Source organism: Vulpes lagopus, chromosome 5 (genome assembly GCF_018345385.1).
Source record: "Vulpes lagopus strain Blue_001 chromosome 5, ASM1834538v1, whole genome shotgun sequence".
In the NCBI taxonomy this organism is placed as follows: Eukaryota; Metazoa; Chordata; class Mammalia; order Carnivora; family Canidae; genus Vulpes; species Vulpes lagopus.
The window spans coordinates 73,113,239-73,185,327 of NC_054828.1; the positions used below are offsets into that span (position 1 = coordinate 73,113,239).

Below are 72,089 nucleotides of genomic sequence, written 5' to 3' on the forward strand. Positions count from 1 at the left end.
ATAATATTTGTCCTCTAAGTGATATTGACCATAATTTCTTTTTTAAAAAAATTTTTTTTTTATTTATTCATGAGAGACACAGAGAAAGTGGCAGAGACATAGGGAGAGAGAGAAGCAGACTCCCTGCAGGGAGCCCTGTGGAACTCAATCCAAGGACCCCAGGATCACAATCTAAACCAAGGGCAGATGCTCAACCACTGAGCCACCCAAGCACCCCTGTTGAGCATATTTTCATGTAATTTTTGGCCATTTACATGTCTTCATTGGAAAAATCTATTTGAGTCCTTTGCCTATTTTTTTCTAGCTTTATTGAGGTATAATTAATATTGAAAAACTATATATAGTTTATGTACATAATTTGGTGACTTTGCTCAGTTTTTTGTTATTGAGTTGTAGGAGTTATTTATGTACTGTAAATAATAATCCCTTAGCAAATGCATGATTTGCAAAACCTTCTCACAATCTGTGAGTTGCCTTTTTACTCCATTGATAATGTATTTTGATGCACAAAAGTTTTTAATTTTGATAATGCCCAATTTATTTATTTTTTTCTTTTACTGCCTGTGATTCTGCTGTCATATCCAGGAAATCATTGCCAATTCCAATGTTGATTTTTTTTTTTAATTAAAAAAAAAAAAAGCCAAAAGTCATCCCTTTTGATGAAGATTTGGGCCATGATGCTAGCTAGGACTTCTGTCAAGAATGAAGATGGAGGGTACACCTGGGTGGCTCAGTGGTTGGGCATCTGCCTTTGGCTCAGGATGTGATCCCGGGGTTCCCGAATCGAGTCCCACATGTGGCTCCTGCGAAGAGCCTACTTCTCCCTCTGCCTGTGTCTCTGCCTCTCTCTCTCTCTCTCTCTGTCTCTCATGAATAAATAAATAAATCTTAAAAAAAAAAGAAAAGAAAAGAATGAAGTTGGAGGGGCTCCTGGGTGGCTCGTCGGTTAATCATCTGACTCTTGATTTCAGTTCAGGTCATGATCTCATGGTTGTGGAATTAAGCCCCAAGTCAGGCTCTGTGCTCAGCATGGAGTCTGCTTGTTTCTCTCCCTCTGCTCCCCTTCTCCCCATTCTCATTCCCTCTATCTCTATCTCTATCTCTAAAACAAATAAATAAAAATCTCTAAAAAAAAAAAAAGAACGAAGATGGAGCAGATACAGCAAGCCCCTTTCCTACTGCAAACGATGTTAGATAAAAAGGAAACCCTTCACCCTAAAAAGTTGAAATACGTGATCAATCAAAAGACAGAAAGAGAAATATCTGGATGCCAAAAATAAAAAGGGAACCAAAGCTGTAACAGCACATCAGAGTTGAGGCCATGCAACCCAGGACTGCAACCGAGAACAGGAACTGAGTCTTTAGCTAAAAGAGACAACTACGAAAGAGTTGTACCATCCCTGACAGAGACTGAAAACTCAGCTTACCATCCTAGACAACACTCAGAATGAGCCCCAGGATCTCTCATCAGAGAGAAATCAGAGCACCACACCTATACTTTCTGAAGTCATGGTGCTCAAACCCAAACTGCTCCCTGGTACCAAATCCCCAGGCTAAGAAACTAAAAAGTGCTCCAGAGCAGTAAGCACCATAAAACCCTACACAAATGCAAACTAGGGATCCCTGGGTGGCTCAGCAGTTTAGCACCTGCCTTCAGCCGAGGGCGTGATCCTGGAGTCCCGGATAGAGTCCCATATTGGGCTCCCTGCATGGAGCCTACTTCTCTCTCTGCCTCTGCCTCTCTCTTTCTCTCTGTGTCTCTCATGAATAAATAAATAAAATCTTAAAAAAAAATGCAAACTAGCCCATGAAGACAACGCAGGTACTTGGAGGATTTCTACAAAGAGAAATCCTGCTAAAAATGGACTCAAGACAAACATTACATTGCACATGAGATACCCCTAGTTTATGCAACAAAGGAGAGAGACTTTGCACCCAAGTAATGAGAGAGAGAGAAAGAGAGTAAGCAATCTGGACAGGACCTTAACATGAGTATGTTTAAAATGTTCAAATACATAAGGGTGCCTTGGTGGCTCAGTCAGTTATATGACCTACTTTTGATTTCAGCTCAGGTCTCCACCTCAGGATCTCAGGGCCATGAGTTCAAGCCCTGCATTGAGCTGAGCATCCATGCTGAGCATGGAGCCCACTTAAAAAAAAAAAAAAAAAAAAAAAAAAAAAAAAAAAAAAAAAAAAAAAAAAAGTTCAAATAAATAAGGCAAGAAATAGGACACATAAAACAAGAACATGCAGGGAAAAAAGAACCAAAAAGAGCTTCTATAAATGAAATATATAGTCATGCAAATATATAAAGCTGGGCATTCCACCAACAATTCATGGCCCAGCTCCAGTTTGGGGGGAGAGATTCTTTCCCCCCTGGACTGCACCTCAAGAAGACCTTGGTGCCTCACTGCCCCCACCCACCTCACAACAACCCTATTGTACTGCTCATGAACCTGGTGAGAGATGTACTGGGAATTCAGGTAGAAAGACCGTAAGGACCACACCTATGCTGGGGTAGTGATAGTTCATGCTTTGTTTCTCTGCACTCTCTAATCTCCTAAATCTCCCCCAGCCACTGCTGAAAGCATTCCCACAAAACTGCAGTCAAGAAAGAAACTCTGCCTGTGTCTCTGCCTCTCTCTCTGTGTCTCTCATGAATAAATAAAATCTTTTAAAAAGAAAGAAAGAAGAAAGAAAGAAAGAAAGAAAGAAAGAAGAAAAAGAGAAAGAAAGAAAGAAAGAAAGAAAGAAAGAAAGAAAGAAAGAAAGAAAGAAAGAAAGAAAGAAAGAAAGAAAGAAAGAAAAACTCTGGGAGGGAAAGGCAAGTCTGCACTGGCTGGGAACTGGGTTCTTAGAGATCTGAGCCCCCTATGAGAATAGACTGAGGGCAGAGAGAAACAATGGTAATCCAGAGCCAGAGCCCCTCCTCTCTCTCGGCTGAGAACTTGACCTTCCCAGAGAGAAGTATTCCTGTTACCAGATTCATATTTTAGGCCCACAGCAGCTTAGTGTGAACACTATCATTAACCATGATCTGCGGAATCACCAATGCTTCTGGTAGGAATGCAAAAGAAAGCCAATGACATAGGAATGTTGCAAATCCAGTCCATACAGAAATTAACTTCTGTCAGAGGAAGAAAACCCAATGTGAAAGTCGGAGACGGTGCAAATTAATATCAACGAGGCAACAGGGATTCCTTCACAAATGCTAGTTCACCTGCTCCCCACTTCCTTACCACTAAACTTTCCCAACCCCCTTGCAATCTGGCTTTCTCCTCCCATGACTCAAATTGCTTTCCCCAGTGTCAGACAAGTCCTTACTGTATTAGCAAACCCAATAGCAGGCTCTCCACCTCCACAGTTCTCAACTCACAGCACCATTGGACACTGGTGACGGCTTCCCTGCCCCCTAGAAATCAGCCCCTTCCTGGATTCTCACTGCACCATGCAGTCTGCTTCCCCTGGTCTCAGAACATGCAGGGATTGGTCTGAGACAACTGTGTGATCTTGAGCAACTTCTCCAAGCTTCTCACTCTCTAGCAGGAAAGTAGAGATGACACCTCCTACCCCACCTTCCTACAGGGCTGCGGTAAGACTGGAGGGAAATAATGAGCATGAGAGTGCCCTTTAAAAGGGAATGCTAAGCACAAATGAACGTTTTTACCGTCTGTCCCATTTTTCTTTTTATCATGACAAATATCTGCAAAAAGAGAGAGAATAGTATAATCTGACTTCTGGGTGCTATCTTGTTTAATTTATACCCCCCATATGCTGCCACCCCAACCCTGGGTTGTTCTGAAGTAAATCCCAAACAATATATTTTATCCATAAATATTTCAATGTAGGTATCTAAACAAAAAGGGCTCTTTTATTATTAAAATGTAATCAAGAAAAGTTAACAAGAATTCCTTAATAAAATGTTCAAATGTCCCCCACGTATCTCATATAGGTATTTTTTTACTGTTTGTTTGCAGGAATTAGAATAAAATAAGTTCCCCTTAGTGCAATTGATTGATGTGTATCTTACAGCTCTGTACCTCTCTCTCTCTCTCTCTCTCTCTCTCTCCCTTTTCCTCTCTGTCCCTTGCTATGTATTTATTGAAGAAATTCATTTGTCTTATAGGATTTCTCATAGTTTTTTTGTCAGTATATTCCTGTGTTTATGTTTAATGTGTTCCCCTTCTCCTATACTTTCTAAAAATTAGAGTCAGATCTGAAGCTTGATTAGACTCAGGTTTGAGTTTTTTGGTAAGAATATTTTAGAGCTGATGTGTGCTTTCATAAGGTGAAAGCATCTGTTTGCTTTCTCCTTCTGTGAGGTCATTGGTGTTCACTGATGCTCATTATCCCAATCCATTATTTTACTAGGAGTTGCAAAATCAAAATAGTTTTATTCTATTCATTTTAGTTGTGATGCTTTTATAAAGAGAAACTCTTCATCAACTATTTGGTTATCCTAAAGAACAGTTTACATATGAAGAGCAGGGTAAACCTTGATTCTTTCCTTTTGCCAGTTTTCAAAGTAGGTGTTGGTTCCCAAGCATGATACTGTGATTTACAATGAGAAATATATATTTGGTCTTTGTCCCCCTTTCTGGCACAGAGCTCCTAAAAAAATGAGTATTTTTTTTAAATAAAATAAGTTCCCCTTAGTGCAATTGATTGATGTGTATCTTACAGCTCTGTACCTCTCTCTCTCTCTCATGAATCAATGAATAAAATCTTTAAAAAAATAAAAATAAAAAACACTGAAGGGACACTTCTTACGAGGAGAAGGTGAGTGCACTCAGACTGGGCTGTGGGGCTTTTCCATCCACCCTCAGGTGTCCCAACAGAGTTCTTCACAGAGCAGGGGCAGCTGGGAACCAGGGCCATGATCCTCAGCAGCCCATGTTGGCCAGTGATTTATACTCCCCACCAACATCCACCCTATTCTGTTCAAAATACACCACACACCAAGACAAACCTCTGTCCCCAAGGAACCTACAGGCTCTAAGGGAGACAAGCCACTGCACAAGCAATGTCTATACCCTGTGATAAGGGCTGTGTATCAGCCAGTACTTCCAACTCTGCTTTGCTTCACTGTCTCCTGACCTGCAGCATGAGTTCCTCAATCATGAGGAATCACTGCCTTCATCCCTGCATTCCCTGAAGCACCTAGCCTAGCAGCTGTGTCCTGCTTTCCAAATCCCAGTATGATGCTCCCAGCACTAGAGCAGCTAGGAAAACCTCTGTGAGCACCAGGCATCCTGTCAGGACCTCAGCCTGACCACCAGCATGGGACCTTGTCCAGGGAAGTAGTCTCTGTCCAGTGACAACTTGGAGGGCCAGTGTCTACATACCTTCCCAAGTCACCATGCCAGGGGGAGGTACAACAATTTGAGGCTCATCACAAAGTTAGTAATTTCTACCTGGAATCCCACTGGCACCTTGCTCAGCACTTTCCTTCCCCAACCAGTGTCTCCTCCCTGCGTCTAGCAGGCACCATGACACAGGTACCCAGGGTGGAAAATTCCAGGTGGATGTGCTCCATCCTCTCCCTCATGCCCTCAGCTCAGTAGTGACAGCCCTGCAGAGTCTTCCTGAAGATTTTTCTCAAATCTGCACCCTCCTGCCCCGGGCAACCGCCATTGTTTGAATTCAGGTCTGCATCATCCCCACCATCATCTCTTGGCTCCCACTCTCCCTGCTCCGTTTAGTGGCTCCAGTTTCTGTGGTTTAATTAAGTCTGCAATTTAAACCTTTCGCCTGGGGAATCCCTGGGTGGCTCAGCGGTTTAGTGCCTGCTTCAGAGCAGGACGTGATCCTGAGTCCTGGGATCAAGTCCCACATCGGGCTCCTGCATGGAGCCTGCTTCTCCCTCTGCCTGTGTCTCTGCCTCTCTCTCTCTCTCTCTCATGAATAAATAAATAAAATCCTTTAAAAATAAAAATAAATAAACCTTTAGCCTGGGGGTGCCTGAGTGGCTCAGTGGTTGAGTATCCGCCTTAAGCTCAGCTTGTGATCCCAGGGTCCTGGGATAGAGTCCTACATCAGCTTCCCCATGGGGATCCTGCTTCTCCCTGACTATGTCTCTGCTTCTCTCTGTGTCTCTCACGAATAAATAAATAAAATTTAAAAAGTTTTTAGCCTGCACTTTGATCTAGCCCCTCCCCCCACCCAAGCCCTTTTCCAGCTGCACTTGCTGTTTCTCCAAATGTGCCCTGATGTTCCCCTCTCTGTGGTTCTGTTTGTATTAGCCCCCTGGACTGCCCTCCTCTCTGTGCCTGTTCCCCGTGCCACATCAATGCCTGTCAGAGGACAGCCCCCAACCTTCAAGTCCTTCTTCAAACCCTATGTAAGAGTCCTAGCCAAAAGGGGGCCTACTATTCTGAACCTACTGGACTTACTGTCTACACTTGTGTAACACTGGCCACATACAAGATCTCCGTTAGAGCTACTCAGAACACTGCTCATGTTCCTGCCTAGATTCTGGTTATAGTCCAAAGCGGTTGTCCTTGTTGTGCTACCCAAAGAAAGGCAGAGAGAGGTTTGAGACTAGGCTTCTGTGGGTTCTGATAGGGCCATAATATGCCTTTGGGTAAGTTATTTAATCTCTCTGAGCTTCTGCGCCTCCTCAGCAGGCTTAACTTCTGTCACACAGGGTGTCTGAGAAACTAGAGATAATATACACAAACCACAATGACTTACTATGAACATAACACTAATCAATCTAAAGTAGTTCTTGAGGGATGCCTGGGTGGCTCAGTGATTGAGCATCTGCCTTTGGCTCAGGGCATGATCCCGGGGTCTTGGGATTGAGTCCTGCATCAGGTTCCCCGCCTGCCTCTCCCTCTGCCTGTGTCTCTGCCTCTCTCCCTGTGTCTCTCCATGAATAAATGAGTATTTTTTTTAAATAAAATAAGTTCTTGAGGTGACTACACATGGAACAAGTAAGAGTATTGTATACTAAAATTATTATGTCGATTTTTAATAAGTGAAACTTGGATTCATTTCTGTTCTTACAATATGACCAGTATAGACCTCAGAGATGCCCCTACTGATTACCAGGAGGCACATTCTTCAAGAACTAAGCACTCTGGATTCAAAACTGTTGGAATGAATTTACTTAAAAGCCAACCAATAAAAGCAGGTTGAATTCTGTGCCCTAATTGAAGTTTTGATCCCTACGGCACCAAGCACTACTTTAACCTAAATCTTTACTTTCATTTTTTGTTTGTTTTTTGGTTTTCCTGGGGATTTTTGCATCTTGTACATAGAAAATTACTGTTCCCACTGCCCAAGCCCTGAGAGATGCTACGAAAGGTATGGGTGAACACTGCACGGTGCCAACCTAAATCACAGCCTCCATCTCAAGCAAGCTGGGTAAATTTCCCAGCCTCACATTCACTCCTCGGTGTCTTGCGCAAGGCTTCCTGCCCCTTATTATACTGGGGCCACGCAGCAGAGAGCAAACACCATGGCAGAGCTACTCACTCAGCAGCCGCCAGAGGGTCCCCCAGCATCAGCTAGGAAGCAAGCACACACCCTCTCCCAGGGCAAACTCCTGAGGGCGCCTCACAGCAGCCTCTCCTTGCTTCCAGCTGAGAGGCCCCAAGCCAGCTGCTGGCTGATGCCACTGAAGCATAAGTTCTTACCAAGCAGTCAGTTGTTTGTTTGTTTGTTTGTTTGTTTGTTGATGTATTTATCTGAGAGAGAGAGAGAGCCCAGGCTCAACTGGAAAGCGAATGCAAGATGGGGCAGAGGGAGAGGGAGAGAAAAGCTTTAGCAGATTCCTCACTGAGCTCTGAGCCCAAGGCAGGGCTCCATCTCATGACCCGGAGATCACGATCCCAAGCCCAAACCAAGAGTCAGACTCTCAACCCATTACACCATCCAGGGGCTCCCAAGCAGCCAGCTTCTCATGAAGGGTTTGAGTCACCAGGGCTCCACAGGTCTGAGCCCTCCCTAGCCACATATCACCAATGAACCCACAGTGTCTGTGGCTTGAATAACTTTTTTTCATATAGCCCCCCGAATTTCTGCCTGGAGCACCACTTGCTCTCAAGTGTTAATAAGGAAAAGAAACTGGATGTGAGACTGGCAGATTACTGCCTTATCCTGCAGTTCACCCCCAATACCAAGCATTCTTGGGGTTCAGACAGGCTGGTGTTCTATTTCTTAACTCAATGTACAGGCTCTTCTTTTATTCCTCCTTGCAAGAGACCAGGAAATCAGGGTCCCTTGTGATGAGAAAAATGGAAAAGGAAAACTAACATTCCCAGATTTTTCTTTGTCGGCCACCCCAATCCATAACACAAGTGGATTCACAAATGGGCTTTTTTTTTTTTTAAGATTTTTTATTTATTTGAGAGAGAGAAATGGGGGAGGAGCAGAGGGAGAGGGAGAGAGAATCTTAAGGAGACTGTGCTGAGCCCAGCACCTGACTCAGGGCTTGATCTCATGACCCTGAGATCACCACGTGAGCCAAAACCAAGAAAAGATGCCTAGCCCACTGTGCCACCCAGGTGCCCCAGGTTCATAAACTTATAACAGATTTTCATTCAGGGTTTGATTACCTCTTTTGGAGAGTTTAATAAGAGGCTGGAATATCCAGGAAAATATTTTTAAATAATAACAAGACCTGGGACGCCTCAGTCTGTTAAGTAGTCATGATCCCAGGGTCCTGGGATCGAGATTGTATCGGGCTCCTTGCTCAGCAGGGAGTCTACTTCTGTGTATGTGTGTGTGTGTCTGTGTGTGTGTGTGCACAAGTGCTCTCTCTCTCTCAAATAAATAAATAAAACCTTTTTAAAAATAATAATAATCATAAGACCTTGAGGAGTTGGTTCCTACCATCAGGATGGCTGTACATAAATCACCTCATATAATTCCCATAATAATTATCCCCCAGGATAGGAATTTGAGTAATTTTATAGAGAGAAAACAAAAGGCATAGAGACTTCCCTGCCCACCCATTGTACAAAGCAATCCCGCAGCAGACAGGATTCAGTACAGGCCCACCCAGCTCCAACCCACCCTCCACTTAATAATAATTATGGTTACCATGAGTGTGACACTTAACTATGTGCCAGGCACTCAGCTAAGCATTTACATGCATTTCCTCATTTATAGTCACAACATCCCTATGAGGCAGAGACTACAATCAAGTCCCTTTTCCAAATGAGAAAACTAAAATTTTGAAAGATTAGATGACATATGCAAGATCACATGGCTAATGAGAGGTGCGGAAAATAGGATTCACCTCAAGTCTGTGCTCTTAACCATTATCTTAAGACATAGCAGTTTCTGCCTTCTATTTCATGTCCTATCACCCTCCCCTCTGTTCCTACCATGCTACAGGCATGCTGATGGCTTGTCAATTTTCCCTGCCACCTCCCAGTCTCTGCACTTGTTTTTTCCTCCAAGGGAGAGCTTCCTCCTACCCTCTGTTCACTTTGCAACCATACTTCCTCCTGTTCCTCTAAGTCTTCAGTGTCCTCTTCCCTGACTTTTTACCTAAAACGTGTCCTCTTCAATTCTCTCATTCAGACTTTTGATTTTCCCATCATGGCACTCATTACAACTTACCACAATTTTTATAGTTTTTCCTTTTACTAGTATTTTGTTTGTCTTTCCCACTAGAATGTAAGGCCTGTCTTGGTCATTGACATAGCCACAGTACCCAGAACATACCAAGTATTGGAAGGTGCTCAGTAAATATTTGATAGATTATAATCATTAGAATTTGCAGCTCACCTATAGGTGATTTCCAACCCCAAGCTAAGAGTTCTATGCTTAAAAAGAAGCAGGGAAGGAAGGAAGGAAGGAAGGAAGGAAGGAAGGAAGGAAGGAAGAAGGATGGAAAACAAGGAAAGCTATAGTCCTTGAGCTTTTCCTGCCCCAAGAGATAAGTCAGCACAGCAAGTAAAGCCTCTGTGGAACCCTCAGGTGCCCTAGAGGGAAGACTGCTCAAAGGTTGTTTACCCACAAATCACATACCACAGACCTTGAGCCATGAAGCAGTCCAGCTTGGCCTTCCCTAGAATTTCTGCTTCACGGAGAGGGACCACACACAAGCTGGATCTGCTTTGCAGAACCTGCTGCCTACTGGGCAGAGCTGGGTGCCTTCACGGTCACTTGCTGGTGTGTTTTTTCCATCACCTCAGAAGATCCGTGTCTATCCCCATTTTACCAAGAAGGAGACTCAGGTTCACAGTCGTGTGATGACCTGCCCAGAGCTTGGCAGCTGGTAAGTGGGACAGCCACTCAAGCCCCTTTAACATTCTTCAGTGGCTCCTTGTTACCTTCAAAAACAAGTCTAAACTCCTTAGCAGAGAATCTCAGGTGCCCTAGGAAAGGCACCTCCTCTCAGGACTGGGGCAATTCCTGACATAGAAGGACTACTTCACAGTTCCATGCCCTGGCACCTGCTTTCCCCTCTGTCTGCTCCAACTCAATCTAATCCCTACTTGTCCTTTAGGATTTCTGATAGAAATCTATCCTAGGAAGATAAGTAGGTGGGCAAAGACGTTTATTCAAAACTAGTCTTATTGTATACCACTATCATGTATGGCAGTTAAAAAGTAACAACCTAAATTTTCAAAAATATGGGAAAAGTTTAATAAATTATATTTCTCTGTTTAGAGTATATGAGTATGGCCACATTTGGGAGTTTGTTTTGTTTTGTTTTCTGGATTGCCAGCAACTAGCCTTGATTAGGCAACTGTTTTCAACTGAAGTGCTACAGGGGACTGTGGTGACTCCTTACTAGGGCTCCCTCATTGACAGATAAAATGTCCTTTTGCTACAACTATGATTCACACCAGTAACATAATTTCTGGACAAACAGAAGGTTGAACTAGGCTGTACATAGTTTCTGTGTGCCAAAGGCACAAATTGATACACATGAAGAAACAAAAATGGTGAGGCCCCTGGGTGGCTCAGTGGGTTAAAGAGTCTGCCTTCGGCTCAGGTTATGATCCCAGGGTTCTGGGACTGAGCCCCACACCAGGCTCCCTGCTCAGTGGGGAGTCTGCTTCTCTGCCTGCCTCTCTGTCTACTTGTGCTCTCTCTCTCTGTCAAATAAAACTTTTTTTAAAAAAGAGAGAGAGAGAGAGAAGAAAGAAAGAAAGAAAGAAAGAAAGAAAGAGAAAAAGAAAAGGAAAAGGAAAAGGAAAAGAAAAAGAAAAAGAAAAAGAAAAAGAAAACGAAAAAGAAAAAGAAAAAGAAAAAGAAAAAGAAAAAGAAAAAGAAAAAGAAAAAGAAAAAGATGGATCCATTTGCCAGACCTGGGAGAACTATGCCTCATGAGTATCTAAGAGAGTCTCAGGGAGTAAATCTGGTTCTTCTCAAAGTGCCACAACGCTGAAGTGCAATAAGCATAATAGTGTAATTCTTATGTGTGCAACTTAAGCTTTCTGAGTATGCTGTCAAACTTACTAGCACTCAAAAGAATGCCATTCTATTTGTCAGGGTTATGCTGTAACAAATAAACCCCGCAATTCCAGAGTTTTCTTTCTCACCCACATAGCTATTCCAACGAAGCTGTGCCTGATTAGCAGGTGGCTTTCCTCCACTCAGTGATTTAGTAACTCAGGCTCCTTCCAGCTGTAATTCTTCCAACCAAAAGACTAAGATCTAAAAGACAGAAATAAAAATGTGGTAAAGTCACCTCATACACATCACTTCCAATTCCATTCAGTTGGTGACTGGTCAGAGTCCCACCTAAGTGCAGGAGGTGCTAGGAACATGGGACGCCTGGGTGGCTCAGTGGTTGAGCATCTGCCTTTGGCTCAGGGTGTGATCCTGGAGTCCTAGGATTGTTCCTGCATCGGGCTCCCTGCATGGAGCCTGCTTCTCCCTCTGCCTGGGTCTCTGCCTCTCTCTCTGTGTGTCTCTCATGAATAAATAAATAAATAATTTTTTAAAAGAGGTGCTAGGAACATAATTTTGACTGAGCAGCCACAGCCAGCTTATACCTCTCTACTCTGACGGGAAGAACACACCTTTCTGGTGAACAGGCCACCCTCTCAACTGCAGCTACAAACCCCAAAAAGTCAAGAATCACTAGATAACAGGTTTTGTTTCCACACTGAAAGAAGGACAATACCCCCTACTGCCTCAGTAGTGTAACAATGCCCTCTGCTCCTAGCATTTAGTATACTAGAACATACCATAGGCCTGATGGAGAGCTGAAATATTGCCTTCTCTTTGCTCCAGGCTTTTATTTTACCAGCAAATATGAGTTTATTTGGGAACAGCAGAGAATTACAAACTGCAACAAACAAACATAGGCAAGTCAGAACAAAAAAAGACCGCTCTTTTATAGAGGAAACCGCAAGTTCAGAGGTACCATTAGAAACAGTAGAGTCGGGATCCCTGGGTGGCGCAGCGGTTTGGCGCCTGCCTTTGGCCCAGGGCGCGATCCTGGAGACCCAGGATCGAATCCCGCATCGGGCTCCCGGTGCATGGAGCCTGCTTCTCCCTCTGCCTGTGTCTCTGCCTCTCTCTCTCTCTCTCTGTGACTATCATAAATAAATAATAATAATCATAAAAATTAAAAAAAAAAAAGAAAGAAACAGTAGAGTCCATGTAAGTTAGCTGGGAATTTGAAGGGTAAGTGGCTTTTCATTTGCTGGGCCCAGACCATCTCTCATTGGCTGGACTGTGCTAGCAAGCCTTCCTCCCTCCTGCCTGGATAGTAACTTGGTATCTACCTGCAAGTTCTCTCTTCCTGTGGGGTCTGCAGCTGGTGAGTGCCAGGGCATGAGAGTGCTCCTGGCTGGCTTCCTGACTCCATTTTAAACAAGATTTTCTTTTATTGATATCCACATGGCCATTCTGTTCCTTTTTGTGCAGCTCCCCTTCTCCTTGCTACCCTACCATCCTTGCTGGACAGCTCTGGCTCAGGCATTGCTGCTTCATCCGACTGGTTGGCACTAGGGAAACAGAGCTGGATCCACTGTATGCATGTGGTTTACCAGGCATAACTACTTTCTCAAGAAAGAACTGCCTGGCATCACCTCTTCTAGAGGGAGATCATAAGCAAGGCAGATACTTAGGACATTATGGCCTACCAGTACAAAATCCTAAAAACCTACACGAAGGCACAGATAGTGGCCATCCTACTGACCATTTTCACCACCACATCCTCAGCACTCAACAGTGTTTCAGAAACCCAGGTTCCCTCCATCTTTGGTGCCACAGCTACTAGGACATAGGAGGCCTCAGAGTTAGCACCAGCAGCCAGGAGAAGAGAGAAGAGAAACTGTGTAGTTTGAATAGGGAAAAAAGAATGAGTGAATGAATAAGCATGTTCTTGATAAATATTTAATGACAAAAAAATAGGAAAGAAAGGAAGGAAGGAAGAGAAAAAGATAAAAGATAAAATATCATGAACAAAAATAGAACATATAATTCTATAATCAGTGTGATCACAATTTAAAAATCTCATATCAAAAACAAAAAAAAAATTACTTATTTTTGACAATCTTCAGCACCTCCTACCCCTTCACTAAATAACTACCTCCCAACCCACCAATGGGTTAAATCGCTATTTTCACAGCGATTGTGAAAATTGGTGATAGCCACCAATGGATTAAATGGCTACTGTTTGCCAATTCAGACTGATGGCTGACAACTCTTCAAGGAAAAGTAGATGTGCTCCACTGGGGTAGAGAAGGCTTCTGAGTTCTTTCTTCCTATTGCATTGCATCTGGAACTTTCTCTTTGCTGCCTTCTTTTTTAGTGAGCAAATTTTATATTTGGGGAAAGGTGGGAGAGACAGCCTGGATCCAGATCCATTGCATTGCTTCAACTCATTTTTTAATGAATTTGCTTTAGGGATCATTTGAGAATGCCCTCTGGATTCAATTTTTAAAAATCCCCCTCCCTCTCTACAAATCCTCAAATTATACATTTGTATACACACACATATACATATATATAGTGGATGTATAAAAAGACTAGAAAACATAAAAGTGTTTATCTTTTACAAATAACTGTTTTCTTTCTCATACATTGGTATATTTTCCAAACCTATGACAAGAATGTAACCTTTTTTATAATCAGATTTAAAAGTTACAATAAGTGTCATTGTTACTTTTAAAACATCCATCAAGTGTTGCCTCCTTCAGGAACTGCTCTGTGACCACTCCAAGAGTCAACATTCTCAAAGTATCCCCTAGGGTCCTACACCATTCACTGGGGGCACTGGATTTTTAAGATTTTATTTATTTGACAGAGAGAGTGCACACAAGCAGGAGAAGCAGCAGAAGAGGGAGAAGCAGGCTCCCTGCTGAGCAGGGACCTCCAGGGGTCAATCCCAGAACCCTGAAATCATGACGCGAGATCATGACCTGAGCCCAAGGCAGCCACTTAACCAACTGAGCCACCCACCCTGGGACCACTGGATTTTGTTTGCCTACCTATCTTCCAACAAGATTTTTAAAAAGATTTTATTTATTTATTTGAGAGAGGACACAGAGGGGAGGAGGGGCAGAAGGAGAGGGAGAAGCAGGCTCTCCCATGAGCAGGGAGCCCCATGCAGGGCTTGATCCCAGGACCAGGGATCATGACCTGAGGTGGAGGGCAGACGCTTAACCCACTGAGCCTTCCAGGTGCTCCTTCCGACAAGATTTGAAGCTCTTTGAGGGAAGAAACTCTGAATCCCGGTGGCTACCACATACAGTAAGCATTTCTAAAGCATTGTGGATCAGATGAAGAGATCAAGTAAGGCATATACAAAGTCAAGTGTTCTCTTTTGATAACCAGTTGCATCTTCTCTGGGACTAAAAGGATCCAGGATTTTCTCCACTCTTCACTGTAACCTGGGGCCTGGGAAAAAGGAAAAACTCGGGAAGTATATGGCAAGATTTTGAGGAACTTCTCCCATGAACAGTCACCACCAGGGCTGCAGGAACCCAGTTATGAGTGAGAGCTGAAATGCAAATTGGGTTTTCCTAGCGAGAGCCAAGATTAGTCACATGGTGGCAGTTGGAGGGTTCCCCCAGTCTATTCATTCCTTTGGGATCACTCACTCCACTGCTCTCAGGACCTCCCCTGGGAACAAAGGAAAACCCAGGACTTGGGACTGGGCCCTATTCCACCAACAGCTGCTAGTAGTTTGCATTTAACCCTAAACCCCAGTTAAAATAAATGGGAGGAGGAGGGAAACGCGATGCATTCACTAGGAAACAAGTTTTCCTTCAGGGCTTGGAGAACCAAACAGGCCAATGAGAGGACAAAAAAGGGGGCTTAGAAACTTTGGTCTTAACTTTGTGGATTACAAAAGCGAAACTGAACGCATACACACAGAGGGGTACAGCCCTTGTGCCACAAAGGGTGCGTGTGGAGCGGACAAAGCAAACAGCAGGGTGCATGCCCCCCGCGGGGGGGCAGCCGCCGGCAGATACAGGCTGACCAGGGCACCAGCCACCGGGAGGACCCTGACTCCCGCAGTACCGGCTGGAAATGAACTCCCAGGGCAGCGGGTCCCCGAACGGCCGCCCCCACCGGGGTGCAGCCAGCACGCCCGCCCGCCCCGCCGCACGACGACTCGGCTCGGAGGTCCCTGCGCGTTTGCTCTCCAAAACCAACCCGAGGGGAAGGGCACGGCCGGGGTGGGGTGTCCGGAAACATCCGCGGGCCCCCGGGGAGGAGGAGACGTTCCGAGCAGGGCTCTCGGCGAGGTGCGCGCGGGCGGGGGCGGGGGCGGGGCGGGGGGACAGGAAGGGCGGGCGGGGAAGGGGTGGGGTGAGCGCGCACGGACACCGGCCCAGGCTCCTCCCGCCCCCCCCCCGCGCGTACTAAGGCTCCCGCCCGCCGCGCTCCGCTCACTGGCCGAGGGTCCCCGCCAGCCGAGCGTGCCCGCCGCGCCTCGCGCCAAGGTGAGTCCCGCCCGCCGCCCCCGCCGCGACCTGGCGCCCGGGAGGCCCCCCTCGGCTGCCGGGCCCCGCGCGTGGCCATCCCGCCCCCGGCCCCGGCCCCGGCCCCGGCCCCCGGCGAGGCGGGCGGCGCCCCTGCGCGGGTCACGGCGGGCTGCTGGGGGTCGGCGCCCCGCGGCCTCTGCGCGCGCCCTTCTTTCCGCCTCTGTCCTCCTCCCTTCTTCCTACTTAGCCACGAGGCTCCCCAGTTATCCGAAAGCCCGCTCCTCCCGCGGTGCTGGCCGGCACGTCTCCCTGCGCCCCGGCTGCAGGCTGACCCCTGTCCAGATGGGCGAGGCCTCGCGCTCCGAGCGGGGCGCGCCGGCGGCTGGCGGGGGCGCCCGGGGGCGCTCACTGCTCTGGCCCTCGCCTACGCGCTTCAGGCTGGGCTTCCTGTTGTGCGTCTGCAGGTCCGTTTGCGCTCTCTGAAGCTCGGCTAGCGGGCGGTGGTGCACGGGGGGATGTACGAAGGGATTTCTCTGCCAAAAGGATTCCCTGCTTGCCATCTTAATTAAACTAGTGGGAACTGTAAAGTGGGGAAGAGCAGCCTTGACGAAAGATCTCTCAACCCAGGTTAACCTGGCCCAGGGCAATGACACGGAGGCGCACCGTTGGTCCCGAGTCACAGCTTGAGCTTAGCTGAAGGCATGGGGCTTCGTGCAGCCCTGGACACTGCTAACTGTCCAGTTGGCCTCCCCCTAATTGAAACCAGGACTCTGCTATGTTGGGTGGGTGGGGCTGGTGAGGGAAGCTGAGCAGTTTATAAACTAGACAGAGCAGAGCCCTGGGCCAGACCCTGACGTACAGTAAGCCCACCCTCCTCCCTTCCCGACCCCGGGGAGCTGGGAGCACCACGCAGGGTCTGGTGCCTCACAGAGGGCTCCAGACTCTCCTAGTGCAGCCCTGTGACTCAGCTCTGAGACCATGTGGGTGTGGCTCCCAAGGGTTCCAGATACTCTCTGCAGATGATTGGGACAGAACACTCCCTGAAGGAAGAGGGGAACTGTGCCATCGCAGAGGGCATTTTCCAAGAGGAAGTGAGTCACACCAGGACTGGCCAGCTATCCGGAGAGGTTTCTTGACCGAGCTGTGGGTGAGGGCAGCAACTGGATTGGCAGGTCCCCAGTGAGACACCTCTGTTGAGTGACCCGCCTTCTGGCAGTCTGCCTCAGCTCTGCTTGTGAGGTAGCTCTTCCCGCTAAGATGTTTTTAGCATTTGCTGCAGGTCCCCACCCCTGCCCTTCCTGCGGCTTGAGTTTCAAACTACCGCAGTGGATTTTTATACCCTTCAGGTGAGGCCAGGCGCTTGGAAACACCCTGACAGTGATCTTTGCCTCCAACATGTTTCAGCAAATTGCAAAAGATACTACCAGAGGCTGGGGCAGAAATGAATTCATATAACTCGTGAAATTTCTTCATCCGCCCTGCCCCCGCAGATTCCTATCCTGTTTCTATGTAATCATGTCTCCTCAATGGCATATGCCTTCCTTGACAGCCACAAGCTACTTTCTTCATCATAGTCCTTGGTTCTTCAAGTTTTCTTCAGGGTGTACTGGACATAAAGTACACCCAATTTCTAGGTGATGCTCTTCCCTGGCTTTTCCTGCAAACAATATCAGATGGGCCTTTCCCTCCCATGTCTGGCCTTGGACCAGCCTCTCCAGCAGCCACCCCAGTGAAGTCAGGCCTTGGGCTGGGTGGAGCTGACACATGGAGTTTTCTCATTGAAACTCCATGGTTTCCAATGAGAGTTCCAAAAATGTGGCTTGCTTTTCGAGCACTACCCACTTGCTATGCCCTTGGACATAGCCCAGTCTTTCAAAGTTGAGGAAAACAATGGAATCTTTTCAGGGTTATGATGTATAAATTAGCACTCTGAGTGCTCGGAAAGCTGGAACAAAGTTTTGGCATCTTTCTTCAAGCTTTTCATTTTCCTGAGGATTCAACAATTTAGGAATCTCATAAGAAAAGCAATGAGAATGAATTTCCTTACTTTTAAACAATTTTCAGCACTTTCTACCCCTTCACTAAATAACTACCTCTCAACCCACCAATGGATTAAATCGCTGTTTTCACAATGGCTAATGTTTGCCAGTTCAGGCTGACATCTGACAACTATTCAAGGAAAAGTGGATGTGCTCCACTGGAGTAGAGAAGGCTTCTGATTCTTCCTATTGCATTGCATCTGGAACTTTTTCTTTGCTGCCTACTTTTTTAGTGAGCAAGTTTTATGTTTGGGAAAAGGTGGGGGAGACAGCCTGGATCCAGATCCATTTCTTCTGAAATCTCTTTAGGGATCAAATTCAAGAATACTTCCTGTGTTCAATTAAAAAAAAATTTTTTTTTTCTTTTCAAAATCTCCTAAGTAAAAGGAAGGAAACCTCAAACACATTTTTAAATAACAGATGTTAAAAAAAAATAAATAAATAAATAAATAAATAAATAAATAAATAAATAACAGATGTTTGTTTTTACTGACGCTCTGCCCATTATTTTCTGGGTGGGCTGTAAGAGAACTAGGGTATGGATAAGACACAGAAGAGCAAAGTAAAGCAGACCTCTTGCTCTTTAGAACTGTCCTTTTTGAAATTACAGTTTGGATCTGGGCAGGGGTCCAGAGCAAACATTTGGGATTGCTCAGGAGCAGACAATTTTCTAAGGAGGCCTCCTGCTTCCTACTACTACCAGGAGAATTAAAATGTACAGTATTGTCAATTTCATTCTTACCAATTTATTCAGCAGGCTGTGGGAGGGCAGGCTGCTCAAGGAACCCACAACCTAGTGGGGAAAGAATCAGAAACAATTAACTAGAATTCTGGACATATTTTTAAGTAGTATGCCAGTAGCTAGTGAACTCCCCAAAGACAAGCACCATGGAGAGGGAGAGACACCCATGCACACACGTGTGTGTGTGTGTGTGTGTGTGTGTGTGTGTGTGTGCTTGCCTGCCTAACATCAGGCCGTGCACAGCAGGTGCTCAGTGTAGGAAGACCAGATTGAAAATTTAATTCCCACCACTGTAACTAAATTTGTGAAGTCCAGAATTCTTCTCTATAGAGAAAACTACACAGAGAACACTACAGAGTTCTGAGTCTCCATCTTCAAAACCTCTCACCCTGGGAAACAGGGAGGATACACAGACATCAGAATAAAATGACTCAATGAAAAATATGAGAATGATGAGGTAGTTACAGCCTGTTCAGCTCATAGTGAGAATCCAAACACAAGAAAACAGCAAGAGTGAGAAGAGAAAGAAAAGTCATGTTCAGGGGCTGGCCAGACCTGTTTAGCAGGACACATTTTTTTTTTTTCCGGCACCCATGAAATGTGCCTTCTTCTGTATCCTCTGTTCTACTCACAGGCACTCCCTGTGGGCCTCTTCCCCAGCTCTTCCAGCTTCACATCCTTCTGCTGAGCTCTGAACTACAAGGTTTTCAGTCCAGACCTGGATAGCCACACCTGCACTTCAGCAGGTCCTACCAAAGGGCTTGTCTGATTTATTCATTCACTCACTTAGCAAATTCTTATTTTGTGGTTCATAGAACAGAATAATTCACAGTTCTTAACCTAGAGGATCTTAAGTTTGAGAGAGAGACAGGGAAAAGATTAAATGTATTGAGTGTTTCAGGTGCAGGACTAGGTTGTCCCTGGTGCAGAGAGGATGCTCCACCTCTTAGCCCCAGGCCCAAGGACACCCCAGTGAAAATGGAGCAGAGCATGTCGGGTGATTGAGGGGACGGATTCAGATTCAGGTCCTTGCACTTGGCTTCTTGAGCAACCAACAGTCAGACCTACAGTCTGCCCCACCTAAGATGGGAGGGCCACTGACTCAGTGGGGCAACTACCGCACTTGAGGAAGAGCTCCATGACTCATCCACTAGCTAAGAGAACAGTTGTAATCACAGCTTTTCCACCTTTTCCTTCATCTGACTTTAAAACTAGTACACCGGCTTCTTTAAAACAGGGGTGCTTGGGTGGCTCTGTTGGTTAAGCCTTTTGTTCAGGTCATGTTCCCAGGGTCTTGGGTTCAAGCCCCAAAGCCCCACATCAGTGGGCTCCCTGCTCAGTGGGGAGTCTGTTTCTCCCTTCCTCTCTGCCCCTACCACCCACTCATGCGCTTTCTCCTTCTCTCTCTGTCAAATAAATAAATAAAATCTTAAAAAAAAAAAATACAACAATAATTTGCTCATAGCCCTGGTCAGTGCTCTCTGGGCATTGGTTCCTGATGAGACTGTGGACATTACCTCTGGTTTTCAAAGCCATTCACCTCCATGAATTTAGATTCCTGGCTAGTCATGTTTCTGTGTTGTTATTTCAAAAGGTCTCCCTGACAAATAAAGAGTCAGCTGGCTGCTGCACTTATGGCCCATTTGTTAAAACAGTGAGTGGGGAGGAGGAGATGAGGACCCAGTGGGGGCAGGCATATGGCTTCAGAGAGAAAAGCTTCAAAATGAATGTGGACAAGGAGGGGTGGGATTGGAATGACCTGAGACCTGAGCGTTCACTCAGGTGAGACTGACCTCACTCTCTTGAAGAAGATATTCAAGGGTGGTCAAGGTTTCCTGCTTACAACTTATATTTCTTTTTTTTTTTTTTTTGAGATTTTATTTATTTATTTGATAGAGCACAAGCAGGGGAGCAGCAGAGGCAGAGGGGGAAGCAGACTCCCGATGCACGGAGCCCGACACAGGACTCCATCCTAGGATCCTGGGATCATGACCTGAGCCAAAGGCAGATGCTTAACCAATTGAGCCATCCAGGCGCCCCATACCTTCTATTTCTTAGAAGTTCCTAAATGAGCCTGTTCTCCTGTTACAGGAGTCCTTTCCCTGCTGTGTCCTCTTTCTTCTTTGGCTTTGAGGTGCACTTTCCTTCTGCTCTGTGAATTGGGGGAAATGGGTGTCTGGCAGCCAGTACCAATTTTGGGGATCCTGGGGCATTGGTTGTGAAGTACTCCACCTCTCTGAGCTTAGACACAGGTATTTTTATACCTCTGGTTACTGACTCTTTTCCTGAGCTATTTCAGAACTGCGGTGGGATCCCGTATCTTTTTCTCATAGGTGACTCGTTCGGTTCAGTTCTCTTAAATTGCTGGACTTCCAGAACCATCCAGGCAAGGGCAACTCCATCTAAGCACTGTGGGTTGCCATCTAAAACCACATGGGCTGGAGCACCTGGGTGGGTCGGTCAGTTGGTTAAGCATCTGACTCTTGATTTCAGCTTAAGTCATGATCTCAAGGCCATGCAATCCAGCCCCTCTCCTCTCTTCTGGCTCTGAACACTGCTCAGTGGGAAGTCTGCTTGGGATTCTCTCTCTCCCTCTCCCCCTCCCCTGCCTAAGATAAATAAGTCTTTAAAAACACACACACACAGGGGCTGTGTAGGAAAGGAGGAAAAGGGTGTGGCTCCCCTGGAATTCATCTCACAGTGGACCTTGAAGCATTAATTTGCTGATGTCTCCAAGAGAACTGCCTTCCACATGAATCATACCAGATTCTGGCGAGTAGCATTCTCTAGAGTAGCACATTTCTTGGCATGCTGGTTCCTGCACTTTTCTGGGGATTAAGGGGGTAGAATTCACAGTTCGTAAGTATAATTGCTCAATCACCAACTAGCGCCACCTTCTACACTGTAAAAGCTAGCATTTAGAAATCTGTGTTGAACACAGATATGTCAGTAGCAGGAACCAGACCCAAAACCTGTTTCTGCTTTCTTTTGGCACTCTTACAGCAGAGGGGAAGGTGCCAGCCTCTCCTTCAGTCTGTGCTCAAAACCTATTCTTGAGAGGCAGGGTTTGGGGGGCTTTTGTTTTTTGTTTGTTCTTGGAATGGTATGCTACAGTCTCCATTCAAGTTCACCTGTTTTCTCTCCATTAATGTGATCTTAAGTGATGTTAGCCAAAACTGTGCTCTGACCAAAGCTTCCTTCCAATCAAGCCATGATCTAGTGAGCTCCTATTAAGTATCAGGCACTGGGTCTCAATATGATACATGCCCGCAGATCATTACACCTGAATATAATGATCTGACATGTTTCCTTTCCCTCCTTTTTTTTAAAAAAAAAAAAAAAAAGATTTTATTTATTCATTCATGAGAGATACAGAGAGAGAGAGAAGCAGAGACCCAGGCAGAGGGAGGAACAGGCTCCATGCAGGGAACCCGATGTGGGACTCATCCAGGGACTCCAGGATCATGCCCTGGGCCGAAGGCAGGCGCTAAACTGCTGAGCCACCCAGGGATCCCCCCTTTCCCTCCTTTTAAACAGATTCTTATGGAAAGTTCTTGCTCTCCCACTGTGCCTCAGACTGAGAGTGGCTCTTCTGTCCTTCCTGCCAAAAACCAGGTCCCCAAAGGAGTTAGGATATACCGTTACTTGTTCCTTTTCAAGAAACTAGATCATGAGCTGTGGGTAGCTTTGAGAAACTGCATTTTACTACCAAAGATGCAGATGTCTGCATTGCAATCAATAACAGGTTCAGACCTTCAGTAAAGAATACACACCCAGCAGACAAAATTCATTTGTAAGCTGGTTTCTATTTTTCTTTTTTTCCTTCTAGAGAGCGAGTATGTGCCTGGTATGGGGGGTGTTGTGGAGGGAGAGAGAATGTTAAGAAGACTCTGTGTTGAGCTATACTCAGTCTCACGACCCTGAGATCACAACCTGAGCCAAAACCAAGAATTAGACATTCAACCAACTGTGCCACCCAGGCACCCTGTTAGCAGATTTCTAAACCTAGACTTACAGTGAATCAGGTTACCTAGTTAAGCTTGGAGGGTTGAAGTTTTCAATATTAACCAGGCTTGACTGTGTGGGTTGTTGGTATTCAGAGACATCTAAGAGCCCCATTTACCCATGCCAAGAGAAAAGATGAAACCTCTCCTCTTTCAGTAGATGCTCTGTCAGTTAAGAAGAGGGAACTGATCAAGTGATTAGAGTTTTTATTCCTCATTAGGTGATTTATGCAGAATGAGTGGGCAGCTAGACAAATTCCTGGAGGGTCAGCACCAATACCTGAGGCACCCATTTGCATCAGCAGCAGGCCCAACACCTGGGGTGAACTGGGTCTCACCTTCAATTCATTGGACTTTAGAGCCAGAAAGGGTTACATGAGTGACCTAATCATTTTCCTTCCATTTACACACAGAAGACTGGCAATATGTGTGGCTTAAAAGTTCACATAAACTCTTTTCTTTATGTCTTTTAAAAGGTTTCAACAGACCTCACCAAGATGCCATCTCAAATGGAACATGCCATGGAAACCATGATGTTCACGTTTCACAAGTTTGCTGGGGATAAAGGATACTTGACAAAGGAAGACCTGAGAGTACTCATGGAAAAAGAATTCCCAGGATTTTTGGAAGTAAGTGCTGAGAGGCCCAGAGAGAACCAGACATGAAAACCAGAGCTTGTATGGCCTGGTTGCTTTTCCTTCTGCCTTCCATCCCTTCCTTCTAGAGGCCACTAGCAGAAAGGTGTCTTTGTTCATTTATCTATTAGACATTATTGAGTGCCTACTGTTTCTAAGATATCGTACAGGAAGCAGATGATAGAGAAGTCCCTGCCCTCAAGGAGCTTACAGTTTGGCAGTGAAATAAGGCTGCACACAAATAACCACAAGACAAGCTCGAGTTACCTGCATCCATTGAGACAGAGACAAAGAAGAAAGGCCTCTTGCCAAAGAATCATCAACCAGGACGTGGCTACCTCAGGTCATGAACCTGGCATTGGAGATGCCATATCATGGTCACATCCACTTTGAGCAACTTGCATCTCTTCTTAAATCCCTTCAGATAAAGGCTTTTTAAAAATATCCTTCCTACTGTAATCTATAAAGGAAAGGTGTCGAGCATCCGCTGAATGAGACCCAAGCATGACTCCAGAAAGAACTGCTTTCCACATTGAAAATGCAGTGAGAATTCAGGAGCTTAGCCTGAGTCCCACAAACTGAGGGGCCCGTTAGGGCTAGGAGGGGACCCTGCCCTCAGTTCAGACACCTCTCTCAGGACATTAGCCCACAAGGCACAGTTGTCCTTTTACTGGACAACTTCAGGACATGGTTGTTGGATTTAACTGAAGGTGAAACACTGCTTGACAAACAGCGTGAAATGTGAGCCCCTCTTTCCCTGCTACTACCAGGGTCATTTGAAAGGATCATTACTGTGTATGGTATAGAAACTGCATTAGCCTCTAACAGGGTGAAGGGAGATGATGGTAAAAGGCTAGTCCTGTCTCTTGTCATCTGCCTGCTGGTTAGCACATAAGTCAAGCCTCTGACTCCCAACTTAGTAAACACGGGGTTTTACAGTACACTCTGATTCACATGTCACCAATACCAGTTAAGTAAACAGACAGCCTCGCTCTGGTCTTACAGCTGCAGTTACCACAATGCTATCCGAGAAGGAGTTAGAATATGTGGCTGCTCTGCTTTTGTACATCCTCTGATACAGCCCCAGACCAGGAGGTTTAAGATCTAGCTTTGCCCTAACACTGGGCAGATTGCTTTGGCTTTCAGGGCCTCAGTTCCTGCCCCTGTAATGAGAGGGCTGGACATGATTACCTCCACTCTTCCACTTTCTGTGATCCTTCTAGGAGCGTAAAATGCAGAGGCATGTGTTCATTATGGGCCTGCCCGTCACACAAACGCATTCTCCATGTACTAAACCCTGGTTAATTGTGCTGGTGTATGAAAGTAGAAGCCAGGATGAATATAACATGAGGCCTTTCCCCCTGAACACTTCATGGCATGAGAAACATAAAGAGTGTGTGTAGAACGGAGCACCAAGCATGGCAGTGTAATTTATCCTCGCTGTGGGTCACAATTCCGTAGTTCCACACCCACACTTGCTACACTGACAGCATTCTGTTTCTGAAGCTGACCCCCTGTGTTATCCAAATTTCACTTCTGACCACAGCCAGGAGGTTGGCGGTGAAGCCAGAATTAACGGAAGCCCACCTTGAAGTGGAGGCGGCCACACAGTGGGCTGTAGGTTATGGCTTCAGGTGGAGCTTATGGTACTCAAGTGGGAAATGCTGCTGCTTTGTTATCAGGGGCTTTGGGGTGCAGTATGGAAACATCCAGCACACCTGAGACACACAAACTCACTGGGTGTGAGCTCCCTCCCTCACAGACACAAGCAGTGGCATTAGAGACTTTGCCTGAACACGTTAGCACCTCCAGAGGCCCACATTTCCCTCCCTGGTAAATGGTCTGGGCCCTGTAGGAGCAACCACTCTTCCTGCTTCTTACTGTTCTTACTAGGAAAAGGAGGGATCGGAAACTTATGCCCTAAATTATCTTACTAGATCTTTTCTTAAGGAGTTTCCTTTTCCGAGGATTTGACCACACTATCAGAAATAGGCACTTTTAAAAAAAAAAAGAAAGAAAGAAAGAAATAGGCACTTGTTAAGAGAATGTTAGCTGACACTACAAAATGGGGAGTTTAGGGTGGTTCTTAGGCAGAGGCCTGTGATTTTTTAAAATTGTGGAAACAGCTGAACTAGAAGCCATGCAGGTGAGCGGGTCATGCCACGTTCACAGTGGGAGACACAGTAGACTGAGAATTAGACGGCCAGGTCTGGCTTCTCTGACATGAATCTCCTCTTTTTAGAAGTAGGCAGTTCCTTAGATCCCTATGATTATATGAAAGGACCACAGAAACTTTTTCCTGGCTTAACATATGAATTTACTGAAATCCTCTCTCAAGGCAAAAAAGTACATTTAGGTAACCTCCAAAGATCACTTACAACTAAAATGAGTTCAGATAATTGGAAGATTATATTAATGGCTGTCAGTAAATCAGAGAAGCTTGTCACAGTAACCATTGACTGATACTTCTTACCTTTGTTCTTTTTTTTTCAGAATCAAAAAGACCCTCTGGCCGTGGACAAAATAATGAAGGACCTCGACCAGTGCCGAGATGGCAAAGTGGGCTTCCAGAGCTTCTTTTCACTAATTGCTGGGCTCACCATTGCATGCAATGACTATTTTGTAATACACATGAAGCAGAAGGGCAAGAAATAGGCACCATTGAGCAACACTCCGCCCGGAGTGAGGTGTCCCAAAGGGTCTCAAGGAATCTGTCCCACAGCTTCCCCCTGTATAAAGGATTCCATGAGCAGATCAGGACCCTCAGAAAATGTACAAATGAAATCCAACCCCCATTTGAGAAGCAGAGAAAGAAAAGTCAGTAAAAGAAAGCCAGATAAGCTTTTGATTTTTTATATTGCTTATTGCATCCTCTTACCCTCAATAAACAAATTCCTTTTTTAGTTCCTCACTTGAGATGGAATGTTCGTTCCTTCTTCAGAAATGCTTGGTCCCTGCTTCATTCCTGAAGAGCCTGCGTGCCTTAGAACTGGCAAAGTGGGACAGCTCTCCATACAGGTTCGGAGTCTGACTTCTCTGATTGATCTGCCCTGTAGCTGTGTCTAGCTGAGGGGCCCAAGTCCAAGGATTGAGAAATGGCACTACAAGACTATATCCTAATTTAATAATTACTGAGCACTGTCTTGTCTAGTTAAGTCAGAGCCTTTCCAGCAAGCTCTTTGGACACCTGAGATGTCAGAGTCAAATTTTCATGCAGTTTCAGCAAACTCTCAGGTAAAAATAAGTCATAGAATGACCATCAAAAAGCAGAGTCTGGTGTGATGCTTCAGTAACAACAGTACATTAACATACGTTGAGTTGTCACAAGATGTCATGGCTGTATTGAGGTGACAGGAAATAGGCTAGTACTACTTACAGAATGGGGTAGTCCTTTTCTGTCGAAAATGAAGTGCCGGTACTAACATCTTAAAAAGCAGCAGAATGTTTCTCCCAGCCCTGTCTGTGCCTATTACAAGTTTTGGCTTATGTGCATTATGTGCTATATAGTTATTAATAACACAATGTTCTATCTTTATGGAAAGATGATGTATGAATTGGATCATGAAATTGTTCCAATTAAATAGGTCAGTGAAGATGGAAACATTTGTTCTTATGATTGGACACATCAAGATAATTCTGGGGAAAAAGTTTAGTACAAAGTCATCCATCATCACAAGGAAAAGCATGCAAAAGGGAACAGGGAACAGGGTAGTCAAAATCTAGCTTTGAGGAAAAGAAGCCTATAATAAAATCAAGGTGGAAGATAAAATTCCAACCATTTTATTTTGTCTCAGCCAAGAAATGAACGAGGTGAGACAACCCACAGCTTTGCAGCTACAGGGTTATATCAGGTTTACAAAAAGGGATTTATTATAAGTTATAAACTGGAAGGGGGTTGGCTAGCTGAAGAAACTGACCCCCAAGATGCCACATCACAGAACCGGGCTGCTGAGGGGCCTGCTGGCTCCAGAAGCGGTCTGCTGAACTGGGAAGCCCTTGCTGCCACTAGCAGCAACAGAACCACATGACCCAGATGCCCATTTCCCTGCCCCTTTGCACACAGACCTTGGCTCCCCATCCAAGGCTCAAGGAAGTAGATCTAATGAGCAGAACTTGTTACATCAGAGCCTCAACTTCAAGGGAGCCTGGGATATAAGAGTTTCACATTCTCCAACCTCTGCACATTAGGAGTTGACCGATCTACTGTGTCTGCCACAGTGATTCTTAATTTTTTTTTTTTAAGATCTTACTTATTCACGAGAGACACACAGAGAGGCAGACACACAGGCAGAGGGAGAAGCAGGCTCCCTGAGGGGAGCCCAATGCAGGACTCAATCCCAGGACCCCGGGATCATGCCCTGAGCCAAAGACGGTTGCTCAACCGCTGAGCCACCCAGGTGCCCCTGATTCTTAATTCTAAGGGAAGTCTTCTGAAGGTACCTCTGACAGTTATAGGGAATGGAGAAGAAACTGACCCATCACAGTCAAGCAAACTCTGTGTACAGGATGTATATCAACCCAGGTGTACCCCATTAGTTCACACCACCTGCCTCCTGGGGTAAATGTGTTTACCAAGTACTATAAAATTGGTGTCAATTAACAAATGAGCAAATGAAATTGTAACACATGGATGTTACAGTGGGCTCAGATGTCTCCAGGTCCACAGCAAGCTTTCACACTCTAAACCTCTTTACCTGAGAACAGAGAACTAGCCCAGGAGAGATTCTGGGGTTAGGGCAGAAGTTTCATTTCATGTTCAGAGTGGGTATGTAGATCACAAAAAGTTCTAATGCAAGGTGTTATTCCCAGAAGATGACCCCAGATTCTGACATTCAGAATAGTACCCGATGCCAAGGAATCATCTGGGTATGTGTGAGCATGTTGGAGCTGGTGGAGAAGGGGAGAAAAACACACCGTATGTTAGCCCCATTGCTCAAAACAAAGTTGTGAGCTAGTACAAGGAAAATAAAAGCAGTATTTATGGTTCAAAACCCTGCATGGCTCCTCATGCCAATATAAACAATAGACCTCACAATCTGACCTCCCAAAGCAGCCGTCTAGGCTTCAAGAGCTGCAGCCCAATGGCTCCCAGAGGGCGAAGCTGTGATTATGCCAACATCCAGAAAGAGGAAGCTCTGGAAAGTTCCACTCTGCTTTGCTCCATGGGTGGGTTACAAAAGCAGATCCTGCCCCTCTCCACACCCAGTTATGTAGGAAGGACCAATAGCAGCACAGAAAGTGCTGCAGAACTGACCTGAAACACACCTCGTTTTCTCTCTTGGACTCCATGCCCTTATCCAAGTCCTCTGAACATGAGCCAATTACCTGTGATTTAATGTTTCTATGCAAGTTGTCTCCACGGGAGACCAAGTGCGAGTATATAAACCTCTCTCTCAATTTGACCAACTTGGAAGTGATTGTTCAAGTATCTTCTCCAGCTCTTAACCCCAGAGGGATCATTGTGGATAGGAATCCATTCATTTGGCAATTATTTACAAAGGCTATCTATGGGAGTGATACCAAGCAAAGTTCTGGGGTGGATGTAGAGAGGCAGATGCCCCCAGCGCCTGCTCAAGGAGAACACAATCTGGTTGAAAGATAATAGACAAAGCAGATCAAAAATATTAACACAACACAGCATTGGCAAGAGTGAGGCATGTGGGCACCCTGGGTCACTGTTGACAGGAATGTAACTTCCACAGCCTTTGGGGGAAGCAAATCGGCAGTGTGCACCAGCAGCCTTCCATGTGTTTTTCTTGATCCAACATCCTATCCCAGGAGAATTTATCCTAACAAAGTAACAAAAGATCATTACAAAGATTCAGATATAAAGATATTTGATGCAGCAATCTTAAGAGTAGCTAAAACCTGAATACAACTTCAAGATCCAACAATAGGGTTAAATAAGTATAAATGTACCTGGGATGCTGTATAACCATGAAAACCACAACTTTGGGGTCCCTGAGTGGCTCAATGGTTGAGCGTCTGCCTTTGGCTCAGGTCATGATCCTGGGGTCCTGGGATCGAGTCCCACATCGGGCTCCCTGCAGGGAGCCTGCTTCTCCCTCTGCCTATGTCTCTGCCTGACTCTGTGTCTCTCATGAATAAATAAATAAAATCTTAAAAAAAAAAAAAAAAAAAACAGAAAGAGAACCACGACTTTGAAAAAAAATATTTTAAAATGGGGACATGTCTATGTAAAGTAAAGCAGGTTGCAAAATTGTTATATAATGGGATTCCTTTCTTTTTAAAATATGCATGTCTGTCTAAGAAGGGCACTTGATGAGATGAGCTCTGGGTGTTACACTATATGTTGGCAAATTGAATTTAAATTTTAAAAATCTGAAAAAAAAATATGTATGTCTGCACACACACAAAAGACTAAAGGAAATACATCCAGCTGTGTTTTAGTTTCTAAGATAGGAGTTACTGGCTGGTGAAACTTGTCTACAGGAAGAAGTTTATGAGATTATTTTAATTTCCTTTCTATACACTGCTATGTCATCTAAATTTTCTTCTTTTTTTTTTTTTAAGACTTTGTTTATTCATGAGAGACACACAGAGAGAGGCAGAGACACAGGCCAAGGGAGAAACAGGCTCCCTACTGGGAGCCCGATGTGGGACTTGATCCCGAGAGTCCAGGATCACGCCCTGGGCCAAAGGCAGACGCTCAACTGCTGAGCCACAGAGGTGCCCCATCTAAATTTTCTATAATGTTTCTACTTTTGGAATCTGAAAAACAAAATTATAATATTTTTTAAAAGAACACGTGTATTTATTGAGGGTCTGCAAGACCTGTAGGAGATACTTAAACATTATCTTATTTAGCTCTCACAATAACCTTAAGGTTTTATACATCCATTACAGATGGCAAAACCAAGACTCCAGTAATTTCCCCAAAGCCCCAGAGCGTCAATGTAAAGATGTGAACTCAAGTGCTGTGTTTCTTTCTTCCTATTCTGCAGCTGTCCCAAGGTGCTGTTTGGGTAAATTACATATCAAATATATTAGGGGCACCTGGGGGGCTCAGCGGTTGAGCATCTGCCTTCAGCTCAGGGCAGGATCCCAGGTCCAGGGATGAGTCCTGCATTGGGCTCCCTCTGCCTAGGGCTCTGCCTTTCTCTCTCTCTCTCTCTCTCTCTCTCTCTCTCTCTCTCTCTCCTCTCTCTCTCATAAATAAATAAAATCTTTTTTTTAAAAATTGACCAAAGGAGGAAAAATCATTTCAATTAGCTCTCTGGATCACAGAACTTGTGCTGAGTAATGCAAAACTCCTGTCCTGTTACTTAAGCAGCTAATCTATGAGCAGCCCCTGCACTGCGGCTTCTTCCTGCAAAGGTTCAGCCTGTTTGCATCAACCTCTTCTAGGTACATCCATTAAGGCTCTGATGAGCAGTAGCTGCACTTAGCCTCAAGCCTGTCTTTCTAGAAGGAGGAGGTGGAGGATTCAGCTTTGGTCTCTGTAGAGAGGATTCTGCTCTGTCCCACCCCCATTCTGGGTGAGTCAGCAGACACAAAAGGTTTCTTGGCGTTCTTACAAATTTTACGACCTATGCAATAGATACTGGTGTGGAGAACAAAAGAAAAAGAAAAGAATTAAACTTCCTTATAACTTATAGCCCACTGAAGAGTACTTGAGACAAGCAGAGAGTAACATTCCTCTAGGAGCTCAACTGCTTCAATGTTAATACTTTGCTAGAGGTAAAAGGTAACCTTAGCTTGACATTAGCCAGACCTCCAGGATCCTGGAAGTCTCCTTTAACATAGAAAGATCACTTTGGAAACTTCCTTTATTTCTACCTACCCCCTTCCCAGGAAAATATGTTAGCAATCATCCTTCAAACATCTGGCCCACCATATACATCTGAAGGGTCTCATGACTAAGCATTTACTAGACAATAGTAAATGACCTCTTCCGAACAACAGCCCCTCAAGGTCCTGGAAACCTTCCCTCCAAATTCCTTAGAGACTTAGCTATCCCTAACCCCTTCCCACTCCTCACTACCCAGGGCAGCTCTCTCTGCCCAGGGGTCCTGTCCTTTTTTGCACTGAAAGCCTTAAGAATTCTTTCTTGACCTTTTGCTCCCAGACCCCAACATTTTCACCTCAGGTCCTATTACTGTTCCAACTTTACAGGTGACTTCCTGTAATGAAATTTCCTTAATGTAACTTAAAGCACCACGGGAAGTAGTGAATAACAAAAATGTGGTCACTGGCCTGGGGGAATTTACAGTCCAGTGGAACAAGAGCTATGCATATCAACCATGCGAAGATGACAGCCTGTGAGGCAAAGACCAGTCTGAGTGCTGAGTGGTAAATACCTCTGTTAAGTGCTGAGACCGGGGGGCGGGGGGGGGGGGGGTGTTCGTGGGGAGAGGATTTGATAGAAAAGAATAGAAAGCAAGATCCACTTTGAGCAGGGCAGGGTGGCAAGAACATAGAAGAACAGAAAACTTGGAAAAGGCAAGCATGAGCAGAAGCCTGGCCTGGCTGGGATGGGCACACGGTCAGATGCAGGAAGGGGGGGAAGCAGGTAGGTTTGAGCAAGGGAGTGACATTTCAGCACAATTAATCTGACACAAATGACAAACATGGGAGGCACTTGAGAGAGGCCTGCCAATTAAGAGTGTGCTGCTCACTGGATGGTCATGAAAAACAACTGCTCTCAATATGCTGACTTGTAACGATCACAAGACATGATGTTTGAGCAAAAAATAACATACAGAATAGTGTACATCTGTTTGGAAGTATGCCCATTAAATCCCCATTTAGGGGGAAATGATAGTGGAGAATACATGCCCATAATTGCATAAATATATAAGAAACTGATAAAACTGGATGCTTCCCAGGAAAAAAAGAAAAAAGGAAGACTGTGCGAGCACCAAGTGGGAAGGAGACTAGGATATGAATCCATGTACAAAAACAACAACAACAACAAAATTTTACTTTAAAAAATAATTTAAAAAAATAAAAATAAAAAATAATTCATTGCTTTTTTAAATGTTTTTAAGAATTACCCTGTCTTGAAACGAACTAGGGGTGGTGGAAGGGGAGGAGGGCGGGGGGTGGGGGTGAATGGGTGATGGGCACTGAGGGGGGCATTTGAGGGGATGAGCACTGGGTGTTATTCTGTATGTTGGCAAGTTGAACACCAATAAAAAATAAATTTATTATAAAAAAAAGAATTACCCTGTCTTTAGTAAATACATACTGTTTGAATAATTACATCACAATGTGGTTTTTTAAGATTTTAAGTGCACATTATAATAAGCCAAGCACATGAGGTGGGAAGGTGGAGCAAAGTACCCCAACTCCAGGTCCCTGAGCCCAGGTTTCCCACACTGTGGCTTTTAGGGGTTTTAGATGAGGAGCAGTGAGAGAGCCTACTCAGGTGACAGCATAAGTAGGGAACACTCACTCAGTGCTGTCCTCAGTTTTGGATGAAAACAAACAGATCTTCGGCACAAAACATAAGACTTCAAAGAAAATTCTAAGTACCTTTTGGCTGTACTTTTGGGACAGCCCCTCCCCCAAGACGCCCATACACGCAGGCACACACAGACATACACCCACACACATGTTCACTTTCCTCTACAGTGAGCTGCACTCTGGAGGACCCAGTTGCATTAGGCAGTGGAGCTCACCCCATGCCACGTGAACATGCCAGGTGCCCAGCATCCTCACACCCTTGCTCTTGGACTCCCACCATTTACCCCACCTTCTAGGCTCTCGCTCTCATAGCAGTGCCCGTCCTGCCAGCATCTGATCACACTCTAATGGCCCTATTTCACCTCTAAGACCTAAGCACACCCACAGTTTACCTGTAACAATCCTGACTTCTCTTCTTAACACAGATTCTCCTTAATCTATGCTTTCTCAGACCACCCTGGGAAATCTAGAACCTCTATACTACTGCAGCCTTCTGGGGAACAGCACTCCCAGCAGGCATTCTCAGGTCTCAAAATGAGGGGCCAGGACAAAAAACAGTTTCCTAAAAATGTAACAGGACTCAATAACTGTTTAAAAATGGATGGAAAGGGACAGCTGGGTGGCTCAGTGGTTGAGAAGCTGCTTTCGGCTCAGGTTGTGACCCTGGGGTCCTGGGATGTAGGGTCCCACATTGGGCTCCCTACAGGGGGCCTGCATCTCCCTCTGTGTCTCTGCCTCTCTCTCTGTGCGTCTCTCATGAATAAATAAATAAAATCTTTGAAATGGGTGGAAAATAGAAGTATTAGATGCACCTTCAAAATCTATGCAAAATCATCAAAATCTAGCCCCTTAAGACAACCCGCAGTAAATCATTACATAGGAGGATTTGTCTAAACCAGACCCTGACTTGGACCTGACAGTAGCCCACAGACTTTGCACACTCCCTTTGGATACTGCCGGCAACACTGCGGCTCAGGCTTGTGACCTGCACTTACACTTCATGGACCAGGCGTTGGCCTCTTCTCTCTGCTCCTCTTGCCTCCAACTCCAACTCCCAGTCTGGTTCTGCTTCTAGCTTCTCAGCACAGACTGCTATCACAGTGGGTCAGGAAGAGGGAGGGTCAAAGGAACCACCTGAGTGAATGAAACACCAACAGGTCCACTGACAACATCACAGAAGTCTACAAGAGAGGCCTGCTGAGCACTGAGATGGGATGCTTGGGAGGTAACTGGTACTTCAGGGGATGTGGGGGCTCTGGAATCAAGCAGACCTATGCTTAAATCCTGCTGGTTATGGTCAACTTCATGATACATTGATAAGAATAGGTAACATCTATTGCCCATTGTCTATTGCCCATTCCTCCTGAGCTCTTAACAGGCTTTATCTCATTTAATCCTCACAGAGACTCTTTAAGTTGAATATTCTCAGTGTGCCTATGTTACAGACAAAGAAACTGAGTGGGTAAAGAGGGAAGTAATTTGTCCAAGGACTTACAACTGTAGTGATAGAGCTATGATTAATATCCAGGTCAGACTCCAAAGTTTATGCCTTTAGTCAACTAAATTGGGTAACAGGGAAGAAGTCAGAAAATCAGCTTTGAGAATCCAGTCTATTCTCCTCATTAGAGAGCAATGGTCCCTTTCTGAGAAGCAATAGCCCAAAATCAGGAGCCAGAGTTTCTGGGTTCCAATCCTGGCTTTTCTACTTACAGGCTCTGTGACCTTGAGTAAGTTTGTGCCTCTCTGTGCCTCAGTTTCTCCTATGTAAAATGGAGACAATAATTGAATCTGCCTCACAGGTTGCCCTGGGATTAACTTATTACACCTACAGCACCTAGAACAATACTTGGTAAATGGTTGGCACTTATAATTCATCCTCTAACCAGAAGGTCCCTCCCTCCCCCTGAAATTACATATAGCAATGCTTTGTTGAAAGAGCAAGAGCTTTGGACTCAGAAAGACTTGGGTTCAAATTCTTCCTTTGCCACCTACTCGGTGGCCTTGGGCAAGCTACTTAACCTCTCTGAGCCTCAGTTTCCTCATCTATAACACAGACCCCATTGTACCCACATGGTAACAACTTTTGGAAAGAATGAAGAAGATAAGATATACAAGATATGCATATTGGTGCTTCTGGGCCACACAAAGAGGCAGAAGCAAGGTTGCTTATTCTAGCAAAGTCTTGCTCAGAAAGAAAAGCCAGACCTTTGGTATGGAGTTGGTGAAACATTAATCAGACTGCCTCTTTAGCTAGGTCTCTACCAAATGGCACTGCATGTTCTTGGCAATAAAAGCTCTTTGCATCCTGCTTATTAAGTCATAAAGCAAGGACACTAGATTTCAGTCACCTTCAGGGCACCTACTATGGGGAACTTAAGCTTTTAAAATATCACAGGCAGGGATCCCTGGGTGGCACAGCGGTTTGGCCCCTGCCTTTGGCCCAGGGCGCGATCCTGGAGACCCAGGATCGAATCCCACGTCGGGCTCCCGGTACATGGAGCCTGCTTCTCCCTCTGCCTGTGTCTCTGCCTCTCTCTCTCTCTCTCTCTCTCTGTGTGTGTGACTACCATAAAAAAAATAAAATAAAATATCACAGGCAAATGAGTATCACAGTTGGGGTTCAAGGCAACCTCAGAGTCAGAAGACCTAGGTTCTCCTGTGCCACTCTGGGCAAGATGACCTAACTTTTCCAGGCCTTTGTTACATCACTTAAAAACTGGGAAAACAGCATTCAGCCCCAGAGAGTTTTGTAAAGATTCAAGGACATAATATATAAGCTACAGTATTCTTTCCTGCTTTTCTTCTGTCAAAATGAATTAGACATGCTCTTCCCCTCCAAAGCTGATCCCTCCTCCTGTGCTCTGGTTCTCGCCTCCTCCTACCTTCTAAGAGATTTCCCTCCAGCAGCCACCTACCCTCCTCTGTATCTTTCAATCACTCCTTCTTCCAGCTCATTCTACTCATTCCTGTCAACAGTTGTATATGCCAGAGTCCCTCCTGCTAGAAGAAAAAGCACTCCCTCAAATGCAAATCTCAGAAATTTCTTGAAAAAATTAATCTCACCTGCTCTCTCCATTTCCTCATCTTTCCTTCTCAGTTCTTTCTGATCCATATTAGGCCCACACCACTCCACTCGAATGCTTTCATCCAAACCACCAAAAATCTCCCTCCAAGAGATAATCTTTAATTATCTGACCTTCCAGCAGCATTTACTCTCGTTGGCTATTCCCTCTTTGAAAACATTCTTCTTTTAGGGGCACCTGGGGGGGGGGGACTCAGTCAGTTAAGCATCTGACTCTTGGTTTTGACTCAAGTCATGATCTCAGAGTCCTGGGATTGAGGTCCCTGTAGGGCTCCCCACTCAATGAGGAGTCTGCTTGGGATTCTCTCTCTTCCTCTGACTGCTCCTGTCCTAACCTGCACACATGCTCACATTCTCTCTGTCCCTCTCTCTCTTGAAGTAAATAAATAAATCTTTAAAACATTCTTCCCTTTGGTTCAACAAGGTCTCATTCTTCTTATTATCCTCCTCCTTCTCAGGTTCATTTTTATTCTGCCTTGTTAGCATTTCTTTTTCTTCCTTAAATGTTGGTCTTTCTCAGGGACATTGCCTAGGTCCTCTTCTCTTCCCACATTAACTCTATCTCTGGGTAATCTCATTTACCACACCCCCTCCCCATTCAGCATCACTAGTAGAGTAACAACTCTACTTGGATATTCCACAGGCCTCTTGAATTCAGCATAAAAACTACAATCATGGGTTTCTGGTCCAGCATGTAAGACGTTTGCAAGTCTCCATCCTAACAACAGTGAAAAACTGAACAAACTAAAAACCCAACAACCATTCTTTCTTATTTTTTTTTTTAAGATTCCATCTATTTATTCATGAGAGACACAGAGAGAGAGAGGCAGAGACACAGGCAGAGGGAGAAGCAGACTCCATGCAGGGAGCCGGATGTGGGACTCGATCCTGGGACTCCAGGATCACGCCCTGGGCCAAAGGCAGGCACTAAACCGCTGAGCCACCCAGACTGCCCGTTAATATCTATATTTACTAGAGAAGTCAGGTCACAAGGCAAACTGCTGCCCTCACACCTGGAGACATCAACAGGAGGATACAGAGAACCGCAACTAGAGCAGAAACCTCATGAGTGTGGGACGCCTAGGTGGCTCAGCGGTTGAGCATCTGCCTTCAGCTCTCATCAATCAATAGAGGAAAAGAAGGAAAGAAGAAAGAAAGAAAGAAAGAAAGAAAGAAAGAAAGAAAGAAAGAAAGAAAGAAAGAAAGAAAGAAAGAAAAAGAAAAAAGAAAGAAAAGAAAAGAAAAGAAAAGAAAAGAAAAGAAAAGAAAAGAAAAGAAAAGAAAAGAAGAAAAGAAAGAAATCTCATGAGTGTAAAGGTAGGGAAACCTGAACCGTAACTGACCAAGTGTTGGAGGCTCAGTGTGGGTGAGTCTGAGAGAGAAAAAGTCTGGAGAGATTCAGCCCTGGGAGCGTCTCATACTTCTGAAAGTTTTACCTCCTGGGCTCTACCATATTTTCACAGTGAACATTGGAGAAAAATCCCCAAATGTTTCCAGCATGCAGAGAAGAAAGGGAACAATTTGAAATACTCCAAGCATTCTGTTCCTCTTAACAAGGTCTGCTCTTGGGAGAATCTATTAACCAGAGCCTAACTGACCTCTTTAGATAGATCTCTACCAAAAAGAGAGGGGAAAGACCCAACCGCAGCCCACTCTAGGCATCCTTCCCCATGTAAGGCAGGAAGGGGCCTTAAGAGCCTGCAGAAAGTTCATAGTCTAGAGGCACAGGCTCACTGAGACTAATTGCAGTCCTCCTCCCCTCACACCTTACCACTGTATTGGCACTATTTACAACAGTGCCATTTATCCAGTACATCATGCCTAGCTACAAAAAAGAAATTAAGAGACATACTAAAAGGCAAAAGAAGAAACAGAGCCAGCATCAGAACCAGATTCAGACATGGCAGGGATATTAGAATTACCAAACAGGGAATTTAAAACAATTATGATTAGTATGCTAAGGTCTCTAATGGATAAATAGACAGTATACAAGAACAGATGGGCAATGTAAGCAGAGAGATGGAAATTCTAAGAAAGAACCCAAGAGAAATGCTAGAAATCAAAAACACTATAATAACAGAAGTGAAAAGTCCTCTGATGGGCTCAGCAGTAGCCTAGACACAGCTGAGGAAAGAATCTCTGAGCTCAAGGATAAGAATTACATTCAATTCTCCTCAAGGGTTGCCTGAGCAGCTCAGTCAGTTAAGCATCTGCCTTCAGCTCAGGTCATGATCTTGGGGTCCCTGGGATTGAGCCCTGCATTGGGATCTCTGCTCGGTGGGGAGTCTGCTTCTCCCTCTGTGCTCTCTTTCCCTTTCTCACTCCCTCTCAAATAAACAAATACCAAAAAAAATTTTTTTTAAATTATCTTCAGAAACTGCAAGGAGGAAGAGAATGGAGTAAAATATTTTAAAAGTGTTCAAAGAAAAAGAAAAACCACCCTAGAATTCTGTACCCTGTGAAATTACTCTTCAAAACTATAGGAGAAATAAAGAGTTCTCAAACAAAAACTGAGGAAATTTATTGCTGGTAGATCTTTCTTGCAAGAAGTGTTAAAAGAAGTTCTTTAGAGAGAAGGAAGTTTATATAGGTCAGAAATGTGGATCTACATAAGGAAAGGAAGAGCTTCTGAAAAGGAATAAGTAAAGGTAAAATTAAAACTTTTATTTTTCTTATTCTTAGTTGATCTGACAGATAGTAAGTTGTTCAAAATAATAATAGTAATAATGCATTGAATGATGTAGCAGGAAGAAAATCAGTAAGGACATAGTTGAACTCAACAGCACCAACAATCAACTGGATATAATTGATATCTATAGGCCATTTCATTCCAAAATAGCAGATTACATATTCTTCTCAAGCTCATAGGAAGCATTCACCAAGACAGACCACATTCTGGGTTATAAAAAAAACACCTTAACAAATGTAAAAGAATAGAAATCATACAGTGTCTACTCTCGGACCACAATAAAATTAAACTAGAAACCAAAAACAGAGACCTGGAAAATCCCCAAATACTTGGAGATTAAACAACATACTTTTAGCTAACACATGTGTCAAAGAAGAGATCTGAAGCAAAATCTTACGATATTTTCAACTAAATGAAAATAAAAAAAACAACTTATTGAAATTTGTGGGATATAGTGAAAGCAGTGCTTAGAAAGAAATTTATGGCATTAAATGCATATATCTAAAAAGAAGAAAGATCTAAAATCAATCACCTAGGCTTTCCAAACTGAGCTTGGCAGAATGGCTCCTGCAAAGATGGACGTGAAGAAGATGTCCTGCCATCAACAAGACAGTGATCACAGAACACACCATCAACATTTACAAGATTACCCATTGAGTGAGTTTCAAGAAGCATGCCCTTGGGCTCTCAAAGAGATTCAGAAATTTCCCATGAAGGAGATAGGAACTCCAGATGTGCACATTGACACCAGGCTCAACAAAGCTGTCTGGGCCAAAGGAATAAAGAATGTTCCATACCGTATCCATGTGTGGTCATCCAGAAAATGTAACAAGAATGAAGATTCACCAAACAAGCTCTATACATTGGTTACCCATATATCTGTCACCACTTTCAAAAATCTACAGGTAATGTGGATGAGAACTAACAGCTAATTGTCAAATAAAGATATAAAACTGAAAGAAATAAAAAGTAATCAAATCAACCATCTAAGCTTTCACTAGCAAACTAGCAAAAAGAAAAGAAAATTAAATCTGAGGTAAGCAGAAGAAAGGAAATAATAAGAATTAGAGCAGAAAGCAATAAAACTGAAAAGAGTACATTAATCAAAAAGCCAATGAGGGGCCCCTGGGTGGCTCAGTCTGTTAAGTGTCTGCCTTCAGCTCAGGTCATGATCTCAGGGTCCTGGGATTGGGCATTGGGCTCCTTGCTCAGCAGGGAGCCTGCTTCTCCCTCTGCCTGTCTGCTGCCCCCCCGGTTTGTGCTCTCTTTCTCTTTCTGTCAAATAAATAAATAAAATATTTATTTAAAAAAAAAAAGCCAATGAAACCAAAAGCTGGTTCTTTGATAATGCCAATAAATTTAAAAGGAGAAATAATACAAATTACTAATATAAAAAATGAAATGGGGACATCACTACAGAGCCTAAACATCAAAAGGATAATAAAAGAATTCTACAAGGAACTTCACGCCCACAAATTTGATAACCTAGATGAAATGGACCAATTCCTTGAAAGACACAATCTGCCAAAACTCACCAGGAAGAGAGATAGACAATCTGAGTAGGCCTATATCTGTTAATAATTGAATCAATAATTAATAAGCTTCCAAAACAGAAAGCACTAGGCCCAGATGGGTTCACTGATGAATTCTACTAAACATTTAAGGAGAAATTGTACCAGTTCTATGTAATCTCTTTCAGAAGATAGAAACAAAAGAAATACTACTTCCTAACCTATTCCATGAGGCCAGTATTACCCTAATACCAAAACTGGACGAAGGCATTACAAGAAAAAGAAAAAAAAACTACAGATCAATATCTCTCATGAACATAGATGCAAAAATCCTCAACAGTACATTAGTAAATCAAATCCAAATGTATGAAAAGAATTGTATACTATGACCAAGTGAGATTTATCCCACATATACAAAGCTGATTCAACATTTGAAAAATCAATTAATGTCATCCATCAAATCAACAGGCTAATAAAGAAAAATCCTTATCAATAAATGCAGAAAAAGTATTTGACAAAGTCCAACATTCATTCATGATAAAAACTCTCAGTGAAATAGGTAGGAATAGAGAGGAACTTCCTCGACTTGATAAAGAACACCTACCAAAAAGCTGTAGCTAACATCGTACTTAATGATGAGAGACTAGAAGCTTTCCACTGAGATCAGGAAAAAGGGAAGGTGTCCCCTCTCACACTGCTTTCCAACATCATATTGGAATAGCTAATGCAATAAAACAAGCTAAGGAAATAAATGATATACAGATTGGAAAGAAAGAAATAAAACTGTGTCCATAGATGACATGATCATCTATGTAGAAAATTCTAAAGAAGTAACAAAAAACCTCCGAGAACTAATAAGTGATTATAGCAAGGTTGCCAGATACAACTTTAACATACAAAAGTCAGTGGCTTTCCTATGTACCTGCAATAAACAAGATAAATTTGAAATTAAAAGTATAATACTATTTAAATAGCATCCCCCCAAAATGAAATACTTAAGTATAAGGGATCCCTGGGTGGCGCAGCGGTTTAGCACCTGCCTTTGGCCCAGGGCGCGATCCTGGAGACTCAGGATCGAATCCCACGTCAGGCTCCCAGTGCATGGAGCCTGTTTCTCCCTCTGCCTGTGTCTCTGCCTCTCTCTCTCTCTCTCTGTGACTATCATAAATAAATATATAAAAAAATACCTTTAAAAATAAAAATAAAAAAAATACTTAAGTATAAATCTAACAAAATATATATAAGATCTACATGAGTAAAACTACAAAACTCTGATGTGAGAAATCAAAGAGCTAAATAAATGGAGAGATGTTCCACATTTGTGAACAAGAAGATTGAATATTGTCAAGTTGGCAGTTCTTCCCCATTTGATATGTAGATTCATGCAATCCCAGTCAAAATCTCAACAAATTGTTTTGTGGATAGCAACAAACTGATATGAAAGCTTATCTGGAGAGAGACTAAGAATAACCAACACAGTATTGAAGGAGAAGAACAATGTTGGAGGACTGACACTACCCAACTTCAAGACTTACTATAAAGCTACAGTAATCAAAAGTAATGCCAATTTTAGAGTAATCAAAATCTGTTCCCACTGGCAAGAGGACAGACAGATCAATGGAAAAGAAAAGACAGCCCAGAAATAGACTCAGGTAAATATAATCAACTGATCTTGAAAATGGAGCAAAGGCAACAAAGTGAAGTAAAGACTTTTTAACAAACAATGATGCTACATCTGTCTGCACAAAAATGAATCTAGACCCACACCCTCCACCTTTCATAAAAATCAACTCAAAGTGGATCATAGACCTAAATGTAAAATGCAAAACTATAAAACTCCCAGAAGATAACATAGGAGAAAATCTAGGTGGACCTTAAGTTTAGCAGTGACTTTTTAGATACAATACCAAAGGCATGATCCATGAAAGAACAAACCAATAGGCCAGACGTTACTAAAATTAAAATTTTCTTCTTGGTGAGGAGACACTATTAAGAAAAGGAGGGATCCCTGGGTGGCGCAGCGGTTTGGCGCCTGCCTTTGGCCCAGGGCACGATCCTGGAGACCCGGGATCGAATCCCACATCGGGCTCCCGGTGCATGGAGCCTGCTTCTCCCTCTGCCTGTGTCTCTCCCCCCCATCTCTCTCTCTCTGTGACTATCATAAATAAATAAATTTAAAAAAAAAAAAGGAAAGGAAAAGACAAGCCACACCCTGAGGGAAGATGTCTGCAAAAGATATATCTAATAAAGGACTGTTATCCAAAATATGCAAAGAACATTTAAAACTCAACCATAAGAAAATGAACAACCCATTAAAAAACAACTAAAGACATTAACAGTTATCTCACCAAAGAAAATAGAAAGAAGTCAAATAAACATGTGAAAAGACATTCCGGGGGTGCCTGGATGGCTCAGGCAGTTGAGCAGCCAATCCTTGCTTTCGGGTCAGGACCTGATCTCATGGGTTCTGGAATGGAGCCCTGCGTCAGACTCTGCATTCGGTGCGGAGTCTATTTGAGGAATCTCTCCTTCTGCCTCTCTCCCTCACCCTCACGCTGGCGCTCACACTCTCTCTCTCTCTCTCTCCTCTCTCTCTCTCTCTCTGTCTCTAAAATAAATAAATAGGGACACCTGGGTGGCTTAGCGGTTGAGCGTCTGCCTTTAACTCATGGCGTGATCCCAGGGTCCTGGGATTGAGTCCCACATCGGGTTTCCTGCATGGAGCCTGCTTCTCCCTCTGCCTATGTCTCTACCTCTCTCTCTCTCTCTTTCTGTGTGACTATCATAAAAAAAAAATTAAAAAAAAATAAGTTATACCGTTAAAAAAATATACTAAAATGGTGGATACAGTCATTATATGTGTGTCCAAACCCATAGAATGTACAACACAAAGAGTGAACTGTAATGTAAACTATGGAGTCTAGATGATAAAGATGCACCAGTGCAGGTTTATCACATGTAACAAATGTACCCTCTGGTGGGGGAATGTTGGTAACGAGGGAGGCTGCGCATATGTGGGGGTGTGGAGGTCAGGTATATGGGAAATCTCTGTACTTGCTACTCAATTTCATGTAAACCTAAAGAATACACCTGTGTTCATCATCTTCTCTACCCTACCCCCTAAGCCTCCCCCCCCCACCACTACACACACACACACACAAATTACAAAGCTGACCTTTTCTGGGTTCTTAGTTTCAAACAACAAAATTCACTCAGGCTTATTAAAGCAGAAAGGAAATTTTATTTAAAAAGCTCTGAAATCATCTGTCTATTTCGGTTTTGCCCCAATCTAACCCACGCTCTCCATTCAGCCACAATGAGCTTTCTAAAATGCATTCTTGAAAATCCTACAATAGATCCCATTTGTTCTTAGGACAAAGTTTAGACTCTGGGAGATGCTGTCGGTGCCCTATGCACATCTGCACGGTCCACCCTGAATATCACCCACAGACTATTCCCATACACACAATGGCTTCCAGAGGCTCTATCTCTCAGCCCACCCACCCGAGGTCATCCTCCAAGGAGCCAGGGACAGGCCGGAAGTGGAAGGAATGATGGTTCCCAGGTGCAACCTCCAACCAATGAGGGATGACAGAGCTGGACAAATGCCCTGCCTTCCGGACCAATGTGACAACTCAGAGGCCTGCCCACCACACTCTCAGGCATCTCCAGGGGCACTGAGCTTCAGCTGCCCAGAGCAGTACCCTGCTGGCTAACACTTTCCTCTCTTCTGCTTACTTCCTCATTCTTTCATTGTGCTTACTAGAACCAACTTCCAAATAAACTACTTCTTGCCTTTGTTTCTGCTTTCGGAGTACCCCAACATAAGACAGTCCCCTTACCCCTTCATTGTCAGGCGCCTGCTTCCTTTTCCAACACTAGTCTTTGCCATTTCCCAATTTGTACTCTGTTCTCAAGGGGCAAACATCTTGGCTGTCATCTGGGCCTTTGTACATACTATCTTTCTCCTCTTAGAACACTCCATCTCCTACTCTTCATCTGACTAACTCCTATTCAACCCTGATATAGCTGCTCAAATGTCACTTTCTCTAAGAAGCCTTCCTGAATCCCCAGGTTCATATTTTATATTCCTTCCATCTATTTTCAAGGCATTGTGTTCTCCCCCAAACATAGCACTTGTCATATCATTTTGAAAAGTTTCCTTAATTCTCTCCTACCACCAATTCGAAACCAGAAACCATGTCTTTCTTGTTCATTATGGCACCAGAACAATTCAGCATAGTCCCAGGCGCAAAGTGAAACTTTTTGAATAGGGCTGGCATGTGACAGGTGTCAAAAAATATTTGTGGAAGCCATAAAGGAAGAAGTACCGAAACAATGCTCACAACAAGGTGCAGCATAACTTGGCTAAACTGACAGGACACAGTCCAAGGAGGGAGCATGAGTGATAGGGTTTGACGTCCTTCGGCTTCCTGTCTGCATCAGAGACCGACCTCCAACTCCAAAAATCATGGAGACAGCTTTCAACAAAAAGGACACAAACTGCGTAGGTCCATGGATGGTGTCACTGTCAAAATAATTCATAATCCAAGACCTGATGTAGAGTTAGCCTGAATAATTTAGCAGCAAGCCCACCAAGTCTAGTGACGATTTTTATAGTTTGCCAACAGTACAGACAAGCTGTGTCAGGGCAGGTTAAGCTGCTGAGTCAAATAGCACAATAAAGTCCAGCAGCTCTAGCAGCTCTTCTTCAGGTGGTGACGCAGGGACTTCCAGTCAGCAACGGGGAAAAACCATGGGGGGAGGACAGAGACCTGGTACTTAACCACTCTACCCCTGAAGTAAACACATCCCTTCCTCTGCTGAGAACTGGTCACACAGGCCCATCCGGCTGTGGGGACGGGGGCGGTGGGTGGGGGTGCTGGCTAACGTCGATCCTAGACGGGCACCTGCTTTCCAACATTGCTCTACACCAGGGAAGGGGTACACGAGTCTTCAGGGGTCAGCTGGTGTCCTGACCACACCACCACAAGTGTTATTTCATTTTAGGAAACTGAGGTGATCTGACAAGCATTGGGATTTCCTTAGCAATACAGGACAGGGCACCTGGGTGGCTCAGCGGTTGAGCGTCTGCCTTTGGTTCAGGTTGTGATTCCAGTATCCTGGGACCAAGTCCTGCATCTGGCTCCCCATAGGGAGCCTGCTTCTCCCTCTGCCTGTGTCTCTGCCTCTCTCTCTGTGTCTCTCATGAATAAATAAAATCTTAAAAAGAAAAAACAGAGATAATACCTTCATCATATCAAAAGGAGGCAGAGTCAAAGATGGACATTGCTATCCTCTCTCACAGGCACCTTTGCAATATTCTCCGCCCTCCTTGGTTTCCCTGCCTCCAAATTCACCCTGCTCCACCCTCAACTTCCACTTGCAACTGATCATACAGTTTGCTTTCAGAATGAGCACTCTCAGTTCAAACCTGTGCCATCAATGGCCTCTGGAGCCTTTAGGATGAAGCATACATTCCTCAGCGTGGCCTAAAAGGCCCACTGGGCTCTGGCTTCAGCCTCCAGTCCATCTCCTGACACTCCCTCTCCTGATCTATGCTCCAAACTACCTGCAGGTCTACAAGGCCCCAGGCTACTTTATGCCTCCATGCCTATGTACAGGCCATGCCCCATCTGGAATGCCCTCTGCCCTTCTCCTGGGGAGTACCTGTGCTGCCCTTCCAGATCCAGCTCAAGTATCTCTTCTTCTTTGAATCCACTTCCCTCACAACTACAGTTAAACATTTTGTCCTTTGAGCCCCTACTTGTCCTTGCCCATACATTGATCATCATACTTGTCACACAACACTACACTGACTTGTTTATACAGCTGTTTTCTCTATTCTATTAGACCATGAACTCCTGAAGTCAGGGACCAAGTCTTTCCAGGGACCAAGGCTGACAAAATATCCAATGTGTCCTAGGAACTCAAATACATGTTTGATTAATGAATTAGTGGATGTAGACACATGCAAAGGAACTACCAGTCATGCAGAGTGAATCTTGAGAGATGACATTCTTTTGTTGCTTATGGAAGCCAGCAGATAAAGATAATATCTCAAAGCCAATAAATATGCCTCTGGGGCCACTCATTTCAATGCAGCTTGTGACTACAAAATTCATGACCAATTTCATTCTGATTTCAGATTGGGCTTGGGAGTCAAAACAGTATTTTCTTGTTTCTGCCAATCCTTTTCTAAGTTTAAACCAAATATGCAGAACTAACTCAGACACTCGGATGGATCAACAAGTGGGAACAAGTTCCTGTCCAAGGAGAAATCAACACAACAGATAATGTACATCCAGTCTAAACAACTTTTCATGGATGGAGATGAATTCTAATTTTAAATTTTTTAATCTCCTCTTTGTAACAAGAACCAGATAAAAACAAGTAAGCCAGTTTTTTAAAAACACTTTTTTAGAAAAAAGTTGAATAGTCACACTGTTTCTCAATTAAAATGCTAATGCTGTTACCAAAAATAGAAGTTTTCTAAGTATGAGCACCTGGGTGGCTCAGTGGTTGAGCATCTGCCTTTCACTCAGGTCATGATCCTGGGATCCCTGGATCGAGTCCCATGTCAAGTTCCCTGCGTGGAGCCTGCTTCTCCCTCTGCCTATGTCTCTGCCTCTTTCTCTATGTCTCATGAATAAATAAATAAAATCTTTAAAAAAAAAAAAAAAAAGAAAACCTTTCTAATTACTAGAGGATAATCAATTAATATGACTTTTCCTAGCCTGATGATTGAATCTTTTATCTAAATCCTATGTCAAATTTTGATGCTTGAGTTTAACTATATATTTGCAGTTCCATCCTTCATGGCTCAGACTTGACAATTTTATTAACCAGGAAAACCAGGAATATGCTAGGAAATAACATCAATTGAGATATAATATGTAGTGGGTGCTTTGTTAGATGGCATATATATGTATGTATATATATATATATATATATATATATATATATATATATATATAAAATCTGCCTAACACCCTCATAAAGATGTGTACCAGACCCTGGATGGGTTTTAGGCTGCCCAGCATCTGAATCCCCTGCATACATTTTAGGAATTCCTTGTCCTATGAGTCTTTTGGCAGCAATCTGCCTCTCTCTATAAAGCCTGGAAAGCCAGGTCCTCACTTCCCAAGACCTCTTTGCACCTGGAAGTTATCAAGAGGCCCTGGGCCAGACTGTCAGACAGACTGATCCAAACTTGAATCAAAAGCTAGTGACCCAGAGAGGCAGGAACTATGAAAAGTCTCTGCTGATTAAATTCTTACCTATGGCCACATGGAATAGGGAATCCACTGAAGGGAAGATATGAAAGACAAAGAAGCCATAGACCAATATGAACAGTATAAGAAATTCAAGGACTTGTGGAGTGCAGTGGTTTCTTCTAATGTTGCTGGATGGAATAAAGAAAGACAACAATAAGTTCAAATTCTTACATTTTGCCCTTACAACATGGACTAAAATCCAAAACTTTATGTAACTTAAAAAATAGAGTTTTCTTATGTATATTTTCCCACAATAAAAGACAAAAATCCTGAAAAGTTTGGTTCTAGGGCACCTGGGTGGTACAGTCTGTTGGGCATCAGACTTGGTTTCAGCTCAGGTCTTGGGGTCCTGGAATCGTGCCCCGCCTCAGGTGTGAAGCTCAGCACACAGTTGGTTTGGGATTCTCTCTCTCTCTCTCTCTCTCTCTCTCCCTCTGCCCCTCCCACTCAAACGCTTGCTCTCTCTCTCTCTCTCTCTCTCTCTCAAAAAAAAAAAAATTTTAATTTTTTTTAAGGTTTGGTTCTGTGAAATTAAACTTTCAATCCACAGCCCTCTGAGATCTTTTGTGCAAGATTTAGGGTACTGAGCAGAAAGAATTTAACCCTGAGTACTGGAATTGGGAAACATGCCAGCATTTGGCTGACTCAAGCATTCAAAAACCTCACTCTCATTGAGTTTTCCTCATCAACCACTCCCTTCTTGTCAGATGAGATATGCTTTCAGCCCATGATTCTGCACCTGGAAGGAGGCATCTCTCAAGGGGAAGCCAGTTCATCACCCACTCCACCCACAATGATGCTCATTGTCTCTGAGCCTCTAACCAGAGTAGACCTCAGATGCCCTAAAGAGCCAATTATAGGGTTAGTCTCCTGTACACACAGTGAAACAGGCTCTATGCTTGTTGCAGTGTTGTATGAGATGTTTGACTGTGAACAGCAAGAGGAAAGAGGGATGCCGCTGCATCATGAGGCTGGGAACAGGCTGGCTGGATCTAGGAGACCCTTTGGATAACTCCCAGTACTCCTTGGGGTAGGGGTGAGAGCATTTTAAATTATAAAAGTATAATTGCATTAAGTTGTGTGGGAGGAATTTTTTCTTTTGAAAATATAAACATGGGAAAAAGGAGTTAGGTTGATGCTGGACTACCAAAGGAATGGAGTCTCGCAGTTGTTTGTTTTCTCGCAGTTGTTTTGTTTTGTTTCGTTTGGCTACCTGGCATCTGAAGCTCCTTCTCATGTTTGGAAATTTCTCAGTAAAGTTTTGGTGGATTGGAAGAACCCACCTCTCACTATAGAAGCTAAAATACTACATGCCCACTTCCCCAGGCCCCTTCACAGCTAGGGAATAGAAATGACCTAAATTCTGTAGGCAGACACACTCTACCCCATGAATTAGAAATTAGTAATGCTGAATAGCACAGACTGTAGAGAATCCACTGTATCAGCTCACAGGAGGGCAGGAATGCTGAGTTTCCATGAGCAAGTGGTGCCAACGAGCAGCCAGCGTCCAGCTAGCAGCACAGTTATGGCCACCAGACTGGCTGTGTAACATACTCCACTTTGTTCCTGGCAGCTGCATGACCTGCTTTGTTCACACACATTTTCCTTTCTTGAGATGTGGTAAGGCATCCAAGACCTTTCTAGTAAATTGTTTTCCTGCTTAAGTGGACAAGTAAATGTGTAGTTGGTTTGTTATGATACACTAGGAACTCTGATGCAGGTTGTTATTATCTCATGGAAATAAAAACTTTAGAGGGGTTAAATAATCCACAAAATAAGACAGAATCAAGGAGTGGCAGGCTCTGTTTCTCTCATCCATCTGTTTTCCATTCTAGCACACAGCAATATCCAGAACTGGAATGTTTCCCCCTGTGAAGGAAAACCGCTCAAATCAAAAACGCTGCGACATTAATGTGGAGAAAAATCATTCACAACATTTTCATGGGAGATGAGGAAAAATCTTTTTTTTCCAGAAACGTTTCCCAAATTCAGCTTATCAGAATTCACCACAAGAGTGGGAAGCATTGGAATGTAGTACTTCTATCCTTTTCAAAACAAAATCTGTTTCCTTTCTCTACCAGAAAAAAATGTCCTTGAGAAAGCTGCAAAAAGTCAGTCATGTGGTTTGATGGTTGGGGTTCACAGCCCACAGCCAAGAAAGAATTTTTGAGAGGTCTCTGATTCAAAAAGGTGGTTTTATTAAAGCACGGGGACAGGACCCATGGGCAGAAAGGGCTGCACTGTGATTGTGGGGAGCAGTTGATTTTATACTCTGGAGTGGGGGAGGTAAAGACAAAGGGAAGTTTCCAAAAGGACTTTCCTATGCTAAAGATGACTCAGGATCCTGGAGGCCTGGCTGTTGTCAAGCTAAGGTTGTTTTTTCCTGGAGCAAAGTATTAATATTAAGACAGTTGTGAGTTTCCTGGAGGAATATCATACTCTGACTGCCTCAAGTATTTGTCAGGGGGATGCAGATAATAAGGAAATTTAATTTTATCTACCTTTCTTTTGCCTGTGTTCCCCACATCAAAAGGACAGCATCTTTTTCCTCCTGCCATACACTAGAAACCATCTTTTGAATAATTAACTGACTGAAGGGACATAACTCCAGGAAGGCTAGGGTTCCTGTCTATCATTAAACAATTGTGGGAGGTACCCAAACTCCAAAAGCCAAAAGGCCATGTTCTTTCACAAGAACATGGAGTTGGCTTGATGGCTGTTTTTGAATAAACAACACCCCACCTCTTCCCCACAAAGATCTCTGGACTAGTCACGTCTTGCATGGAGTGGGCACCCTATAAATACTAAATGAATGACTACATCTTCATCATTCTTGTATTAAGAGTTCAGGGATGCTTGGGTGGTGCAGTCTGTTAAGTGTATGACTTAGTGTTTCGGCTCAGGCCGAGATCTCAGAGTGGTGAGATCAAGCCCCACACTGGGCTCTGTTCTCAGTGTGGGTCTGCTTGAGATTCCCTCTCCTCCCTCTACCTCTCCCACTCATGCTCTCTCTCTGTCTCTCTAAAATAAATAAATCCTAAAAAAAAAAAAAAAGAGTTCAAAGTCATCTAATGTGGAGTCTAGATCCTAAGTACATGAAGAATCTGAAAAACAGAAATTCTTTTCTTCCTTTTTTTTTTTTTTGTATTTTTGTTTTTTGTCTTCTTTCATTTCTTTTGTTAATGCCCAAATTCCCTTCCTGATGTTGCTAATGCTGAAAAAGATGAGCTGGGAGCAAATGAGGCATTTCCAACAGGGCCAGACTTTCTAAAGTATGCTTAGAAAAGCAGAGAATTCCACAGGACAGGGATGGAAAGCTCTAGCCCAGAAGGGAGGTTGTTTTTAGCCATTGTTGATGGCTGTCAGAGAACATGCACTAATAGAATTAGGCATACTGTTTTCTTATCCCTGAACTAAAAGAAAGGCAAGACCCAGCATTTCCAGTGTCCAGGATTCCCCTCTACCTACTGGGGGCAGGGGGAAGGGGGTGGCGGATAAATATTTTCTGTCCAGAAATTGATCCTGTCCAGGATCGATATTCAATGACTTTGAAGATAAACCCAAGAACTACTCTGCCCCACAATCTCCCACTTGGGCTTCTCATCCACCCCCATCTCCCTTCTTTTATTTAAAAAACAAAAACAAGGGCAGCCCGGTGGCTCAGCGGTTTAGCGCCGCCTTTGGCCCCGGGTGTGATCCTGGAGACCTGGGATCCAATCCCACGTCAGGCTCCCTGCTTGGGGCCTGCTTCTCCCTCTGCATGTGTCTCTGCCTGCCATTCTCTCTCTCTGTGTGTGTGTGTGTGTGTGTGTGTGTGTGTGTGTGTGTGTCTCATGAATAAATAAATAAAATCTTTAAAAACAAACAAACAACTACCTTGAAACCTGTGAATACTACAGGGCCAGCGACTTCGCAGATGGGATTAAGAGTAAGGGCCTCAAAGCGGGGAGATTATCCTGGATTGTCTGGGTGGGCGCAATTTTATCACATCATCCTTGAAAGCAGAAAATCTTCCGGGGCACCGGAGAGCTAAGAAGGGAGAAGACTGGCCTGGGAGGAGACTCTCAGTTCCCACAACAGCAAGGAATTAAACCCTGCCAATAACCTAGATGAGCAAGGCAACCCACCTCCCCCAGAGACTCTAGAAGGACAGGCCGGTGGATGCCTGGAGCTTCACCTGTGAGACCTTGTCAGACTTCTCACCTACAGAACTGGAAAGTAAGAAGTCTGTGGTGTTTAAAGGTCTCCCTTTTGGGATCCCTGGGTGGCGCAGCGGTTTGGCGCCTGCCTTTGACCCAGGGCGCGATCCTGGAGACCCGGGATCGAATCCCACATCGGGCTCCCGGTGCATGGAGCCTGCTTCTCCCTCTGCCTATGTCTCTGCCTCTCTCTCTCTCTCTCTGTGACTATCATAAATAAATAAAAATTAAAAAAAAAATAAAAAAAATAAAGGTCTCCCTTTTGGTAATGTGTCACGGCGACAATATATCCCTGACACAAGACATCAGCCTCCCCTGGAAGGCCTGCTCAAGTTCACTTTAGGAACAAGGACGCAAGCAAGCAAGGGAAGGGAACCTGCTTTTGTTGTTGTTATTGTTTGTTTTCTCATTCATTTCCCTGACCAACTATAACAGTCTCTGCCTGTCTCTCTGGAGGGCTGCCAGCATCTTCTTTCCTGTGTGAAATGCCTGCATAGTGAGTGGGCCATGGAACTGCGGCTGTGGGCAGGTCAGTATCTGTGCTAACAACGAATGGCACAGCAGTTTCTCTTCCATGAATCAGAGAATGTTGGAGCCTACTGAGGGGCCTTGAGATCATCTAGTCCAATCTTATTTTATAGTTGGAAACAGATGCCCGGAGAGTTAAAACGATTCCCCAAGAACACACTCACAGAAAAACACTGATGCCCAGCCCTTATTCCCAGAGATTCTGATGCAATTATTTTGGGGTAGGGCCTAAGTATTCTTTTTAAAAGCCATCCTTTCTAATGGGCCTTTGAATTTTGGCCTGCTCTCAGCACATACTGAATTCTACTTAAAGGTCCAGACTAGTGATAATTCATTTCCAATATAACAAAGAGACCAATACCAGTTTTATTACCGGTTACTACTGGCTTTCATTGGATGCCAAGCAAAAGCAAAATATTTCATCAAATTTCCACATGTTCTTCCCTAAAATTTCTTTTTCCCTGTGCTTGTTTACCTTCCGAGAGAGAGAACCTTTTGCCATTTAGAATTGCTGACATGTGACTCCATTTCCTGTCCCTGGTCCTATGCTGTCAGTTCCTTTTTCCTCTCCACAGCTCCAGGAACTAAAGTCTCTCCCTAAACCTCAATCCCAGCAGTTGATAGACCCCTACCTGGTGCTCCCCACCTGCCTGCCTGAACCACCTTACATGCACTGCTTATGCCAAGGTCAGGTGGTTGGTATCCTCCAAAGCAGCAGAAAAACACTAATTCTGTGCACAGAAAAACATTAATTTGGTTTATTAAAGTTAAATTTAAAAATCCAGTGTTTCTAGTGTCAACCTCCATATTCCAGCTGTTAAAGAAGCAAAATTCAGTCACCACTTTTCAGAGTGCTTTCACAAATTAATTAAATGCTTTTAAATATTTTGAAACTGGCTTTGTAGACTTAGTATATTATAATTTTCTTTTTAATTTTTTTTTTTGGAGTAAGACTTTCCATTTGGCTCTCAAGTCGCATTAGTGTCATAATGCTAATTCATCAGATCCTGCACACGTTATGGAATTACATTGTGAACTTTTATACTATTGCACGATTTGGGTCTACCAAATCTGTGTTCCTCTCATCTTTTACTTGCTTGGCAGGTCCATAAGTCACCAGGCCAAAATCCTGGTTTTGCTTAGCTCCACTATTTTTAAGCTCTGTGTACATGACTCCCCACTGTATGTTAATAGTACTCCACACCAACGCCTTGTCTCTTCCCCGGTTTCTGACCTCGCTTGGCCTGTCCTAACATCTCTACATGGACCAAGGTCCAGAGCTGAGACTTCTGCTGCAATATTCCTCTTGTCTTTTCCGCTTCCTGAATACCCTCTTCACCGCTCTACCCACCCTTCAAGACTCCACTCAAATCCCACCTTCCTTCACCACAGCCCATGGGGATTTCTCTCTTCTCCACACACTGCTGCCAATATTCACTTTATATTACCTTGTACATCATATTATTGCTAGTTTTTCCTGCTTTTTGCTTTCCCTCACCTCTTCCTTAGAAGGCAAGAGCTGTATTTTAGAGGGTTTATTCTCTGCTTATGGTTTAGCATGGTGCCTTGGGCATGATAGCAACTCAGGAAGAAGATGGAGAGGTTAGGTTATTTAGAGGTTGACTTTAATAGCATGCGATTCCTAGAGAGCATGTCTAATTCTGCTCCTGCCCACTATGCTATGGATAGTCAACGATGACTGAGCAATATTAATCCAGATTAACCAACTGGCACATTCTATCAGCATGTAACTCTGCCTCTCAGCTTCCTTCATGCAGAATTACTGACTTCAACCAGCTAATAAATTCCAGAGAAGTCATATTTGGTACAGATTTTCCATCCTGAAATCACAATGCCTATAGTTGTCCAAACTCCTCTATCTGAAAAATAGCCTCTTGTGTGCTTAACTCTTGCTAAAAAGAAAATGCTGAATAATATGCTTCAGTGAGCCTTATTTATAGACAATGAATCTATGTAAAGAGACTGGGGATGGGAAAAGAAGCTCACAAAAATCCTTTTGCTAGGTTTAGTTGTGTTAAGGCTTAGAGGAAAGCAGACCTTATTTTTACGAGAACTAAGTTTGCAGTTTCTTGATATATGAAGAAGAGCAAAGAGATATCTACAGCTCCTTCTACCCAGAGGAAGGAAATCGGAAAAAATGTCCACATGACAGACGAACAAAGTGTACAATCAAACCCCAGACCTGAGACATCTCTGATTTACTGCTTAAACCTCAGGAATCTCCCAACTCAACCATAAGCCTGGTGGTTTTAATTGAAAGCAGCTGCCGTTTCCCCACCCAGTTTGAGTCTGACTCACCCTGTCCCCCAGGCCAAGTGTTTGACAAAATACTCTGCATCACCATGGCAACAGCCCAGCCTCCACTTTCATGTGGGTGTGGTCACACTAAGCACTGCTGCCTTTGTGGGTTTTGTTCTGGTATCTGACCAGTTATAAATTTGAAACATTAATCATAGGAAAAGGCCATCTGACAGGTAGCAGAGTGAGTTATCACATAGCAGTGCAAAAAAGCAAAGAGATAAGGGAGATCTGAAATGACACGACTAACTTTTCATTGACAGCTACTCTTCGAGATATGTCTCTGATGTGACTTTAGTTACAGACAATGCTGAGCTACCTGAGGTTGATAACAGCAATTACTGAGGTCTTTACGCTCACTGCACCACTTATTATTATTATCCCTACTTTACAGATGAAGAAACAGACACCAGAGTTTAAGCTGCACAACCAATAGGTAACAGAGCCAGGATTCACTCAGGCAGTCTTGCTCCAGGGACCCACAGTCAACCACTACATCTGATTGCCTCCGGTTATAAGACAGGAAGATCCTCCCAAGTTGGTTGGGTTTTTTGTTTGTTTCTGCCAACTGAAGTTAGATTATGTCAAGGCTTTTTTTTTTTTTTTAAGATTTTATTTATTTATTCATGAGAGAGGCAGAGACATAGGCAGAGGGAGAAGCAGGCTCCCCACAGTGTGGGATTCCTTATACAGAGTTCGATCCCAGGACCCCGGGATCACGACCTGAGCCAAAGGCAGAGGCTCAACCACTGAGCCACCCAGGTACCCCTTATATCAAGGCTTTAAAGACTAAAACAGGATGGATTTAATTTGATAGCTAACTCCTAAAAACCGAAGAAGCAGCATAGAAGAGCCCTGGCTACTAGGACAGAGTTGCCCCATTCACAGATACAGGAAAAAGTTCTATGGTGCTAATCAGCCCCAATTCCTCCTTAGTGGTGGCTGCTTTTCCTTCCTTCACAGCCTCGCATTTGGAGTCTCACAAATCCTACCCCTCACCACAAAGGGCCCCAGGGAGGTGGGGGCTGGGGGAGGCCCCGCTGGAGACCATCAGCACACAGTCCACCACCATTTCTGGAAAAAGTTGCAGACCCTATCCTACTGACACAGGGCCATCAGGGACACCGAGGACAGCCTTATACCCTGGAGAAATGTCCTCATTTGCCAGAACACCCACAGCGCCGCCTGAATTGTTTGGACTACAGGAGGGCTGTTAGCTCTGGGTCCAGAGCCATTGTTTGAGGCAAAGATGAAAAAAAAGGCAATGACCACTGTCATTTAATGCGCAATTGGTGGCACCTAAACTCAGAAAGCAAACTAAAAATTACATCCAACCACTTTTTTTAGACAGTGAAATGAATTAAGTATTCTGTCATTGTTGGCTAGTACTGTCCTTAGGTCTAATTCAGGTCATTAAAGGTGACACAAAGTTCCTCTGGGCTTCCAGCATCATGCTGTGTCGTGATACCGCAAGGGCCAAGGCAGGCCACCCCATTGGGCCCCTTTGGCATGAAGATTATTTAAAGATAAAAAGCAATCAAAACCCAGCAGATTCAGAAAAAGCTCTTTACCTTCCCTGCAACTATCTGGGAAGAATTGAGATGGAGGACCTGCTCCAGGAAGAGCGCTATCACCCTGGGTAACCACAGTACCCCGTGGACTAGGTGAGGTAGCCCGGAGGAACCCCGCAAGGCCTGTTTGATCAAAGTCCTCTGTGTCCCATTGTGGGCCCAGCAAACACTTGCTTACCAAACACTGACTCTTTTTCATCTCCCTGGGGATTGCATTCCTTCCCTTGGAGGTACAGACCCCCACTCCCTGCTCCTCAGCTCAGGACTACATATATACCCCATTCTGCCTGACTGGCTTTGGAATTTCCATGTCTGTGTGGATTCCCTGTAGGTATGTAATTAAATTTGATTTTCTCCTGTGAGTCTGTCTCATGTCAATTCAATTCTTAGTCCAGATAGAAGGACCTAGAAGGGAATAGGAAATTCTTACGCCCCATACAACAAAACTCTTGTGCCACAGTAAGCTCATGTGCCAGGTATGGCCATGTTAAACCTTCCTCAGAGTGGTCAGCAAAATGTGATTACCAGAAATTCCTCTCTACCTGAGGAGTGTGAATCCTGCAGCAAGGCCTCCCTGGGCTCATACCCACCTCTGTAGTTGACTAGATGTGGAACTGGGCAAGTTACCTTACTTCTCTGTCCCTCAGTATGCTCACTCATAAAAAGGGGACAGTGATAGTCCCTACCTCTTAGGTAGGTTCAAGAAACCGATTCAAGCCAAATGCTTATAACAATTCCTGGGACATCCTGAGACGTATTTTAGCCATGGCTTTAAGAATCAGCTATTTAGGGACATCTGGGTGGCTCAGCAGTTCAGTGTCTGCCTTTGGCTCAGGTCGGGATCCCAGGGTCCTGGGATTGAGTCCTGCATTGGTGTCCCCACAGGGAGCTTGCTTCTCCCTCTGTCTGTGTCTCTGCCTGTCTCTGTGTGTCTCTCATGAATAAATGAATAAAATCTTAAAGAAAAAAAAAGAATCTGCTGTTCTTGGGGCACCTGCTGGCTCAGTCACAAGAACGTCTGGCTCTTGATCTTGGGGTAGTGAGTTTGAGCCCCATGTTGGGTATAGAGATTACTTAAATAAATGAACTTTTAAAAAAAAAGTCTGCCATTCAGTTGAGCATATTATATTTCCATATGAGCTCAGCCTGAGTGCTAAAATGAGTTAAGTATGTTGAAATATGGTATGTGAAATATGGGGAGGTCAGTTTGCTTACTAATTGGGACACCCTGAGATGCCTGGGTGGCTCAGTGATTGAGCGTCTGCCTTTGGATCAGGGCGTGATCCTGGGGTTCTGGGATCAAGTCCCGCATAGGGCTCCTTGTATGGAGCCTGCTTCTCCCTCTGTCTGTGTCTCTGCCTCTCTTTCTGTGTGTCTCTCATGAATAAATAAATAAAATCTTTAAAAATAATAATAATAATTGGGACACCACTAAATAAAAAGCCTCATTTATCTTATTTGTTCTTTAAGGCAATTCCCATCACAGTACCCCCCAAGCCCCTGAATCAAGCTCAAAGGGAGGTCAGACATATTTCAGGAAAACAAATCATAAACCCACCCTGTTAGCTGCAAATCTATTAATGCAGGGATGGCCAGTTCTGAGAAATGGGACCCTAATCCCCATTGTTTTAAATCATGATGCTTCAGAGCAGGGTGCAGGCTGTCATCAACCTTCCCATGTCCCCTCAGGAATTTCTATAAAGGAGGGCTCTAGGGTAACAGTGTAGGGATAGGGCATGGATACTCATCTTGCAGCTTCATTTGCAATAACAAAATAATTGCATGTTTACTTGGAGGGCCTTTGTGCAAAGTACTTTGAGGAGAATGAGGGGCCAGAGTCCCCCAAACTGCCACTTTTCTCATTTCCCACTTAATGTCAGAAGTGTTTAATTATATCAATGGTTTATATTATGTCTTAAGAGTATTTTGAGAATTTTGTATTTCCCCCTCTCTCCTTTCCCAGTGAGGTCAGTGAGGCACTCTGGAGTGTTTCAAAACTAGGCTATGTCTAAATGTATTAGAAAAAGAAAAAGACAAGCCACAGAAATACTCCGGCTACATTCATTCTCCTAATTCAAGAACTTCCTTTTGAACATCCAGCTAATGCCCCACTATGAAAGGTGCATAAATATACTCTAATCTACTAACTTGAAATGTTTCTGAAGAATGAGCTTAATGGTGCTAAAACTGGTATAATTTCTGACATTCCAGTTTAATTACAGGAGGTCTTGATAATGTGACTTTCAGTGACTTTGCTTTGCTGGGTCCTTGCTTCACAGCAACTCCACTGGGAGGGCTAGACATGTGTTTGCCATTTCTGTGACCAGTTACAGGCATTGGATAAGATGTTCTATGCACCAGGCAGCAGCTAACTCAAATGCCTTGGAACTGGCAGATCACAAGTAAGTGGAGAGTGCCCCAGGGGACAGCCCCATCTCAGTTCCACTCTACTGCTGCCAAAACAGGAAATAGGGCAGGGGATTTCAGACATCCTATATTTTCAAGAGAAGCCAGAAATCTAGGTTGTTACATGATATCTCCTGATTTTTAAGGTTGGTAAATTACTAAGGAATTTTTAAAGGACTACATGGATGACCTAATATGTACAGGCCACTAATTCACAACCAATGGCCACTAATGACATGTCCTGTATATTGCTTCTGACCTTCAAAGGTTTGGTGACCTTGGAGCACTTAATGGTATTAAGTTCATGCTCCATGTTATTATTTGCCTTGAGCACCCACTGGCCTGGTATACCCATCAGCTCATTTCCTCCCCCACAACAACAGTATGAGTTAGAAACTAGTACCGTCTCCATCCACAGATTAGAAAACTCAGTCTTGAAGAGTTTGAGCAACTTTCCAAGGTCAAAGAGCAAGTACGTTGTGGAAGTTTGTCCTGGGGCAGCCAGGCCCTCTAGCTGAGGGGTGAGACTCCACTGGCACCTCAGACCTTATGTGCGGGGTTCCACTGAGCCCACCTCTCAGACTATGGGTTCTCATACATATAATTCAGTGTGGTCACATGTTGACCACTCAAATACAAAATTTATTTAATTCTTCTCTTTTAGTGAAGGACAGAAGTGATAGAGTTTTGCCAACAAATATCTAAAAGTAGCAATTTCAAAAGCTACTGTGAAGCAATTCCATACCTCAGATTTAAAAGTCTAAACTTGCAAAATTTGGCACAAGGAATGTTATAAGTGGATGCCAAACACAAGGAAGTAGTGAGGGAAAAGTAAAGCATGAAGGACTATTGAATTTTTGTTTCTCTGTGATAGTTGTGTGAACTACAGACTGTAAAAAGGGTGAAAAAATCTGTATGGGCTTTTACCAGAGCCATTCACAATCTTTAAAAATTGCTTACAACAGTGTATGGTTACCAAGCAACTGTAACCAAGACACTACATCAGTGGTGAATATACAATACCCTCACATTCATTATTTTTCCAACAAAGGGCCCTTGACTCATTTTCACCAGTCTTCAACACCAGCGTTCACAGAACTGCAGTAGCTATGATATCATTGTTTCTTCCAACGAGCCAGAGGAAAAGTAATGTGTGTGTGTGTGTGTGTGTGTGTGTGAGAGAGAGAGAGAGAGAGAGAGAGAGAGAAATGGGGCAAAGCAGCAAGAAAGGGAATCAAATGATCTTCATCAATCTCCCCAGCAGCAGGCTTAGATTAGTTTAGGACACTTATAAATTTTAAGAGAATCACAATGTATTTTGAGGGAACTGATTCAAGACTGACCACCTTCTACCATAAGGCAATGGGTGCAATGTTTACTCCCATGGGCTCTGGCACCAGCCTGCCTAGGTTGGAATCCCAATTTCTTTACTTCCTTGCTATGTTTTCTTGGATGAGTGGTGTGACCTTGATAAGCTTCAATTCTCCTATCTACAAAGAGGAGATAATAATAATAGACCCTACACTGTAGAATTGTAAGGATTAAATTAGTAAAAATAGATTAAGTGCTTAGAACAGCAGATGGCACATAATTACTACTCATCAAGTGTCAACTTTATCTCTCCCAATGGAAATCACAGGTAACTAAAAAATGCTGACCATTTTGACCAGTGCTTCTCAACAAGGATGAGTCACCTCTAAAAAGTGGAGAATTTACAAGTGTGGGGTTTTTTTGGGCTGTCATAATGATTGGCAGGCACTGCCTTCACACAGTAGGGTAGGGTCAGGGTTAGGGTTAGATGTTCTATGGTCCATAGGTCAGTGTAACAGTGAATTGCCCCAGGTCCTACACAACTTTATATGTCCTCCTAGCCTTCATGTAAGTCAAAAGTTTGTTATGACTATCTGAACCTACAGCCTAATTCCAATTTACATATAAATGTAAAGCATTTTCCTACAGCTTGAACATTACTGAATTTTACAGGAACACAAATGACGTGTAAATCAAGTAAAGCTAAATTTCAGTTGTTTAGAACCTTCCCAAGAATTGTTCAAATTTTGTAAACTGATGTGACTAACAACAAATGTGAGCCACCAACATACCCGTATCAGCCAGTATCTGTACTATTGCAATTATAGTGATTCTACATGTACTTGCAAGATTCTTATTCCATCATGCATCTTCAAACTTGTTATATAAAGTTATATGAATCTTAATTTTTCTGGGTCTCCAATGTTCTCATTCAGATAACAAGTATTTACAGAATACCTGCTACGAACCAGAATGTGGACTGAGGTTCATGGGGTCAAAGAACAGGACATGGTCCTTTGTCTCACGGAGAATCTCAGTGACCCCAGAAGAGAGGAGAGGTGACTAGATGCTCTCTGAGGTCTCATTCAGCTTTAACAGTCTATGAATACATGAGTATAAATAGAATTTTTTTTAAAGATTTTATTTTTTTATTCATGAGAGAGAGGCAGAGACACAGTCAGAGGAAGAAGCAGACTCCCTTAGGGGAGCCGGATGTGGAACTTCATCCCAGGACTCTGGGATCATGCCCCCAGCTGAAGGCAGATGCTTAACCACTGAGCCAGCTAGGCGTCCTTGAATCTACATAGAATTTAATGCCTACTACCTTTTAGATATGTGTATGAGTTTCCCTGAGCTCATAAATTTTGTTAAATTAAAGGAAACAGTTATTTGAAGTTAGATCACTGAAAAGGTTTCTTCAAAACAGTAAAAGAAATCATCATCTTAGTTTATCTCACTCAATTCAAAGTATCTCTATGTCAAACTTTGCTTTTTTCCAAACTAAGATATAAGTATTGCTATCACTTTCAATTCCATTTAATTTTTATTCAGCGCCCCCTCCCCCTACAAAGTCGGTGAGCATATACAGGCCCTCACCTCTCTTGGTAGTAATTACTTATTTTATAATACAAGTGCTGCTGTTATATTACGTGTACATGTATACGGGCAATTTTAAATGAGTATATTTTAAGACAAATTTGAGGTTCTTAAAAATAAGTAATCTTAAAAGAGTAAGGGAGGGAGAAAATCAAAGAATAAGGAAGCTAAGAAGCAAAATGTAATTATGGTGGACAGGATCAGGGGGAAAAGTTAAAAGACAATACAAAAACAAGACAATTTCTAAAGAAAAGAAGAGCAATGGGGTAGGAAAAGAGCAGGGAATAGAATGAGACACATCCTCTTTATCTCTAAGTTTCACTTTGCTTTATTCCTGCCCCGCAATTCCCAAACAGCTGATACCTACTCACAGGGCCCTTTGGCTTCGGTTTGAATTTTGCTGAAAACAAAGGAGTACCAGGGTCAGTGGACCTCTGACGCCCCCTGCAGGTCCTTAAGGCAACTTGTTTTCCCTTTTTCAAAATAGGATTTTATTTCACCCGCATATAGAAACCCGGGTCCAACAACAAGGTAGAGCAAATACAAGTTTCAACGGTACATGTTTCTGGGAATGACATCAAGATTATGCTCTAGGGGCGCCTGGGCGGCTCAGTTGGTTAAGCATTCGGGTTCAGGTCATGATCTCAGAGTCCTGCTCAGGGGGAGTTTGCTTGGGATTCTCTCACCTTCTGTCTCTGCACACACCGCCCGCTCCCCCTCCACACCCCCTCAAAATAAATTAACATATCTTTTTAAAAAAAAGATTATGCTCTGGCACTCCTCATATTAATGAAATGAGAGATTTCACCAATACTTACAAAAGACTGGGAGGGTAGTTTGCTGTGATTTGGTTAAAATGCATGTAATTTGTCAGAAACACTGGGTTTGAATTCCTGCTCTATAACTTATTAAGTTTATGATTCTGGAAAAGTTCACTGATCTCCTGGAACTGTCTTCTCACACTTAAAATGGACATATCAAGGCAGACCTTACTGGGTTGCTGTGAAAATACAATGTAATATGGGTATAAAGTATCTCATTCAGTATCTAGTACCCAGTAGCTCCTCCACATCGTAGCTGTCACCATCTCATTCCAAAGAGAAAAAATATATTTTAAGCCATACTAAGTTTGTGGTAATTTGTCAGAAGCAATAGGAAACTAATACACAGTATTTTGGCCACTCTGGGTTAATGTGCAGTTTTGGTGAGAACATAAAGAACAAAATTGTCAACAAATTCTGCGATGTTACTTCTGTGTGTACTCAGTGTACCGTAAGGTAATTTCAAAAGAAACGAAAGGGGGGAAAATGTAATACATAAATGGAAAGCAGAGTTACTATGCCTACTTGGAAGTATTAAACACACAAACTTGGGGCACATGGGTGGCTCAGCGGTTGAGCCTTTGGCTCAGGTCATGATCCCAGGATCCTGGGATTGAGTCCCACATGAGGCTCCCCACAGGGAGCCTACTTCTCTCTCTGCCTGTGTCTCTGCCTCTCTCTGTGTGTCTCTAAGGAAGAAATAAATAAAATTTTTATTTTTTTTAAATTTTATTGATTTATTCATGAGAGACAGATTGAGAGAGAGAGAAAGAGAGAGGCAGAGACACAAGCAGAGAGAGAAGCAGGCTCCGTGCAGGGAGCCCAATGTGGGACTCAATCCCAGGATTCCAGGACCTGGCCTGGGCCGAAGGCAGGTGCGAAACCGCTGAGCCACCCAGGTGCCCAAAATCTTTAAAAATAAAATAAAATACCTATACAACAAGGTACCTATTGGCTCAATGGGTTAAGTGTCTGCCTTTGGCTCAGGTCATGATCTCAGGATCCTAGGATCAACCTCACATCAGGCTCCCTGCTCAGTGGGGAGTCTGCTTCTCCCTCACCCTCTGCCTCTCCCCCTACTTGTACTTTCTCGCTTACACACTTCCACTCCCTCTTTCAAATAAATAAACAAAATCTGTAAAAATAAAAATAAATTTTAAAAATATCGAGATAGAAAAGTGCATGCAACTGCAGTGCAGGGGATTCAACAGTGGTGGCAGCAGTGGTTTTTCTATCTCTGAGTCGTCATCTGAAATCAGACAAGCAGGAGCATCTGGGTGGCTCAGTCGATAAAGTGTCCTACTCTTGATCTCAGCTTGGATCTTGATCTCAGGGTTGTGAATTATTTATTTTAAAAAATATATTTATTTATTCATGAGAGACACACAGAGAGAGGCAGACACTGGCAGAGGGAGAAGCAGGCTCCATGCAGGGAGCCCGATGTGGGATCCCGGGACTCCAGGATCATGCCCTAAGCTGAAGGCAGACACACTTAACTGCTGAGCCACCCAAGTGTCCCTAGGCTTCACCTTAAAAAAAAAAAATCAGACAACCAAGTAGATAGCAAAACCAAAACTTCATGGACAGTTGGAGGAGCACACACAGTGTGGGGAGCAAGAATTTCCTGTCCCCTTCTAGGTCCTTCTATCTGGACTAAGAATTGAATTGACATGAGACAGACTCACAGGAGAAAATCAAATTTAATTTCATATCTACAGGGAATCCACACAGACATGGAAATTCCAAAGCCAGTCAGGCAGAATGGGGTATATATGTAGTCCTGAGCTGAGGAGCAGGGAGTGGGGGTCTGTACCTCCAAGGGAAGGAATGCAATCCCCAGGGAGATGAAAAAGAGTCAGTGTTTGGTAAGCAAGTGTTTGCCGGGCCCACAATGGGACACAGAGGACTTTGATCAAACAGGCCTCGTGGGGTTCCTCCAGGCTACCTCACCTAGTCCACGGGGTACTGTGGTTACCCAGGGTGATAGCGCTCTTCCTGGAGCAGGTCCTCCATCTCAATTCTTCCCAGATAGTTGCGGGGAAGGTAAAGAGCTTTTCCTGAATCTGCTGGGTTTTGATTGCTTTTTATCTTTAAATAATCTTCATGCCAAAGGGGCCCAATGGGGGTGGCCTGCCTTGGCCCTTTGACAGCAGAAGTAGGAGGCAGAATATCCCTGTGAACCCCGAAATAAAAGCACGTAGAGATAGATCAGTAGTCCAGAACCTGCACAGTATCGACATCAGTATAGAAAGAAGAAGGAAGGTGGAGGCAGTGTCTGATGGACCCAAGAACAGGAAAACTTCAAAACAGCCACAGGCACGGGAGCCCCGCTGAAACTGGGAGAGACTCTGCTCCCTGAATGCTAGTGAGAGCAGGGGGCCCAGGAAGGCCTGAGGCGGCTGCAGCAGTCTGGCCCCTACGAACGGTCAGTACCCATCTCCCAGGGCATCCTCCCAGCACAGAGAGGACACAAAGGTCCTGATCATGGAGGAGAACAGAGCCCAGAAACATCAGAAAGCAGGCTTCATGTTTTTGACATTAAAGCAAGAAGCAGAGGCAGCTCTGGAGAAGTCGGAAAAATTTTCTTGCCTCATTCTAAAAGTTCAAGAAAACTACTTTCATATGAAAGTGAGCAACAAAAGAGGATTTAGGTTGAATCATCACAAAGTTATTATAACACTGATTTTTAAAAAGGGTTAAGGAACACAACAATGTCCCCACAAACAATAGATCACGCCACAAAGAGATGCCCACAAAATGGATCAAAACTGTAACCTTCTGGCTGGCTCAATGAGAAAAGCATGAGACTCTTGATCTCGGGGTTGTGAGTTCCAGCCCCACATTGGGTGTAGAGATTACTTAAATAAGTAAATACATTAAAAAAAAAAACAAAAAAAACTCGAAGGGGCACCTGGGTGGCTCAGTTGGTTATGCATCTGCCTTCAGTTCAGGTAGTGATGCCAGGGTCCTAGGATGGAGCTCCACATCAGGCTCCCTGCTCAGGGAGAAGCCTGCTTCTCCTGCTCCCCTCTGCTCCCACCCCACCCCCAACCTCCAAATCCTGTTTGTGCTTGCATACTTTCTCCCTCAAACAAATAAAATCTTAAAAAAGAAAAAAAGAACTCCCCCCACTCCCCACCCCTAACCTATTATTTCAAAAGGAGCTAAGAAATAGTAAGAATAGGGCAGCCCTGGTGGCTCAGTGGTTTAGTGCCACCTTCAGTCCAGGGCGTGATCCTGGAGACCCATGTCAGGCTCCCTGCATGGAGCCTGCTCCTCCCTCTGCCTGTGTCTCAGCCTCTCTCTCTCTCTCTCTCTCTCTCTGTGTGTGTGTGTCTTTCATGAATAAATAAATAAAGTCTTAAAAACAAAGAAATAGTAAGAATATGTTATAAATTGTGACTGCAGCTCAATGGGATTATATGGACATATACATGTAACCACCCTCCATTTCAAGAATTGGAACATTACCAGCATCCTTGTAGGTTCCCCTTGCGCCCCTTCCTTATCAATAAATCCCCTCCCTAAAGATAACACAATTTTGACTTCTGTCATTTTAAATTAGTTTCACCTGGTTTTCAAGGTTGTATAAATGAAACTTCATCCTACTCTTGTGTCCCTGGCTTTTTCACCACTCAATATTGTTTATGAGTCACCAGGTTGTTGGGGAGGCGCAGTGCATTCTTTGTCAAGGCTTTAAAGACGTTGTATGAGTTTCCCACAACTTGTGCATTCTACTGCTGATGGATATGGAGCTACTTCCACTTCAGCACTACCATAAAAGAAGCTACTATGAATATTCTTTTCCCTGTCTCTTTCACTCACTTCTCTTGGGTGTAAACATAGGAGTGGAACCACTGGGTCGAAGAGAATGTGTATGTTCAGCCTTAGGAGATACTACTCAACAGCTTTCCAAACTGGTTTTTATCAATATATACACTTACTAACAAAGAAAGAGAATTCCAGTTGCTCCTCCAAACTTGCTACAAATAAAAAATTTGGTATTGTCAGGGTTTCTTTAGTAGCCATCTGATAGGTGTATATTGGTTACTTTGCATTCCTCTACTGATTAGTGAAGCTGAATACCCTTTCATTTGCTTATTGGCCATTGGATATCTTCTTTTCTGATGTGTTTGATCAAGTCACATGTGTGTGTATGTGTTGTTAGACTTTTCCTTGATGTATATGCGTTCATTAATTACAAAAGGCCCTTCATCAGATTAATTTTTACAAGTATCTTCTCCCTCTCTTAGGCTTATCATTTTACTCTCATTATTGGCATCTTTTGATTAATAGAAGTTCTTAGCTATAATGAAGTCCAACTTATCAATAAATTTCATTTATGTTTAGAGATTTTTATTTTTAAAAATATTTTATTTATTAATGAGAGACACAGAAAGAGGCAGAGACCTAGGCAGAGGCAGAAGCAGACTCCATGCAGGGAGCCTGATGAGGGACTCGATCCTGGGACTCCGGGATCACGACCTGAGCCGAAGGCAGATGCTCAACCACTGAGCCACCCAGGTTCTCCAAGATATTTGTATCTTGTTATGAAATATTGTTTCTATTCTAAGGTCTTAAAGATCTTCCTCCATCTTCTCCAAGTTTTATTGTTTTACTTTTTTATTGTTTTGTTTTCTATAATCCATCTGGAATTGATAAAACCATAAAAGTTTTTATTTAAAAACATTTTTTAATAAAACATATCTACTTATGTATTTATTTGAGAGAGAGCAGGAGCAGGAGTCAGGGGGAAGGGCAGAGGGAGAGGGAGAAGCGGGTTCCCCTCTAAGCTAGAAATCCAACATGGGGTCTGATCCCCAGGACCCTGAGATCATGACTCGAGCTAAAGACACTTAACTGACTGAGCCACCCAGGCACCCCCATCTGGCATTAATTTTTGTGCATGGTATAAAAGAGGGTCAAGGCTCATTTTTTCCCATCAGATACCCAATGGATTTAGCATCGTTTGTTAAAAAGAACATATTTCCCCTGCTTTATTGCAGTGACACCTTGGTTGTAAACCAGGTGTCTGTATATGTGTGAGTCTGTGTCTGCATTCTCTTTTCTATTCCATGGATCTGTTTATCTATCTCATACCTAATTTAGCCAAAACTGAATTCCTGATATTCCCCCTAAAACCAGCTCCTCTCACTATCTGCCTTGTCTCAGTTGCTGGCAGTTCCATACTTCCAGTTGCCCAGGCCCAAATCCTTGGTATCATCCTGACTCCTTTCTTTCTCTCACACTTTCTTTCTCTCTCAGCAAATCCTGTTGCCTTTGCCTTCAAAATATATCTAGAGTCACTACCTACATCACTTCCACCCTGGTCCAAGTCACCATCCTCTCTTATCTAGATTAATGCATTAACTTCCTAACTGGTCTAGTGGTAACTGGTTGGATGTGAGGCATGAGATAGAAGGAGGAATCAGAGTGCCATCTAGGTTTCTGGGTGTGAATGGTGGAAACTGATTTCCAAAAGGGGGCCAGGGAAAAAATTGGTTTGGGGCAGAAGGAAGAAAGGCCCCCCTTTCTGTCAACTGTCCACCTAGTGGCCTCGGTAATACTGTTAAGTTAGCTCATGTGAGTCACATCATGCACCTGCTCTATGCAAAAGCCTCCAGTTGTGCCCCATTTTGCTCAGAGTAAGAGCCAAAGTCTTTACAATGACCTTCAAATTTCAATGTAACTTGGCTTTCATTGGCTCTTCCCATATTATTCTCTCCTTCACTCACTTTGGTGTGGCCATAGTGGCCTCTTTGCTATTCCTTGAAAAACCAGGCAAATTCCTGCCTCGGGGCTATTGCACTTGTCATTTTTCCAGAAACCTCCATATTTTCACCACATCTTTGCACAAATGTGATGATTTCAGGGAGTCCTTTCCCTGATTATCCCCATTCTAGCACTCTCTATCTGCTTTTCCTGATTTTCTTCTTTTAAGATTTTATTTATTTACTTGAGAGAGAGCAAGAACAAGAGTGAGGAGAGAGAGAGAGAGTGAGAGAGAAGCAGACTCCCTGCTCAGCAGGGAGTGGGCCAAATCCCAGGCCCCTGGGATCATGACCTGAGCTGAAGGCAAATGCTTAACTGACTGAGCCACCTAGGCGCCCCTTCCTGCTTTACTTATTTCCTTTGTTCTGATCACCTTCTATCTCTGAAGTCAACAAAAATAATGTTGAGAATGATCAAGCCAGCCCTCTTTAATGAAAACCGTGTGGTAGAGGAATGCATCATAATATCCATAAAGGACTATAAAAATATTTTTTGTATATTTTCTTTGCTGCTATATATCCCTAGCACTTAGAAGAGAAGCTAATATATAGATATTCAATAAACATTTGATTAAATAAACTCAGAGCACCTGGGTGGCTCAATCAGTTAAGTGTCTGCCTTCAGCTCAGGTTATGATCCCAGGGTCCTGGGATCGAGCCCCAGATTGGGCTCCCTGCTCAGCAAGGAGTCTGCTTCTCCCTTTCTCTCTCCCTCTGCCTTTTATCTTGCTTGTGCTCACGCTCTCTCTCTCTCAAATAAATAAAATATTTTTTAAAAATTGTTTAAATAAACTCAACAAGTGAATCAATGAACCAAACTTGTCTTAAAAACCTCCAACATTTGGGACACCTGGGTGGCTCTGCAGTTGATTTGGCTCAGGGCATGATCCAGGGTTCTAGATTCAAGTCCTACGTTGGGCTCCCTGCACGGAGCCTGCTTCTCCCTCTGCCTGTGTCTCTGCCTCTGTGTGTGTGTGTGTCTCTCATGAATAAATAAATAAAATCTTAAAAAAAAAGAAACTTTGAACATTTAATGGTTTAGTCAAGGAAGATTAACCTTCAAAGGAGACTGAGAAGAAACAGCCCAAGAGATGGGGGGGTGGGGGGACTAAAAGTCTAATGCCCCAGACACAAAGGAGGATTTCCTGAGTGCTACAAGGTCTTTTGTTTTTCATAATAGGCCCTTTAAATCATACCTTAGTGCAAGCTAATGAAGTGACTCCAGGCAGAGCCCCTAGACACCTTCAAGACGGCAGAGCCAACCATGGGACTGGAGGGCTGGGACTTTAGCGATTTAATCAAGTGTGCCTACATAATGAAATCTCAATTTTAAAAACTTGTACAGGATTTGGGAGAAATTCCTGATTAGTGAACCTGATGTGCTGGGTGGGTGGCATACTCTGAGAGGCATAGAAGTTGGGCATCTCCACCTCCACACACACACCTTCCTTGGATTTGGCAGTCCCTTCATTACATCTCTCATAATAAAATTGTTATGATAAGTATGTGCTTTCCTGAGTTCTGTGAATGATTAAACTGATAGGGAGAAGGGTGTGAGAACCTTTGGACTTATAGTCCACTGGCAGAAATGAAGGTGGCCTGAGGGCCCTGCATCTAAATGTGGACAGTCATATGGGATTGAGCCCTTAATCCACAGGTCTGAAAAAAAAAATAGTCACTCAGTCAGATTTGAACCCAAATCTGCAGGTTGCATCTAAATGTGGACAGTCATATGGGATTGAGCCCTTAATCCACAGGTCTGAAAAAAAAAATAGTCACTCAGTCAGATTTGAACCCAAGCTTTTTACCAGAATGTAGTTAAAGGAGTAGCCAAAGTTGCCAGATCGCACTCCGTGAGAGAGCAAAGGATAGATGTCCCGAGATGTGATGAGAAAGTTGATGACTCCACGCAGAAGCAACTTCCCAGAGACCCAAGTATTAAATTTGGAGAAGAGAGTTAAGAGAACCAGAGAAAAGGAAGCTTAAAGAAAAACCATCAATACGTTTAACTGCTGTGAAGAGATCCAAGTGAGACAAGGCCTTCAAATATCCCCTGAATCTGGCAGTTGTGAATGACACCTCAGTAGTACCTGTGGACAGAATATAATGGGTTGAGAAATGTGGGGGTTTTCAGAGTTGTGACTATGGTGGAAGAGAAGGGGCAGCACTGGGAGTGAGGGTGTCTGCTAGCATTATTGCTGGTTTGGGTGAGAGAGCAGTTTTAAACGGAAAGGTGCTAGATGTACAAAGTGCCTAAGGGTAGGTGCCAGGCTCCCAGCTCAGTAGTCTGGCCACCAAGCAGGCTGACAAGTTTTTACTTTTATTTTTATAACTTGTGTTGTTTGAATGTCTTAGCATGTACAGTTGATTTTTCTCTGTATTAAAGAAAGAACAAGGAACACCTGGGTGGCTCAGTGGTTGTGTGTCTGCCTTTGGCTCAGGTCGTGACCCTGGGGTCCTGGGATCAAGTCCTATATGGGGCTCCCCACAGGGAACCTGCTTCTCCCTCTGACTATGTCTCTGCCTCTCTTTATGTGTCTCTCATGAAAAAATACAACCTTTAAAAAGAAAGAAAGAAAGAAAGAAAGAAAGAAAGAAAGAAAGAAAGAAAGAAAAAGAAAGAAAGAAAGATAGAAAGAAGAAGAAGAAAGAAAGAAAGAAAGAAAGAAAGAAAGAAAGAAAGAAAGAAAGAAAGAAAGAACACAACAAATCTGAACCTCATGTTTAAGATCAAACAGTCCTGGGGTGCTGAGTGGTACAAAGGGTTAAGCATCTGTCTTCAGCTCAGGTCATGATCTCAGGATCCTGGGACAGAGCCCCATGTCCAGCTCCCTGCTCATGGCAGAGCCTTCTTCTCCCTCTCCCTCTGCCGTTCTCTCTGCTTATGCATGCCAGCTCTCTTTCTGTCAAATAAATAAAATCTTTTTTTTAATAAAAAGGGAACAAAGAGTCCTTTCTTCTGCTATAGCCACTGCCACCCTTTCTCCTCACAGGGAGCCTTCAGAGGGACAGTCAGTCCAGTCCAATCTGTGTCCTTCCTGTCTGCTTGCTCCCACTCATGCCACACACCTCTCCGGTCTGGCCACCAGCCTCACGTCACCCAAGCAGCTCTGGTGGAGGCCTCGCATGTGCTCTGTGTGAATAAATCAAATGACCTTTTCAAGTCTTCCTCTCAAACTCCTGACTTTTCTATGCCCCTTGGATCCCCATGGGTATCTCCAACTCAATAGATAATCCTTCTTCCCTCTGCCTCCAAATGTACTTCTTTTCCCACTCTGAACAGTACCCTCCACTATCCCCCACACAGGTCAGAAACCTGTAGAGCATCTTGACTCCTCCTTTTCTCCCATGCCCCAGGTCCTATTCATCACCAAACCCCCTCATTGACACCAAAGATCTCTCAAGCACATCACTGATTCTTTTTTTTTTTTTTAAGATTTATTTATTTATTCATGAGAGACACACAGAAAGAGAGGCAGAGACACAGGCAGAGGGAGAAGCAGGCTCCATGCAGGAAGCCTGACGCGAGACTCTATCCCAGGACTCAAGGATCACGCCCTGAGCCCAAGGCAGAGGCTCAACCACTGAGCCACCCAGGTGTCCCCACATCCTGGATCCTAATGCAATTTCCACCAAACTTTCGTGGTGATCCTTCTAAAATATAGACCAGATAATGTCACTTCTCTGCTAATAGGACTCCTGCAGCTCCCCACGGCCTAAACACCAATACATTAGTATGGGTGGTAATGGTCCTTCAGGATCTTGAAGACCCTGCCTGCTGCTCCACCCTCATCTTACCCTAATCCCCCTGCTAACCAATGCCCAGATGCCACAGAAACCACTAGTGGCTCTCTAGAGCTGCTGAGCAACTCCGGGTTGTCCTCTGGCATTTGAGAATGGCTCCTGGACACCCTACACCTGCAGTGTCCTTTCCTGCTTCACCTGGTGGGCCAGCTCCTATTGGCCCCATAAGACCTAACTCAGTCTTCATCTGCTCAGGGACTTAGTGATTTACACAGTGACAGGGGCACTGTTAACCTATTACAGCTTTCCTTATCAAGACTCTTAAGACATTCGGACTAGTGTCCAATCCTGAATGGTTTCATACAGTAGCATAGGAAGGATGGCCTACAGTAATCTCACAACTATGGAAGTAAATAAGTTTCTTTATGCACATGTTGGTGCCTTAAAATCTGTATTGAGCACTTGTAAGTATTTTTTAAAGTTTTTATTTATTTGAGAAAGAGAACATGAGTGCAGGGAGGAGCAGAGGGAGAAGGACAAGCAGATTCCTCATGGAGGATG

General features: G+C 43.8%; 1 protein-coding gene across 1 annotated transcript; it reads left to right on the forward strand.

Moving 5' to 3' along the window:
* Positions 1-15,729: 15,729 nt before the first annotated feature.
* S100A10 (S100 calcium binding protein A10) lies at positions 15,730-26,185 on the forward strand. Its single transcript, XM_041757194.1, has 3 exons — positions 15,730-15,872; positions 23,116-23,268; positions 25,768-26,185. Exons 2-3 carry the CDS (start codon positions 23,137-23,139, stop codon positions 25,927-25,929), a joined length of 294 nt encoding a protein of 97 aa, XP_041613128.1. The 5' UTR covers positions 15,730-15,872; positions 23,116-23,136; the 3' UTR covers positions 25,930-26,185.
* Positions 26,186-72,089: the final 45,904 nt, after the last annotated feature.

What these genes read in the sequence shown, in the direction of transcription:
- S100A10 (XM_041757194.1), top strand. Translation starts at nt 23,137, where the DNA reads ATGCCATCTCAAATGGAACATGCCATGGAAACCATGATGTTCACGTTT. An exon ending in AATTCCCAGGATTTTTGGAA is followed by an intron (nt 23,269 to 25,767) that starts GTAAGTGCTGAG and finishes TTTTTTTTTCAG; the next exon opens with AATCAAAAAGACCCTCTGGC.